The following is a 69,134-nucleotide window of genomic DNA, read 5'->3' on the forward strand; positions in this document are numbered from 1 at the left end:
TGCGTGGAAATGAGAAAGACAGTTGCCCTGGAAATGAGGGGCAAAGCGTGAGAAAGGTAAGAGGGTAGAGGCTGGACAGATGAACATCAGTGCAAGGATGGTATCAAGGCCCAACTGGCCTTACAAGCCTCCTCTGGCACTCGGAACTTACTGGGTCCTTTGTAACTACCACCCAGTCCCATTGGACTCACCAGCTTCATGCAGCTGGTCTCCTTTAGCTCCATGAACAAGCATTTCCCTCTCCAAGCCAGGCAAAGGAGGTGGTGGACTCTATTGCCAGAAAATCAGTTCCCATGAGCCCAGGCCAGGCCCCTGTGACAGAGGGCCTGAGGTGAGAGCTGGCCCTGAGGGAAGATAGGTGGGGAAAAAAACTTAGAGTGTACAAGACCCTGGCCAGTGGAGCTCTTTCCAGGCCTGAGGCTGAGATCCATCCTCAGGACAGGCTGAGATCCATCCTCAGGACAGGCTGAGATCCATCCTCAGGACAGGCTGAGATCCATCCTCAGGACAGGCTGAGATCCATCCTCAGGACAGGCTGAGATCCATCCTCCAGGACAGGCTGAGATCCATCCTCCAGGACAGGCTGAGATCCATCCTCAGGACAGGCTGAGATCCATCCTCAGGACAGGCTGAGATCCATCCTCAGGACAGGCTGAGATCCATCCTCAGGACAGGCTGAGATCCATCCTCCAGGACAGGCTGAGATCCATCCTCCAGGACAGGCTGAGATCCATCCTCAGGACAGGCTGAGATCCATCCTCAGGACAGGCTGAGATCCATCCTCAGGACAGGCTGAGATCCATCCTCAGGACAGGCTGAGATCCATCCTCCAGGACAGGCTGAGATCCATCCTCAGGACAGGCTGAGATCCATCCTCAGGACAGGCTGAGATCCATCCTCAGGACAGGCTGAGATCCATCCTCAGGACAGGCTGAGATCCATCCTCAGGACAGGCTGAGATCCATATTCAGCATAGCCTGAACAGTGCTCAGCTTCAGCTTTCTCCAGGAGCTGGGCGCCAACTTCTCTCCTACACCAAATTCCTCACCCCAGGACTCTCACCTCCCAACCACTCTCTGACCTGTTGGCGTGCTAGCCCTGGCCTTCAAGGATCAGTCATTCCAGCAATGCTGACACCATGACACAAAGGGTCTCCTGAAGACATTATTGCAAATGGACCAGCACTGTGTGGCAGTTTCTATGGCTGTCTGAGTTTTCGAGATGAGGCAATCTGCAAAGAAAACAAGTGCATTTACCAAGAGCACACAGCTGGCAAGATGGCGGATCCAAGCCCAAGCCTCCAAGTCTGCCCCAGGGGGGACCCAGAGCTGAGCCCCTTTTGCTGCCCGCCTTGCGAGCCTTCTGTCCTCCTACTAGCCTCATTTCTCACTCCTGGAGGAAGCAACCCTGAGACCTCCCAAATAGAATTCCATTCATTCACTCATCCTCCAGACCCCAATGCCACAGGAAGTTAAATATTTGCACTGCTCCGATTACAGTGGCCCAGAGTAGAAGGTAAAAGGGATATATTTCAAAGCTTTCTAGAGAAGGTCTTGGTCCTCTATGGGGATTAGGTAGGAGATTAACCCCAACGCAAATAATAAACCTATCCTCGCCTCAAGAAAACCACAGTCTGCAATTATTCAGAGAGAGCACTGGGTGTTAGGACTCCGTTTGTTCCCACCTCACACCCATAGTGGAGGAGAGCAGGCACTCCACCCACAGACCAAGTGAGAGGCTTGCTAAGAGAACCTTTCAACTGACTTGAGCTGGGTCCTGTATTGGAAAATAAAGGAAATAGATCCTGACTGGTGTGTGAAACTTTCTAAAGATGAGAGGCTGCCTGCCCCAAAGCCAATGAGGAAAAATGGCTCAATTGTGCTGCCATCTGATGGAGGGGGGCAAGTGTTGGAGTACCAAGGTCAGATAAAGATCCCTGAACAACAGGTCCTACCTACAGGACAGCTTAACCCCAACAGAGCCTGTGTGGAGATTTGTGTCTCTATCCCCCTACTTAGAAGAGCAAGCAGGCACATAATGTGGGGACAAGTGGCTAAAAGAATGAAAAGGCTTCCCACATGCCCCCTCCCCCGTTGCAGGGCAGGCCTAGTTGGAGCAGTAGAAGCCCTTTGACTGGAACTGGTATAGAGACCTTCAGAGAGACTCCACCACCTGGAAGTCACGAGCTCGTAGATGCTAAGAAGGCTCTGGGGCCAGCATGGTTTTATCCAGGTAGAGAATGGTGGAGGGAAGTGTGCTGTTGGGAGAGAGCAAGGTCTTGTCTGCGTTGGCCCTTGAGTAAGTCAGTGGTCGTGACTCATAGGCACCTGCCCTACCTGGCTCGGGAACACAACAATGAATGCAGCATTCAGAACTGATCCCCCCAGGTAACCCTGAGACGATGACTCACAGGCACCCCTACCCGGTGACTGAAGTCTCACAAGACACACCCATGCGGCCTAATCTCACATACTTCATCTTTCTGGCTCTTCCTCCAAGATGTTCATGGATCAGACTCCTACCTAAAAGCACCCTCCCTTCACGGTCTCCCCCTCCCTGAGCCCTTTACCCCACATCCTTCCTCCGTGTGAGCAAAGACTTACTGAGCACCCACTGTTTGGCAGGACTTACAAAGAGGAGGGTGATTTGGCCCTGTGAGAAGTATCTCAGTTCAGATTCAAGGGAGAGATAGGAAGAAGGGGGAAGGGAAGGAGGGAAGCCATGCAAACCAGCGTCATCCTCTTGAAACAGGGACTGTTGCAGAGGAGCGCATCGGGACAGTGGGAGACAGTGGAGAGCCCAGGACCTGAGATGTCACTGAGTAGACCACATGCAGCTGGGTATAGAAGGTTGGGAGGAAGTTTCATGCCTGAACCATGGAGGTGGGGAGGATGCAGGATCAGAAGACAGCAGTCCCTAATGCGGCATGGGCCGGGCTCCTTTGCTGGCAGCAGTGCAGGGCAGGGCAGGAGTGAGGTTAGTGGGCGCCTTGGCTCCAGTTCAGTGCTGTGATCATTTTCTCCTAAAATACCTGTTAGCAAACAAAACTGCTACATTGCAACAAATTGCAACAAAATTTCCTACATGAAAGATACATATTCTCCCGTTTATTTGCCCTCAGCATCCTCTTTGCAAAGTGTTAGCATTTTTGCTTGTTTTCAATAGTTAATCTCTCAGAGGACTGTGATGCCTCTGCCTGCATCATCAGGCAAATGGCACCTTGCCCATACATCCCATCATGACCCAGGTTTCTCCAAGATAACTGACAGGAAAGATTTTTGGTTTTGTTTTTATTTTTGTTTTATTGGGAGGGGGTGTGTTTGTTTTGGGTTGGGGCAGAATGTTTGGAAGTGTTTTGGTTTGGTTTATGTGTGTGCTCAGGAATCTTTCTGCCCAGCTATAAACTTTGGCCCAGAGAAAAAAATACAAACTGCAGAAAATGAACTGGAAGAGCCAGGGACCCAGCTGCAGAGGGCTTGCTGTGCAGACAGAGTTAGGACCTGGCCTGTGGCTGATGCCCATCGAAGGCTTGAATTGAAGGATCAGCTTGGCTTGAGAAAACAAAAGCACATTCAACTGCACCATGGGATTTGCACTGCCACAGAAAAGCTTAGCTCTTCCCTATGGGAGCTTACGCTCTGCTATAGCCCAGTGACTTAGCCCTGAGAGGAACAAACTGGTCTGACTTCTGCTCCAACCAGCTGCTGTCCAAACTAGCTGACCACTGGGCTCCCCCAGAGATCCCTTAACACCACCTTCAGACCACTTTCCCAGCAGGACCACGTGAATGGGAATGGAGTGGCCAGAAGGAGGCACCAAAGAATGGGGAATGAGACTCCTCCTCACCTGTGCAGGCCCTGCGGGCTCCATCATTCCTGCCCTCAGGCTCTGAGCTCAGATGGGGACACAAAGCAGAAAGGGGGCGTCTTTCATTCCTACATTTGGATTAGGGAGTATGAACTGGAGTTTCCAGAAAAGAAGCCACACCTTACAGATCCACAAGACGGATGGACGGCTCAGAGCTTTGTGATTAAGTACTGGAACCGTGTAGACCTAGAGCCAAACTATCTCGGGCTATCTTTAGTTCCATTAATAACCATTCATTTCTGCCCCAGAGTCTGACTTAACTTCCTGTGCCTGTCACATAAGCCCTTCTGATGCATAGTGACAGACCGGCTAATTCCTACAACCCAAAGCTAAGCACACTGTCAAATAGCATCTAAAAACCACAAGAGATAAGTTGCAACTCACCCGATGTCCCCACCAATCTCACAGCAAACTTCCTGCCCCTCTGGTCCTCATGGTAGGAGTTATGTTGTAGATGTTATCTGCTAAAACTGAGAACCCCCTTTTTCCTAAACTAACACTGTGGCTCTGGGCTGCAGAAATAAATGACTTTTTTTTAAGATGGGGCTCCTCGTTGGCCTGGGGCTTGCTAAGTAGGCTAAGATGACTGGTCAGGGAGTTCCAGGGAGTTCCTAAGACTTGTCACCTCCCTGGTTCTGAGATTCTAAGCACTCACCACCACACCCAGCTTTTTAAGGGAGTTTTGGGGGGACCCCACCTGAGCTATCCCCTCACTCTACCTTGGAGTAGTTTTTGCTACCAAATTTGTAAATCAGCAAACAGTCACATTTCAAACAGTTAGATGTGAGTGTTCCTAAACTAACACCGTGGCTCTAGGCTACAGAAATAAATGACTTGTCAAAACAAAATGACAAACCCAACTCAGCACAAGCCACAGAGGTGAGGGATCTGACGACGCCTCCTGCTGTGGAAAATCATTGCTAGTGAAGCTGCTTTTGTTGGTACCGTCTCCAAAGCCCTCGGTAACTCAGAGAAGTGCAGCCAGAGACAGTCTCAAGTGTCCAGGAGGAAGGGACGTTGGCAACCACTGCACGGCAGCAGCTTGTCTTTCTGACACTGAGATGTGATTATGCTTTCCCAGGAAGACTCGGCGAGGAAACATGAGTGCTGTCTTCAGGTTGGGGAGGGAGGATTGCAGGAAAAAGGCAGCCTCCTGGAGCAGGCTGAACATCTCTCACCTGAGCTAGAGAAGGCACAAGGGACTTCTTGCTTAGTTGAAGATTGGGGAGTAGGAGGATTATTTTTTTGCCTTTTTTGTGATTTTTATAGTATCTTTCTAATTTTTTCAAAATATTTTAAGTATGTCGTTCCAGTGACTTAATAGGTTCTGGAAACTTCTACGTATCCATCCATATTTTGCTACCGTGTGAAATATAAAAGTACAAGTATTGACCTTTTGCCCCATGTAACAATCACTAAGAATGAGGCCTCCCTGGCTCAACTGGTTTTTCCATTGCTTTGTGTTTAAATCTCTGTTAACACCAGGTTTCTGTAGCAGAGGATAAAGAGATTTGGAGGTTGTCAGGGGAAAAAAAACACAGAAAAGGACCAGGGTGTCCAGGGCTGGAAGAATTATCAAAGAGACACCAGTCACCCTCTGAGGGTGCTGGGATAGAGGGCAAGAGAAGCTGTACTCCCGGAGGTGGGGTACACCTCCGCTCTTCTGGCTGACCCTCCAGTCCTCAACTCTTTGGTCTCTGTTCAAATCCCTCTTACTGCTCTGCCCAGTGAGAGCCTGACCTACACAGCCAGACACACACACCAGCAGGGCAGTTTCCCTGAGATCCCTAAGACAATTGTAAAGCAATGGGCACCCCCTGATTCTTGGTGTAGTGGAGAAGACCCCTTTCTGCTGCACCCAGAATACTCTATGCATGTGGTGGGGGCAACTTATGCCACAGGTCAAGTCACCATATGATGACATAAGAGCCTTGGAAAACAATATGAAAACCCATCATTGCCGGGGTGAAAGAACTTGGAATTTTCAGTTTGAGTTTTTTATCTGGAATAGTGTCTTTTCGATTTTCTTATGAAGGTTACTGGCCCTGCCTTACCCTGCAGGAAGAGCAGGCCTGACTCTCCACCACAGCCCATATCCACTGTCTATGACTGTTGCCACCTTGGTCACCAGTCCCTCACCCCTGTAGATGCCATTGCAATGTCATTCATGCCAGGCTCCTCCTCTGACTGGCCATACTGCTTCTCCCTGGATGCCCACATTCAAGTGCATCTCCTCCTGGAAGCTTCTCAAGAGCCTCCCACAGCCCACTCCCTCCCCAAGTACTCCACTACGCAGGACCTCCTGATACAGTGGGCTCACACCCCTTCCTCACTCCGCCCCCGCTGGCTTCCATCTTTTATTGATTTTTGTTCTTCTTGTTTACAGCAAAAAGATAGCGACAGCTGGTGACAGAGTGAGTGGGTCATCTCCCTCTCTGTGAGCCCTGTGGCTGACTTTTTTGAGTGGTTACGAAATGGCGTTCTTCTGGGAACAACTTCTATTTGCACAGGTATCATGTTTATTCCTGTACTATCCCATCCATCAGCTTTCTGGTGCTGGTGTTGTGTTAACAAGGTCTGAAAGAAGGAATCCGGTGTCCCTTATAAGGAAAATGGCTTTCCTCACCCTGCCCCCCATGTCCCACTTCAATCACTGTTAACACTTTTGCTCACTACTTCTGGTCTTAGGCCCAGGCTCGGCCCCTTCAGCCTGATGCTCACCAGAACCCTGGTAGCTCCTCTGCCAGCCACCAACATGGGGCTTTCTCCTCCAAAAAAGTGATGGCCACTTGGCTCCCACCCACCCCTGAGCTTTGAGGAATCTAATTGCGGAATGGTACTGCTATTGTCTTTCAACCTACTCTAACCACTGTACTAACAGTAACATTTTCACTGCACTGTAATAGTATGGTCGTTAACTCTATTGTAACGCTAATGGCTGTAGATGCATTCTTCCCTTTTGATCACAAAACATCCCTAACAGGAAGCCATGTTTATCTCAATTTAAAGATGACCAAACTGAGCCTTGAGAACGTTTTCAGCCTCCACACAGCTCTGATCATATCTAAGGTAAAAGGAAGATTTGATGTGATTTGATTCCAACCTGGGGTTATTTTGCTTTGTGGGCTTGGTCTGTAAATGCTCTCTTTTGTTGTCTTTTCATGTGGCACGGTAGGTTTGGTTTAGTTTGGTTGAGACCTTCTCACCGTAGCCCTGTCTTGCCCACTACCTAGGCCATCCTGATAATTCTCCCACCTTGACTGTTAAGTTTCCGAAGGCAGGCATGAGCACCACACCAAACTCACAATGAGGGTTGAGCTTAATTCTACCTATCCCAAAACCTAAGCTCTTTCCCACAGACAGCCCTTCTGAAACAGTCAGTGGAGACCACCCTCTGTCTCCAACCAGGTTCTTGTCCTACCTTCCTCCACGATGGAGCGGGTAAACAGTGAAGAGTACAAATTGGGGGGGGGGTGCTTTATTGTGAGTTCCCATTAAACAGGATAAAAGTTGAAACGGGTGTCCATGCAGGATTTAAATGGCAGAGGGTTCATCTAGTACTGGGGTGCTAGCTCTGAGAAGTGTTAGAACTCTGAAAATGGTTAAAATTCAAAGGCTGGAGGCCTCCTGATGCCAACACCGGTGCCTTGTGGAGCAAGCCTGCAGGGCAGCAATGGGAATAACAGAAGCAGGTCTTCTGTCTCCAGCAGGCCTCAGAGAAGGCTGGAGTCGCAGATCTCATCTGAAGCAATGGGTCCCCAAAGCTGGTCTGGAAGTTTGGAGCTGCCAAGCTCAGAAGTCTAGTCTCAGAGAGTAAAAGCTGCTGCAGAGGGAAATTCCCATCTGTAGGTCACCAAGTGAGAAGAAGCTTGGAGGCTGAGACAAACACAAGTCCCTCGCCTGCACCTGCTCATCAAATCCTGGAATCCAGCAAGCTTCCTGCCCAGGGCAGAAGCCTTGGACCCACGGACCTTCTACTCTCTGTCCCTGGTGATTCTGGAAGGCATTCTTCTTCTCCAGTGAACAAGCCAGCAAGAAGCCAGGCACTGAAGTCTTCAGGAAAGATCTCTGGAGCAAGCAGGAACATCTGGAGTCAGGCTGCTGACCACCCAGGAGGCAGGCTTTGAAGTCTCCCTTCTCTTCCTCCTTGGTGGACTCCTGGAGCTCCTCTAGCTCTGCAGTTCTTGAATGCCAGGATTCATAGATTGGGGGGGGGAGGGGCACGGCAGTAGGGCCTAGCTAGCTGCATATGGGTATGCAAATAAGGCAGAAAAAGTATCACCAATCAGAGAAGAGTTGTCAAACCTGGGAAGAGAGGGGAAGCTACCTGAGCAGCCAAGAGATGCCAAAAGTTCACAAAGAGGTCCACATGTCTTTGTCTCTAAAGAGGCAGGGAGATTGTATGAAAGGTTCTGTTTCTGGTTGCTATGGTGACCTTGGCAGCCTGCCTCCTGCTTCCCAGCTGCTGGGTTCATTAGGGGATTTCACTCAGCAGGTGCTTTTTGTTTCTTTTTGCTGCTACTGTGACTGCACTAACACAGCAGGGCCTCTGAGGCTCCTTTGCCCTCCCAGCTTCAGAAAGCCCTGGGCAGGGCACTGGGGCACCTGCATAGCACTTCTGCCAAGCCTGGCAAGGAGCACTGTGCCAGGATAGGATGACACAGGTGAGCCAGCCATGACCTGAGGACCCCCATGCCTGGTGAGCTGTGTTCCTCAGCTTTTTCCACAGATCAGACAGCTGGTCTTCCCTTCTCTGCTCAGAAGAAGATATGGGGACTGGAAAGTATGTTTGGAGACTGGGCCAGACACCCCAACAGTGGAGGTAGAATTGTACAGCATTGATGGGGTTGGCCCTAATAAGAAGCTCACAGGAAACCAAGGGCCGCAATAACGCCCATGTTGCTGCCTTTGCAAAGAGGGTGAGGGATGTGAAAGCCCATGTGGTTTGCCTTCTCTGCACAAGAAGGAGCTCATCCACACCTGCAGACGTCCCTGAACAGATGAATTGAAAATGTATCTGCACAAACCCTATGTGAACACTCATGTTTAGAACAGCATGGTGTGTAATTTTTTTAATGTAGAAATAACACAGATGTCCATCAGCCATTGTACATTTCGACACGGTGCAGTATGGACGTATGATGGGATGCTATTCATAAGAGGAGCTGATGTGTGCTGTAGCAGAAATGAGTTGAAAACAAGTGAAGCAGTCGTGAAAGGCCCCTGAGTGGTTCATTTATGTGCAATACCCGGGGCAGACAAGTGCATAGGGACCGGAAGTCACAGGCCAGAGGGAAGGACTGCCGGTGGGCATCAGGTTGCTGAAGGGATTAAAATGACCTGAAATCAAATCGTTGGTGAAGGTTATAGAAGGCCAAGTTTACTAAATGCCTCTGCATTGGAGCTGGAGAGGGGGCTCAGCTATGTGAGCACGCAGAGCTTTAGGTTTGAAGAGGGAGGAGGGGTGTCACTCTGAGGAAGCAGCATGTGAGACCCTCCCCATCTGAAAGCTCTAAGTGACCCTGCAGGCAGGAGGTCCTACCGATTGGTGGTTCTGGTCTTCCTCTGGAAGAAGGATGGAAGCAGAAACCCACAGCCTCCCCACTCCTCCTCCTCCTTCTGGACACAGAAATGAGGTGCCTTCCCTAAGCTCTGAAAGGGCACTGCTAGGGTGTGGGCACTATGGGAACTCTTTGGACATCCCTCTGCAACGACCAGTGGCTCCCAGGTTCCTCCTTGCTCCCAGTTGATCTACCACACCTCCAAGAAGAGCTCCACGGCTAGCTCCTTCCCCCCCTCCCCAAGATCTGCCCCCTCCCACAGCTCTACCTATGAGGGTTGGGACCAGCTGGCTTCTGAGATGGGGGAGGGGTTTAGATATGTATCAGACTGGCCTTGAACTCACAGTATAATCCAGAATGACCTCCCACTTGCAGGAGTCCCCCTGCCTCCACCTCTTGAGTGCTGAGACTACAGGTGTGTGCCACCACACCAGACTCTGGATACTTCTTAAGGTAAGTGCATGTCGTATTGAGAAGCACCACAATTCATCTAGCTAACTCCCTTGATGGGAGCCCTTTCCTGCTTCACTTTTTCCCACTGAAAGTAATTAATAATTTCACCCAAGTGTTTATATATTTACGTCTTTAAGGGATGATGCTTTTATTTCAATGATATGAACCCCAGGAGTGATGCTGCTGGGTGCCGGGCACATGCATATTTAATTTAAGTGGCTCTTGCCATATTATTACTTTCCCAAACAGTAATAACAGTTCACACTTCCATTAGCAGTCAATGAGAACAGCCTTTCCTGGCATCTCTGACATCTCTACACAGCAGCTTCCCTTAAAAAGCTTGACACTCATGGGTGCTAATGGAGTTTGAAAGCCCCATTTCCAGGCTAGGGGTGAGGAAGAGCTGGGAGAGCTTTTCAAAAGAAGGGACCTTGAAGGCCATGAAGGCAAAGACGTTTGGAGCCTGAGGAGGCTGTTGATGAGACACTACATAACCTGAATGAACTGGGGGCGGAGGGGGGCTGCAGGGCAGGGGGCAGGAGGAGGGCAGACACAGGGCCAAGAGGGTGGGGTCTTGGCTGGAGGCTAGATGGTGGGGCTGTGGGGCTTGGCTCCTGGGATGACAGAGCACTAGCGGTGGCAGTGACACCAGTGTCCTTTGACCTTGGATTTTTTTCTAGGGACCTGGTACAGGTTGTGCAAAGGGACAGTCTTGGTGGGAGCAAATAAATAGATATTTTAAGCCACAAGATTTGTATTTTTCTTGCCTAGCACAGAGCACACAAGGTGAAAATATGGAAACTAGTGAGAGGGCTTCTCATCAACAGAGATGTAGCCTTAGAGGGGATACTGAGGGCCCAGCCCTTCCTCTTCTATTTCACATCTAGGCCATGAGGCAAAGGGTTCCACCACAGGCTCCCAATACAGTGCACTGCCTTGCCGGAGACCCAAAAGCATTAGAATCAACCTACTGTGGAACTAAAATAGAGTGTCTCATGTCTTTTGTTACAGTACCAGAAAGCTAATACAAGTTCTGAAACATTAGTTATGATAACATGTCATTCAAAGATATTGAAAATACCTTTAAAAATGAAGAGATAAGCCAGGCATGGTAGGCACACATCCTTAATCACAGCATTTGGGAGGCAGTGGCAGACAGATCTCTGAGTTTGAGGCCAGGATAATCTACAGAACTAGTTCCAGGACAACCAAAGTTACACAGAAAAACGCTATCTCAAAAAACAAATAAACAGAAAAGAGATAAATCATGTTCATGGGTTTGAAGAGTCGATATTCTCCAAAATTTGCTCTACAGAATCAATACAATGCCACTCAAAATTCAAAAATGTTGCATTGTGGAATTTGAACATATCACACTGAAAAAATATATATGGAGGGAGCTTATGTAGGTGTTGTTTTATTTTGAGACAGGATCTCCCTGCATAGTCTCAGCTAGCCTTGAACTCATAGAGATCTGCCTGCCTCTACCTCCCAAGTGCTAGATTAGAGGCCTGTGCCACCGTGCCTGGCTTATTCATTTTTATATTACGTGTATTGGTGTTTTGCTGTCATGTGTATAAGTACACCACATGCATGCAGTGCCCATGGAGACCAGAAGATGGCATCAGCTCCTCCCGGAATTGGAGTTTCCAGCCTTTTTTTTTTTTTTTTTTTTTTTTTTTCGTGAGCTACCATGTTAGTACCTGGAACATAACCCAGGTCCACAGCAACCACTCTTAACCATCTCTCCAGTCCCCTAAAGCATATATCTTAAAGCAGAAGACAATAATAGATAAAATATCCTGCAAAAGAAGAACAAGTGGGAGATTTGCTTTAGTAGATTTCAAACATTATTGTAAGATGTACCAGGATGCTTTGTATTGGCATTGAAATAGATCAGTTGGGGGAAGGAAAAGAAAGTCAGAAACAGATGTACTGTAACATTGTGAAATAAACATATAGTCTTCCTCCCATTCCAGACACAGTTTCTGGAACCCTTGGAATCTACAGAGTGATAAGAAAGTGTTTTGTATTGTGCTAGACAGTTTTACGTCAAACTTGACACAAGCTGGAGTCATCTGAGAGGAAGGAACCCCAATTGAGAAAATGCCTCTGTAAGACTGAGCTATAGCCAGACGTTGGTGGCACAGGCCTTTAATCCCAGCACTCAGGAGGCAGAGGCAGGCGGATCTCTGTGAGTTCAAGGCCAGCCTGGTCTACAGAGCAAGTTCCAGGATGGTCATGGTGGTTACACAAAGAAACCCTGTCTCAAAAAAGAAAAAAAAAAGAGCTATAGTCAAGCCTGCAAGGCGTTTTCTTAATTAGTAATCAATGGGGGAGGGTTCAGTCCATTGTGGGTGAGGCTATCCCTGGGCTGGTCATCCTGGGTTCTATAAGAAAGCAGGCTGAGCAAGCCATGAGGAGCAGGCCAGTAAGCAGCTCCCCTCCATGGCCCCTGCATCAGCTTCTGCCTCCAGGTTCCCGCCAGGGTGTTTGTGTCCCTGCTCTGGCTTCGGTAATGGACTACTATGTGGAAGCGTAAGATAAATAAACCTTCCCTCCCCTTGCTTTTGGACATGGTGTTTCATCATAGCAATAGTAACCCTAACTAGACCCAGATGTTAGGTGACTGACACTTTCATCCCCTCCTGCCACCCTCCAGGACTGAAGGCAAACTTGGTCAGTGACTAGGAATGTAATCAATCACACTTCCCAATGAAGCTTCCATAAATAACCTAAAGGGATCAGGCTCAAGCCAGGTATGGTGACATGCATCTGTAATCCCAGCACTTGGAAGGGAGAAGGAAGAGGACTGGGAATTCAAAGCAGCCTTAACAACATAGCAAGGCCAAGGGCTTCTGGGAGTACATGAGACCCTGAATAAACTAAGACAAGTAAGAGGGTTCAGATAGCTGGATGTGTAGAGGCTCCTTGAGTGTAGAGCACCCAAAGAGGGCAGGAGTACCTTACTCCACCTCACATGCCTGGCCTCGGGCATCCTTTCCATCCAGCTATGCCTGGCCTCGGGCATCCTTTCCATCCAGCTATGGCTCTCCTTCCTTTATTATACCCCTAATGAACCAGTGCACAGATGGTGTCTCTCCAGCTCTTTGAGACACTCACTCTTACAAAGTAAGCAAACTCCATATTTGCTATAGTGTTTCTCTCTTTTAAAGATTTAAGTTTAGCTTTTAATTAGATGTGTATACATGTTGGAGGGGGAGAATGTGCAACTGAGTGCACATGTATGCTGTGGCCAAAAGAGGGCATCAGATCCCTTTGATCTGGAGTTCAGGCTGTTGTGAGCTGCCCTACTTGGGTGCTGGGAACCCAGCTCCAGGCCTCTGCTGAGCTACCTCTCCAAGCCTGTTTTTATTTATTTATTATATTACATTTATTTATTTAATTGTGTACATGTATATGTGCACTCTCCTTCCTCCATGTGGATCCCAGGAATTAAATACAGGTCAGCAGGCTAGACAGCAAATGCCTTTACCCCCCCTGAGCCATCTCAACCAAATGTTTGTTTCTTAAACTGGGTGTTTTGGGTTGCAATTTTTATATTTTAGGTGTCATCTATAAACTGTTTGTATATTCTCGATATTTAATTAAAACGTTTAAGAGAAAGATATGAAGGAGGAATAGTGAAATTAAATCTGGAAACAGCAGAGAAACTGGAGGATGAGCTAGCCTGGGGTACCTTGCTGGAGGTCCTGCAGCTCTGTCCTTTCACTTGACTGGGGTTAGTAACACGCAGTAGACATAATTCTTCTGGGGATGAGGCCACAGTAGGTAGAGGGACTCCTTGTACAAATGCAAGAGCTGTGGGGCGCCGTGGGAAGTGTTGCTTCGTTGTTGACAGTTTTAGATGTGCTTGGCAGAGGATGACAATGCAAATGCATCCTGAGTCAGTCTCACCCCAAGCCTCACCTGGAGGCTGACCACTTTATGGAAACAGATGCTGCTATTCCAGCATCGTGGGTGTAAGGGTGACTAGATTACGGATTCCTGCCAAGTGTGCAGGGCACGGGAAGAACAGAACCTCGACTACGGGAATGGGGTAGCAGGGCCACTCCCTCTGATAAGCCTGGAAAGGTGGCAGATGCCCCGGGAGAGGAAGGAATCTGCTGCCAAATCCCCAGCTCTACCCCCGTCCTTGGAACCCAGACCGTGCTCAAGAGCCAGCTTGAAGTCTTGTGGACAAATGAAGCAGTCAGTCTGCACCCGACACACCCAGTCCTATGCCCCGCCTGTTGCACCCACCAAAATTTCCCACGTAAATGCCTCTTTGCTTCTGAATTTTAAACTACATCCCCAACGCAGACAAAAGTTTTGTTACTTGTTTTATTTCGCTTTGTTTTGTTCTGCTTTTTAAAGCCCCGCCCTCTTTTCCCATTAAGACTATGTCTCACTATGCAGCCCTGACTGGCCTGCAATTTGAAATGTAGACCAGGCTAGCCCCGAACTCAACAGAGATCCATCTGTCTCTGCCTCCAGAGTGCTGGCATTAAAGAGGTGCGCCTCCACACCCAGAGAGGTGTAGTTTTAGTTTGTAGGTGGACTGCACCTTCTGCTCCTCTCTTCCCCCCCACACACACACAGCAGAGCCTGTCAGCCACCTAAGGGACCAGACATCTCTTTCCACCCCCAGCTCTGCACCCCAGTCAACTCCCCTTCACCCTCCAAGAGCCTCACTGACTGTCTCGGTCTTCTAACCCTGGAAAGGGATCTGGGGGAAAAGGGCTTGGATTCCCCTCTTTTACAGAAACCTTCCCTCCCTTGAGTTGCTTCTAACAAATGTGCCTCGGATGAAATTGAATTGATTGCTCGAAGCTAAACCATGCCCCACCGTGACATTCCCTGAATAAGCTAATTGTGTCTCCCCTAGAACAGCCCAGACTTCCTAAACTTTGACTCCCACTCCTGGCTTCATCGCTGTTGCCCCTTCCTCAGGGGCTCAGAAAGCCAACTAGACTTTCCTCCCGCTCTCCACCAAGCTCCTTTTCCCCTTTTCCGGGTCCTAGCCTCCCAAGCCCACACCTCCACCCCGCTTCCCTATTGGCAACCTGCTCTCTGTCCACAAGAGGGCGATTACTCCTCATCCCAAAGAGTCAACAACTGGGTGTGGGCGAGGACCTAAGGCATACTTTTCCAGAGTCACCGAGTAGAGCCAAGGCTTATCCGCATAGCGGGAGGTCGGCTCGGGGACCCTCTGGCTGCACAACAGTGTGGTGAGACCAGGAGGCTACTAGAGAAGGAAGGTTTTCAAGAAACGCCTCTGCTGCTGTTTACTAACCACACCCAATGCAAGGGAAGTCTTGGTGCCAAGAGGTTAACTGTAAAAGGTGGGGAAGTAAGAGAAAAGGGCTATGGTCTTCACATGAAGTCAAGATCTTTTTCCCTCAGGTTTTGGCCAAGATGTTGCCCAACTTGGATCAGGCCTGCCAGGAAGGAATATCGGCAAATGCTGTCTCCATGACACCCAGACACATCACAGATTTTCCCGTGCCTATGATTTAAGTCTCAATGTACACACAGGCAGTAACTCAATTGGCCATCTACTCTGATGGGGACTGAGGGCTCAGTGGGTTCCAGGGGAGTGGCCCTGTGAGTCATTCTGCAGGGACAGGCTAGGTCAATATTGACAGAAAGGCCTGAAGCTGCATTTGGCATGTCTAAGGACCCCAACTCTGCCCTGTTTGTGAGTCACATGTTCACAGAGCCATCAGCTGCTCGGGACACCACCCTAACAAAAAGCACCCCATAGTGGAAGCAGGGATAGACTCCTAAAGTGTGCCCCCCCACTCCAACTGGAACAGGGCAGCTTCAGAAAACTCAGTGTCCTTGGCCACTTCAGGCACCTCAGATGTGCCCTTCCCCACCCCTCCCTCCTATTACACAGAGCATACAGTGAAAGGGGGATTGCTCAACACCAGGGCCCATATAGTAATATGTTCTCTCTCACCACACCCAGACCAAAGCATGTCTTCCAGAAGACAAGTGGGAGTATTACTGCCCTGCTTCTGGTGGCCCCTAACTCTATGTCACACCCCAGACCCTCCTGGAGATCACTTGAGCCCTTGTTGACGGCGGCTTTGCCTAGAGGGGGCACCTTTTCCAATGCCCATAAAGACTCCTGGTGAGCCAGCAGACCTTGTCTGGGCAGGTCAGTGAGTTACTCTTGGAGATTGACTGTGACTAGGATAGTGAGTTCAGCAGCAAGCCAGGAGGCAACCAGAAATCAGAGGGGAGCCAGAGACCAGGAGTAGACATAACAAAAACAAAGCATTTATTGTACAATTACCCACCACTGGGTTTGGCTGAGATAGGCCTCCAAAGGCATCTCTACCTTCCCATTTTATTTGAGAGCTTCATTGTAGATCAAAGCCAAGGCCCCCAGGAAGGCAACGTACTCCTGGAAGTTTACTTCCTGATCCTTGTTGCGGTCCAGGTCGTCCATCAGTCTTGCAATCTCAGCATCCTGCAGTTTCTAACACATTAGAAGGAGACGCCCACGTTTAATGGTGGCCAGAGCCCTAGATTCCTTACCCCTTCCCTGGAAGTCCTTGTTCAGGTGTCTGCTCAGTGTCACCCAGGATGGGCCTTCAGCTTGGGTTTGCCTCGATTTACTTCTCCTCAGTCCCTGTTCCTCCCTCAGCAGGCTGGGAGCATACAGGCTTGTCTCCAAGGGAAGTAGGATCAGGAACTAAGAGTAAATGCCCGTAAATGTGCTCAGATGGGCAGAGGTGGGAGGGGCAACCTGGGCAGGGGCTACTTACAGAGCCAATGGTGAGCTCCTTCTGGATCAGCTCCTTCAGCTCCTTCTTGCTCAAGGTGTGCTTGTCACCCTCTTTGCCAGAGTACTTGTGGAAGATGGCCACGAGTAGGCCAATGGCCTGGTCCAGGGGGCATGCCATAATTGACGGCTGGGCTAGAAGAAGCTGTTTGACAGAGGGGCTGGTCAGTGCTGCCTGTCTGAACCGGCTAGCCTTAAGCCAACACAGGTACAAGCAGCCCAGAGCAACCAGGGTCAGAGATGTAAGGATGGAACTGGCTTTGGGGTGTCTGAGCACTGTCCTCCAGGGATCCCAAGAGAGCAGAGGAAGGGATGGAGGCTGCTCCAGGGCACTTCCTGACAATGACACACCCAGGGCAAACCTTCCTGCACCCCAGAAAAGCAGGCTCGGGGAGCCGCCCCATAGGGATGCCTTAGCCTCCAGGTTTGCCTGGCACAACCCAGCCGATCTTGGCTCTCCCTACGTCCCCCACCCCGGTACTCGGCAGATTTAGAACCCAGTGCAGACCACCCGCGGAGCCCGTAGGGGCTGACTGTGTCAGGAAGTGGCTTGTCCCCCAGCCCAGGAGCCAATCCTAGAGGGAGCTAGGGCTGCCCCAGCAAGAGCTCACCGCACCGTAGACAGACCGCGAAGAGCCAAAGGAGTGGTCGAGGGGATGGACTGTGTCGCAGCCGGCTGGCCTTATAGCGGCTAGCATCCGGGAGGCCCGCCCAAGGAGTGCCGGCCCGCCCCAAGCCCCACCCGGCGCCAAAGGCCAGCAAAACACAACCCCAACAACCCCCCTCAGTTTTCCATTCCTCTGCTGCCAGGACTGTCCCGAATTAGGAGCGGCATGAGGGAGCCTAGTGACCCTGGTTTGGAAGACCAGCGCAAACGGGAGACATCGAGTTTCTCCTAATTTCCATACTTCAGTTTGGCCTTCTGGCACGTGACTCGTGACTCCGGCTTGTGTGCTGGGCCATCTGCCAGCCAGAGCACAATGTGTCCCTGAAGTTAGCCTCAATGTGAGGGGGAGTGGAACCCTCACTGTTGCCCTCTGGTGGCAAGGTCAGCTCCAGGTGACGGAGGGGAAGCAGTCAGTGGTCTACTAGATCGTCTAAGACAATAGTTCTCAACTTTCCTAATTCTGTGACTCTTGAATACAGATCCCCATGTCGTGATAACCCCCAATCATAAAATTATTTTCGTTGCCGCTTCATGCCGTAATTTTGCTACTGTTATGAATCGCAGTGTAAATGCCTGTGTTTTCCGATGGTCTTAGGCGACCCCTCTTAAAGGGTGGTTCTACCTCGCTAGTGTAAGACTTGGGGATATAGCTCAGTAGGTTGACCCCACGAGGCAGAATTTTGAGCCAACCTGGGCTGTATAAAACCCTGTCTCAAAAAAAGGGGGAGGGACAAGGTCTAAAGGATTTCAGACACCATCCCCCACCAACAGTAAATTTCTGTCTAACTCGATTCCTCCGGCTCACTGCCTGGGAGTTTAGAGCAGCTGACGCATGAATGTTCACACAATAGATCCCAGCCCAGCCAGCATGTTTAGTTATCATCCTAAGTGAAAAGTTTTGAACATTTTCTCCTGAAGAAAAGTCTCAAGAAGAGGAAGTTGGGGGAGGAGGAGTTAGACTCCTGGAGTCACTCAGTGGGTTAGGGTGCTAAGTCCATGTCTCTCCTTTTTACAGAGGGCTGCCAGAGTGGCCTCCTGTGAGCTGTGCCCCAAGTGAGACCCACTGGGCATCACTGCACTGGTAGGCACAGACCATCACCGTGGCCTCCTCGCTCCCGACGCTTTTTCTCATCGCTTCCTCTGCATCTTTGCTCCCTGGGGAAGCACGCAGATGCCTGGGCCAGCTTTGTTGTTTTACAGTGCAGAACAAAGCCAGGACACATTCAACAGCATCCACAATAAAGGGCAGCCAGCGGAGTGGGGTGAAAGCCCAACCCCTCTACCCACAGGCCTGTGTGTGGCCTGAGGCTGAATGGCTCAAAATGTCTATTTGCTCTGCCCTGACTCAGCGAACAGAGACAAACCACCTCAAAACTAACACATGGAGAGGGGGGGAAAGGCTTTATTCCTCTACTGGAAGAATCCATCTGTGAGAAAGAGAAGGGCTAGGGGTGTAAGAGGCTGCAGAGGGCAGGGCAAGGAGCTGCAGGTGTGGGCAGAGAGGACCCTGGTTATTTGTTGTCCTCTAGGAAGAAGTCATTGTAGGCCATGCACAGCGTGGTCAGGAACACGGAGTACTCCTTGAAGTCAATCTCCTGGTCGCTGTTCTTGTCCAGGCTCTTCATCAAGTTGTCGATGCTGCTGTCCTTCATCTTCTGCAAGGGCCGAGGGGGAGGAGACTGCTCAGCAGCTCAGCCCCAACCCACACCTTTACACAGGACCTACACCAAATGGGGTCCATGACCTGAGTGCTGATTCCAAATGAATTACAGGAAGAAGGCTAGTCTAGCCTCTGCTCCTGGGACATCCTCCCACCCAAAGAAACTATAATCTACAATTGATACCAATATCTACTAAAAACAGCTTGAGTTCTGGCTCCGTAGACCTGAGCATCATCCAAGTCCCAGACTTAACCTGTCCGTACTGTAAGGCCAAGCTGGGAAAGGACCCAGCCATCACTATATACTTCTCTGTAAGATCGGTACGCTGGAGATGAGAAGCCAGCATGCCCTCAGCCCCAGCCTGACACCAGATGTCCTCTCAGTTTGGTCCCTGTACCCTGGCTCCTCTAGGAAGTTGAAGACAGAGCCTTAGGGTGGAGCAAGAAAATACAAGCCGGGAGACCCCGCTCTCCCTCTTATCGAAATCAGTTCCAGGTCTCCCTTGGATACAGGATGTTGATACCCAGGATGCTGGAAACTGCCTCTCTGTAACATGGTCCCCAGACTAGACTCCTCCCCTGGGGCTCTGTCCCCCAGCAATTAGCACCTGATGGACCAGAAGTCCCTCTACCTTCATTAGTTCCAGGTTGGCAGAGTGGTTTCTGGTACTGAATACGTATATGCCAGGCCAGGCACGGTGGCACTCAGCAAACAGAGGAAAGTGGATCTCTGTGAGCTGGAGGCCAGCCTGGTCAGGAACTACAGGGGGAGTTCCAGGACAACCAAGGCTACACAGAGAAACTTTGTCTCAAAAAGAAAAGGAAGGATAGTGTGTACAGCATGGTGAACTCCATATGCCTTGGGGGAGCCACAGAGAGACCTGAGAGCACATGTATTTCACCCCCACCCACGGACATATTCCAGGAACCCCCTCCCTGGGGGAACAGTGGAATATGGGACTTTATTGTAAAGATAAATAGGAGGCTGGTGCAGAGACCTGGCCTGGAATTCCAGCTCAGCCTCAATAGACAAGTTCTCTGATGTATTTGAAGCTCAACTACTCTATCTCAAAGACCTTCAAGTCAGGCAGCCACCATTCCCATTGTGTCCATCCAATCAGAATCAATGCTCTCTCCTTCCTACCCCATGCTCATAAATTACCCTGTTAGATGACTTGACAGCATCACTTAGCACCTTGGCTGTGCCAGGCACAGAGGAGAATCAAGAAGAATCCCTACCTTGAGTTGTACACAGCCAAACCCGGGACCCCGCATCCCTCAAATCCTCAAGATCCATAACGCAGGCTATGCAACCCATCATCAAAGTCTCCTCTGCGTGATCCCACAGCCTCCTTAGGCAGCAGTGCAACCCAGCCTCACCTCCTTTCCAGTGATTCAGCCCCCAGCACAGAGGTCTAGAGCCTTGGCAGCCAGAGATGCCCACCACTTCCCCGGCCTCTGGCCCTTCAGACTCCTGCCCCTTGCCTAAACTAGAGTACCCAGCAAGTAGGTGGGCGTCTCCCAGAAGGCTGCTGAGAATGTGTGGTGGAATATGAGAGAATGGCCTCCTACCTCTGCAAGACTCAATTCTGCCTTGATCAACTCCTTCAGTTCTTTTCTGCTCAGGGTCAGCTTGCTACCCTCTCTCCCGGAATATTTATGGAAGGTGGTGACCATGGTTGTCAGGGCCTTCTCAAGAGGAGTCTCCATCCCGACGTGCACTCTGGAGTGGGAGAGGAGACAGTCACAGCACTGGAGGAGCTGGGCCTGCTCCTCACCAGTCACTCCCAAAACACCATTGCCAGGAGCCCATGGTGAGACCAAACTCCACCATCGAGAAGATCCCCGTATATATAGACAGGTTGTAATGAGGGCCATGACAAATATACCGGAGCAGCCAAATCAGTGAGTGTCCAGCCCCCAAAGGAGGCTGTGGGCTTCCCTGATCAAGAGGTGCTGACAGAGAGGCCCGGGAACAAAGAGGGTATGGGACAGCCTCTTCCGAAGAACTGCTTCAACAGATGGGGGTCAGCATTTTTCTCTTCCCCATGCAGCTCAGGCTCTGGCTTTCCAGCCAGAGTTCCCACCTAGCCACCCTCCTTTCTCCAGCCTCTGAGTCACTGGAAATGAGGGAGTGTCTCACTGGGGGGTGGGGGGAGCAAAAAAGGAGTCCAGGGGTCAGAGGGGGTTGGGGCTAAAACTGGGAGATAAGATCTCAGCAGGAAGCCAGAGAGAGGTGACTGGACTTGCCCAGTGACCTCCAGTCTGATGCCCAGAGAGCTTCACCCACAGCCTGACAGGGTGGGAATCGGCATGGCCAGGATCTCATGAGACGTGGTTCTAGAGGCTGGGTGTGGATAATGGCTTAAGTTCTGTCAGCAGAGCCACTCTACCAAAAGAGCAGACAGCTGAAGCGTGTGGGGCTTGGGTTTAAAAACCACTTCCTCCTAAAGGGGAAGGAAACAATGGTCACAGAACTGGCAGCTTCTGGAGATCCGGTGGAGAACCCTGGGCTAGGTAGGAGGGTGGGGAGAAACTGCTGACTCTTACCTCCAACCCAAGAAGCTTTTGAGCTGGACTCAACCCATCATTCATCTCCTGCCTCCCATACCATCAGCTTCTCCCACCTCATGGAGGCTCAGCCAGACCACAGTTCAAGGCAAGGAAGGGACTCTAAGCATCTGCAGGAACATCTTGCTGATTCTGCGAGCAGGCTCTGCTCCCCCGTCTTCCCCTCTCCTCCTTCCCTTCTCTCTCTCCCTGAGACAGTGTCTCACAATAAATCCTAAGATGACTACTCTCAAACTCACGATCCTCCTGCCTCAGCTTTCTTGCTCCTAGAGTTGGCTTCTCAGGAGATCCTTAGTCACAATAACACATACCCTGCCCTCTCCTCCCTAAGCATGCTCCCACTTGCAAGGCCAGGCCTTCCTTGTGGAGGTTTCCATGTCTTGCCACACTCTTCCTCAACCAGGCTGGCCCAGCAGAAATGAAGGCGGGCATCCGAAGGAAGGACTCACCAATGAAGAAGCAAACCCGCAGGAGAATCTGGGCTGCAGCCACAGCCTGCCTACCAGTGCTCTCTGCTTTTATTCCCTCATCCCTAAGGCCCAGGAGAATCAGGAGGGGTAGGGCCAATGAGAAGGGATCCGAGATATGAGGAATCCAGAAAAGGTCGAAGGGAACCCTCTCTGGAAAGTCTGACTTGCTGTTTACAAACGGGGCTGGAATGGCACGTGAAGTCTACCACGACACACACATTTTCAATACCAGGAACCATTGTTTTCCTACTAAACCTCACACCTGGTGAAGCAATAGGTTGAAAAGGGCAAGTTGGCCTCTCCAGAAAAAAAACAGTAGAAGGTGTGGGCCAAACACAGGGTATAATGTCCCCATACACTAGACTACTCTCCACATTGAGACCCTCCATCCTCCCATCCCTTCCAAGCGCACAAGGACCCATCTTGGGATGGGATCAGTGAAGGAAGATATCTCTTGCCAAGGACAGTCGGCTGAAGTCACTAGCTAACACAAAGTAAAAGATGGGAACAAGTTGTCGGAGACCCCTGGGTTGGAGGACTAAGAATCCGGGCTTGGGGAAGAGGATCAAAGAAAGACTCAGGACTGGGTTGACACTGTGGCCTGTGGAAGGGACTCCAGTTTCAGGCATAGTCATGCATGCGTGGCATCGGGGCCAAGGTGAGTTTCCTGCATTCTGGGAACACTCACACTGACTCCAAGAACAGAATTTGGTTAGGGGCATAGGCCCTAATCTTGGCTAAAGTCCCACCCTAGCCTGCCTAGTTCCTCTCAGCTGCCCCCTTTGTCACCCCACCACAGCTATTACACTAGTGACACAGCGGGGACCTGTCGCTAAGCAACGGGAGTTTCCGAAAGTAGAGAGTGATGCAGGAGGAGGCTCCCGGGAGCGCACTCCCATGGAAGATGGGTGGATTGACTGGGCGTGCACAAAAGAGAAGATGTGCTTAGCCTGGACCTAAGTCTCCGTAGTCAAACTCCAAGGGAACAACTGAGTCACCTCCCTACTCCTCTGAGGCTGGGGAGAAAAGCACAATATGGTGAGAAGGGAAGCTAGGAAGCGAACTCACCAGCCTTGGGACAGCTTGGGTGTGGGTACCTTTCCTTAAGCACCCCCACATCAGCCAGGCCAGGGCTTGACATCGAATCTCAGTCTCATTCTCTGGAACCACTTAAGCCTGCCCTAGGGAGGAGCAACATTTGCCTCATGTTCTAGAGGTGAGGGAGTGAGGAGATGGGGGATCTTGATTTTCTTTATCAGATCATATGGCCAAAATTACATCTCTAAAACTGCGGTCATCTCCCCATCACCTGCTTCACTGCGACCTAGTCATTACCCGCCCCTCATTTATTCACCCTGAGGCCCCTTGTCCTCCTATGAACAATGTGGTTCTTAGAAATAGATCTTGCCCCAGAGCCCTCTGAGGGCGGGGACAGTATGTTACGAGAACGGCTTTTCAGTCAACCATGGTAGCATATGTCTGTAATCTCAGAACTGGGGAAGCTGGCTAGGAGGATCAGAAGTTCAAAGCTAGCTGAGAGAGAGAGAGAGAGAGAGAGAGAGAGAGAGAGAGAGAGAGAGAGAGAGAGAGAGAGGGAGGGAGGGAGGGAGGGAGGGAGGGAGGGAGGGAGGGAGGGAGGGAGGGAGGGAGGGAGGGAGAGAGAGAGAGAGAGAGGGAGAGAGGAGTTATGCTCCCACAAATGATCCCTCTATATTGCCTTTCTCCCTCCAGCCACGGACGGGAAAGGATTCATCTGCTGTCTGAAGCCAATGAGCCGGAATGGGCAGCCGGGCAGGACATGGCTGGAAATGTCAGGGGCGGGTGCCAGCTCAGCTCCCCATCCTTCTCTTCAGGACCCCTTCCTTGTGACTCAGGTCCGTTGTCTTCCCTCCAGACTCCAACCAGCAACAGATGTGACCTTCAATCCCACCCAACTTCAGTTTGAGCCCAGAGGCAGTTCTGGAGAGAGGAAGGAGGGTGCTGGCTAACTTCCCACATCTGGAGCCTTTCAAGCCAAACCTCTGGTGGCTTCTGCCTTAAGTGTTCCCAGAGTTTGCTTTGTTGCACGCGCACGCACACACACACTCACACGCATGCTCAATAAATCAGCCACTCTACCCCTCCCCACCCCTTTCTAGTACACAAGGTCCCCCTCAACTCCCAGCAGTCCCCATGACTCCCCTATGATACACCCTCCCTCAGCCTCCAACCCACAATCTCCAGTCTCTTAGGCACAGCTCATAGTTTCGAGACTCTTTATTGAACTCGCTCAGCATTGTGCATGTGTATGAAGAAGCCAGAGTAAGGCACTATGCTCGGAGCCAAGAGGGAAGAGCTGCCCTGGCAGACCACACCCCCACACTTCATCTGAGGAGTCTTCACTTCTTCCGGGGCTGTTTATCCGGGCAGCCTTCAAAGAATTCATTGCACATCATGGCAATGCAGGACAGAAAGACGCAGTACTCCTGGAAGTCTACCTCGTTATCCCTGTTGCTGTCCAGGTTGCTCATCAGCTTCTGGAATCCTGCTTCATCTGTCCTTTTCTGGAAGTAGAAGAGGCACCATTAGAAGCTAGAGCTCGGCCTCCAGCCAGGTGTTCAGGAAGGCCTCCGGGCACTCAGGAAGCCTTGGGGCTATGAGAGGAGCGTGTGCCTTGGATCAGTCACTTGAGATAGCTGGGAAAGGGGAGGATCACACCTTCACCGTGCTTGCTTTAATTATCTCATTAGGTAACAGCCATGACTGTGATGCGTTAACCAATGCCAGGTCTTACTGAGGGAGGGTCTCAGGCATTTATGTGTGTGTGTTACTGAGGGAGGGTATGGAGGCATTTGTGTGTGTGTGTTACTGAGGAGGGTCTGCAGGTATTTATTTGTGTGTGTTACTGAGGAGGGTCTGGGGCATTTGTATGTGTGTAGTGTATGTGTGTTTTACTGAGGAGGGTCTGGGGCATTTGTGTGTGTGTGTATGTGTTAGTGAGGAGGGTCTGCAGGTATTTGTATGTGTGTGTCTTACTGAGGAGGGTATGAGGCATTTGTGTGTGTGTGTGTGTGTGTGTTACTGAAGAGGGTCTGGGGCATTTATGTGTGTGTGTGTTACTGAGGAGGGTCTGGGGCATTTGTGTGTGTGTGTGTGTGTGTGTGTGTTACTGAAGAGGGTCTGCGGGCATTTGTGTGTGTGTGTGTGTTAGTGAGGAGGGTCTGGGGCATTTGTGTGTGTGTGTGTTAGTGAGGAGGGTCTGGGGCATTTGTGTGTGTGTGTGTGTGTGTTACTGAGGAGGGTCTGGGGCATTTGTGTGTGTGTGTGTGTGTTACTGAAGAGGGTCTGCGGGCATTTGTGTGTGTGTGTGTGTTAGTGAGGAGGGTCTGGGGCATTTGTGTGTGTGTTAGTGAGGAGGGTCTGGGGCATTTGTGTGTGTGTGTGTGTGTTAGTGAGGAGGGTCTGGGGCATTTGTGTGTGTGTGTGTGTGTGTTAGTGAGGAGGGTCTGGGGCATTTGTGTGTGTGTGTGTGTGTGTGTTAATGAGGAGGGTCTGGGGCATTTGTGTGTGTGTGTGTTAGTGAGGAGGGTCTGGGGCATTTGTGTGTGTGTGTGTGTGTTAGTGAGGAGGGTCTGGGGCATTTGTGTGTGTGTGTGTGTGTGTTAATGAGGAGGGTCTGGGGCATTTGTGTGTGTGTGTGTGTGTTAGTGAGGAGGGTCTGGGGCATTTGTGTGTGTGTGTGTGTGTGTGTGTGTGTGTGTGTGTGTGTGTCTGGGGCATTTGTGTGCCTCCACTATCGTGTCTTCACAAGCAGAAACTCGATTTCTCTTGCCAACAGTCCTGACCCAGCCTGCAGTTCAGACACTGACTACCTTAGGCAGTTGTTTCGCTTTTCCCCTGTCTCTTCGGTTGTGTTCATTCTAAGTCTTCTCTCAGCTGAGGGCTACTGAGGGGTAGATGGTTCACTATGGTTCCACCCCAAGCACCCCGAGCAAGCTCTCCAGCCTGCATCTCCCCACCTTAGAGATATATGCCAGCTGTAGACTAGTGCCTACCAGAGTCCCAGCCTCCTCTTGGGGGATGCACCACACTCGAAATACATGGGAAGGACCCACTCACCCCCAAAAAGCTAGGCAGCTCCCTGGTCAGCAACTCCTTCAGCTCAGACTTGTTGAGCTTGAACTTGTCACCCTCTTTGTCTGAGTATTTGTGGAAGGTAGACACAATCATATCCAGGGCCTGTTCCAAGGGGTATGCCATGGTGACAGTTGAGACCTAGGGGCAGGAGACACAAAGGTAGCCTGACCCAACCCATACCAACAGTGTATCGAGAGCTGGCTGTGTAGTAGTGCTCCTCACCCAAGTCATGGACTCGCTCTGCACCCATTTTAAGTGCTCCATTCCAGCCTACCTGCTATGAGCACTTTAGGAAACGGCCCTCATTCCCAGAGACATCAGAGGAGTAGGACCCACTAGTAGCAAGAAGGCTGTATATGCTTTGGGCTCTGAAACATGCAGAGGCTACCATACAATCTTGGCAGATTTGTGCCAGCAGCTGTTTGGGCCTGCCTCAGGCCTGGCATCAACAATAGCAGTTTTCCATCCTCGATTAGCTCAACCGCAAGCATCAGGCTCTGACCCATTCTTCCCCCTCCCCGCATTGGGCGCGGCTGCTGGCTGCCTGCCTGCCCGTGAGCCTACAGTGGAAAAAACCAGCTGCCTATTGACCAGCTTAGGGAGGAGTGAGATGAGGTGGCAGAGGTAGGGGCACCAGGGGAGGGGAACCCAGGCTCATGGCCTGGGGTGCTGTATGTCCATAGGACACTAATATGAACACAAATACACTGTGGACCCAAAAGCCTCCAGGTGGGTGCTGGACTGGTGGCTGCTTGCATAGAGGTGCTGGCCACCAAGCTTGATGGCCCGGGTTTAATCCCCAGAGCCCACGAAAGAAGGAGCAGACTGACTCCCACAAATTGTCCTCTGACCTCCACAAGTACACCGTGGAATGAGCCCCCCATCCCCAACCCATGCATGCACACAAATAAATAACTGTAATTTAAACGTTTAAAAGAAAGAAAGCCTACAGGGTCCCTCACTTTGCTTCCTGCACCTGCTTCTCTGTGCACATCTGCCTGAATGACCCAGAAAATGCCAGTCCGGGTGCCTAGGCACAGCTCCCAAACTCTGTAGCAACAACACGTGTAAGCCTCAGCATCTTAGAAATTTTGAGAGCTCAAATGCCATCTATACACTTTTTTTTGTTTTCATTCTTGTGCCACACACACACACACACACACGTGCACACACACGTGCACACACACGAGCCTCCACATCAGAATCTCTCATCTGGATCTATTAGAAACATCTGTCTCCCCAACAGTCTCCCTTTCTCCTGTCCCGCTAACACTGCTATCAGGCCAACACAACTCACCAGACCCAGAGAGAGGAAGTGCTGAACAGAGAGGTTTGGGGAAAGCCCAAATGTCTGCCCTATTTATACTCTGCCGGGCCCTGCCCATGCAGGGATGGGGGGAGCATGGATACTGTGTTCCTGCTGTTGACTGTAGTAAATGCCACAGCCCCCTCCACCAGCCCAGCCTGTTACCCAGCAGGCACAGGCGAGCAGTGAGTGAACCCCAGTGGACACCAGAGACATGAATGCTGTGGATACCACCCAGCAGCCACAGCTCAGCCAAAGTTTTAGGAAGCTTTGAGAAGGGGCAACCTGGGCTTGGGATGTGGGCCACAGGAAAGGAGGTGATGGACAAGGGGTGGGGAACCATCCTGGAAATGTGTGGCCCAGGGACTGGGAAGGTGACCCCAGTCAGCGGGACAGTCAGTCAGCCCTTCTCTCCAGCCCGAACAGCTCTCTGTCACAATCAGTAAGACCCAGAGTGAAGACTGGCAAATCAGGAGGGGCCGTGTAACCACCCCCAGGGATTAAATGGGAAAGATGCCTAGGAGGGCGCGATGGAGTTAGGGCAGTAGTGAGGCCTGGAGGTTTGTGGATGAGGGTATCCGGGCTGACGGGAGCATTCAGGGTTGAGCACTCAGTTTGGAGAAGAGAGTTGGTGGAGAAATAGATAAAATGGGGAGTCAGGATTCATCTCTGAGGATGGGGTACAAATACAGGCATTGAGCGAGAATCAGAAATGGGGATTTGGAACCTCAGGGGCTGTGCTTTCAGAGATGAGGACTGACTCAAAGTATCCCCCTTCCCCTTGCAGTAAATACAGAGCCTCCCTCTCTGGCTGGGAGCAAGTACCTTGGAGGCCCTAATCCTATTACTGCTGCTCTCTGGTCTCCCACAGCTGTCCCACACCCATACCCACAGCCACACCCTCCTTTGAGCATCCAGTCACATGTACTGAGTTCCTCCCAAGGAGCCTCCTGCCCTCCTAGAAAGCCCAAGACAGGGGACAGAGAGATGGAGACAAAGACCCCCAGCCTCACCTGGTGGGGGCTTGTAATGGCCCCACTCTCCTACTGAACACTGAGACTTGTGCAGTCCTATGGGGTCTGGCACTGCCTTTGGGACCCCTGCCTCCAGTCACTTTCCTCCAGTGATAGGGAACATAGAAGGGTAAAGATAACCAAGGGCTCAGTCCCAAAGTCCACCGTGTCCCATCAGAAGAATCAAACCAGGCCAAGCTGACATTTCTTTATTAGGAGTTGAGCAGGCCCCTGCCACAGTGTGCCCATGGCTGAGCTTCCAAAGCAAGAGAGGAGATGTTCTCCCTTCTGAGAAGAGAAGCAAAGGCTGGCTACTGTTCCACTCCTCACTCCCTTGGCATCCCTAGGAAAGCTTCTACAGAGCATGAGTAGCCAGGGTTAGCACGTGAGGGACCTGGCAAGTCCAGACTGAAAGGATACCACAGAGAGGGTAGGAAGGGTGTGGCTACACACCCAGGATCACCTCAGGGACAAAGATGGAGCACTAGAGCAGACCCTGCCCTTCCAGGATGGCATTCTCCTCTGGATCAGAGGCTACTGGGGGCAAGGGGGCTCAGGGGGGCAGTCCTTGAAGTACTCGTGGCAGTAGAGACAGAGGCTGGCAAGCGCACGCACGTACTCCCCAAAGTCCACCTCGCAGTCCTTGTTTGTATCCAGAACACTCATGAATTTATTGTAGTCACACTCCTGGAACTCACTCTGTGGAAGAGATGAGAAAGAGAGGTCAGGAAACCCCGGCTGAGGAGCCTAAGCAGCTTCACACACCTTTCCTCTCCAAGGGTGGGTTTCCTCCATTCCAAGCCACACCTCCTAGGGGCCAACCTCATCCTACCCATCCTGATAAGACACCGGTTTCACAATCCTGCTTCTCATCTCCCTTCCTGAGCACCAGCTCCTTGCTATGGAGAGCCTGCTCTGAGTTAGGCACTACCCACAGGACAGTAAGAGTGACTGTCACCCTACTTTACATCCCATTTTGTTAAGGCTCACGCAGCCCACTTCCTTATGTCCCCTCTCCACAGTCCAGCCTCTCCCTCCTGCTGCCCTATGCTGGTGTTTGGTCCCAGGCCATTCTTTGCAGAGTCCAAGGCCCCTTCCACTAGGAGTGAGGGTGAGGGTGCTCACCGGGGTCCAAGTGGGCAGCTCCTTCTGCAGCAGCTCCTTGAGCTCCGACTGACAGATCTTGTACTTGTCCCCACAGCGCCCAGCATACTCCTGGAAGGTGCACACGATGGCAGCTACAGCCTGCTCCAGGGGCCGGGTCATCCTCACTGTGACAAAAAAAAAGTGTGCGACTCACAAGGAAGCCAGGCCAGTCTTCTTCCTCAGTGTCTCAGCTAACTCCAAACCCGTCAACCTCCACCACGCTGAAGTTCCCGTTCCTCTGAGAAGCCCTCCTTGACAACTGCTTACACACACACACACACACACACACACACACACACACACGCCACATACCCACACACCACATACACACACACCACATACACATGCCACATACACACACATTCACACACACCACATACACATTCACACACACACATGCCACATACACACCACATACACACATTCACACACACACGCCACATACACACATTCACACACACACATACACACATTCACACACACATTCACACACACACATTCACACACACTCACACACACATTCACACACACACCACACATTCACACACACACCACACATTCATACACACACCACACACACACACACACACACACACACTGATTCACCTCCCCATTGTGCGTGTTGTGATTTTTCTGGACAGACGTTTCATTTCCCCAACATTACCATAAATTCCTCGGGAACAGAATACCCCACTCCATCACTTCACCCTCACTGTGGGTCTCCCTAAGGGCTCCGATCCCTCTAGTCCTTTCTCACCCAGGCTCCTGGGAACTCTCAGTCTCCCATTGGGCACCGTTCCGTGTGATGCAGCCGCTGGTCCTACAGGCCTCTGCCCCTTGGGGACCTGGAGCTCCACCCTGTAAGGCTTGCCCAGGAAGCCCGGCCTTGCCCTGGTGAGGCTAATGACAGCAGGGATGGTCAGCTTGAGGGAATCCCCTGCCACTCACTATGCCTCCTTCTCTGCAGTTGGGGACCCTCAGCCTCTTGCTCACTCTGCAGTCCTGGGTGAACCATTTCTCTCTGGGCCTCAAGTGTCTTTTTCTGTAAAGTGGGTTAATCCAGCCTCACAGGCCTAGTCAGAAACGGGGACCAGGCAGTCTCTGCGAAGTTCGTCAGCTCACAGACCTGCCCTATCCTACAACCATCCTCCCTCCCCTGGCAGTGGCAGGAGGTAGTCTTAAGACATAGGGCTTTGAGAAGAGCCCCTCCTCTGATGGGAGGGAAGCACTTGCTAGAGTCCCTTCCCTCGCCCCATTTCTACAGAATCCCTTCCCTCACCCCATTTCTACTGTCCCCTTCCATTGCCCATCCAGCCTGGGCAAACCCTGGGCCGGCTGAAAGGCAACAGAGTTGTTTCCATGTGAGTCCAATGACTCACTCTTGACTCCCTCAGGGGACTGGAGTCCGGCACCACAGAGCAGTCAGAGTCAAGACTCTTCTTGGTGAGTCCCCTCAGCTGGGAGCAAACGGGAGCAAGGGAGTAGAGTGATGGGGGAAGGGACAAGCATTGCTGGGGTCTACCTCTTCGTGACAGGCCAGGGCTGGACCAAGGATCCACATCCCAATAGAGGAAAGGGCCATGATCCCAGGAGCTCAGTACCTCAGAGCCCTTCTGAACTTCTCCCAGCCTGCCTGGCGCCACTCCAGTTGCTATTTCAGAAGCCCTGGCCTGTCCCAACTCATCCCCAAGAATGAAGCAAAGAAACAAGGAGCTCACTTACGGGCTGCACCAGAACCATAGCTAGGCCGCTGTCCCCACACTCCCAGGCCAATCTTCCCTACAGCCCCTTAGTGTTCAAGGGAACCTCTGAGGCCATCTGATTTTCCTCACCCAGCACCTGCTAACGTAACCTTTCTGCTTCCATACCCGGGCCTGCATCCAGGAACAGGCTAGCTGTTGAGAGGCTCCTGAGCTGCCCCAGCACCCAGCCCAGGCAGTTCCCAAGCAGCCACACTCACCGCTGCTGCTGGTGTCTCAGCTGTAGGGGCCTAACAACTGGGTGTCCCTATTTGTAGCCTCTCCGAGAGATGAAGGGAGCAATTACAGGGACCCAAGTAGGTCAACACTGAGGCTGCCCCCAGGCCCCTGCCTTCTTCCCTCAGTGGCCTCTAATACAGGCCCACCACCCACCTAGCAACGCACAGATCAAAGACCCAGTCAGAGTCTCAAACACCACTCCCAACTCATTCCCACTCTGCCCTCCCCCTGAGCGGGGAACGGACAACAGCTTTCTGGTAGCCTCTTCCAGCCACATACATCCCTCTCCTGAGCTCTTTGTCGTAAGATACCCAGAATACAAAATGGGAACATGCCTTGGGATCTCTTAGGTTGTACCTCCAGAGTTCCTACACAGGGGAGACCTTGGGAACACCTGCCTAAGGCCCCTATTTGCAGGTGAGAAGTCTGAAACCATGGGACACCCTCTGCACCCAGCCTCCAGATCACTGAGTGTTTGGTGGCCGTTAGCTGTGAATTGCTTATTTCACTGGAGGAAATTGTGGTGAGGTATTTTTGAGACCCAGAGGAAGGGAGTTCCTCCTGGGGAGCCTCCAGCCTCTCTATTCCCAGTGATGTGGATGAATTTGGGCCACAGATTCAGGTGAGACTTGGCACGTGCCCAGCTCCTAAGAAAGCTGGTTTCATAGCCTGCTGCTCTGCTCAGCACTGGGGCAACTTTCCAAGCAGTCCTGGGGTAGAGCACTCATTTGCCTTTTAGCTTAAGAGTGTAGCCCCTAGGGGGTTCAACATCACCTCTCTGCTTGTGCCCCCTCCTGTGTGAGCCCTGGGCTCCAGCTTTGTCTTCCTTGCTGCCCAGATCAGCAAACCCAAATTCAAGCTTAGGCTTGATCAGAGCCCTCGGGTTCCCTGCTCAACTTCCCAGATGTTGCCATCACTTAAGGTTTGTGTTTTTTTTTTAACGAGGTGTCTTGTTTTGTTTTTTGTTGTTTTTTATCTATTTCTATTTTTACTTCTGTGTGTGTGCATCAGTGATGGGCACATTAGTGCAGGCACCCACAGAGGTCACAGGTGCTGAGTCCCCATGGAGATGGGGTTACAGGTAGTTGTGATCCACCTAATGTGGGTGCTAGGAACCAAACTCTGGTCCTCTGCAGAAACAGTACACACTCTTAATGGCTGAGCAATCTCTCCAGCCCTCACCTAAAATTCTGATGAGGCGTCTTTCTTTCTTTCTTTCTTTCTTTCTTCCTTCCTTCCTATTTACCTTCCTTCCTTCTTCTTCTGAAACTGTTTTTTATATGCATTTATTTTTATTTTATGTGTAGGAGTGAGCACCTACATGTCTCTATAACGCATGCCTTCTCCCAAGAAGGTCAGAAGAGGGTGTTGGACGCCCTGGAACTAGAGTAATGGGGCTTGGGAGCCACAATGTGGGTGCTGGGAACCAAGGCTGAGCCCTCGGCAAAAACAGCAAGTACTCTTAACCTCAGAGCCACCCCTCCAGACACAGGGGCTTGTTTTGTTTTGTTTTGTTTTGTTTTGTTTTGTTTTGTTTTATTTTGTGAGACCGAGTCTCTCTACATAGCCCCAGCTATCCTAGAGCTCACTGTATAGACCAGGCTGACTCAAATTCACAGAGATCCGACTGTCTCTGCGTCTGTTGGGATCAAAGGTGTGTGACACATGTCTGCTCTGGCTTTCTCTTAACACCTTGTTGTTCTTTGATGTTTTGAAAAAGATGGTTTTCATTCCGCCAAGCATTTCCTGCCATTCTTAGCTGGCATAGGTGGAGACTGCCATTCACCAGATGTGGAAATCCTCTCCTGCTTCTCTGTTCGCTCCCAACCCCTAAGCTACCATCACACACACACACACACACAAGAACAGGGAAAAAACACCCAGAAGAGCACTGGAAGGAGAAGAGGAACCTGACTTCCCAGCCAGCAACAAAACCCTCATGCCTGTATGCGCAGTCTGAGAGCCCTGGACCTCACCCTGGACCCAGCACCCAGCTTTGCCTGGGCCATCGTCTCCTCCTGGAGGTTGCCAGCCGTGTGGGTGAGGGGAGTGAGCAACGGAGGCAAAAGGAAGGAAAAAGAGCTGTGATTAGCCCTGTTTTATTGGCAAGGAGTTATGAGCAGTTTGGGACAGAGGACAGAGATGGTCACACGGCAGCAGAAGGAGGGACCAGAGATGACCCGTAATTAATTTGCTTCTGGGTCAATGACTTATTCCCACCAGCCACCAGTCACCTTAAGCAAGTCATCTCTGCTCTTGGGACCTGATTTTCCCCTTGATGGAAATAAAAGCAGTAACCATCTCATAGAGTTATTGTGGAGTTTCAGCACAAGCCAGGCTTATGGAACAAATGTTGCTAAAACATAGTGAGGACTTGGTAAATACTAACCCAGAGAGGTAGTGACTTATCCAGAGTCATATAACTAGTGAGTGGCAGACTTGATATTCACTGTTCATACAAGTAATTAGAGACACTGACACTAGGCATCCGGGGTATAGGATAAACAAAGCAGACACAGTCCCTCTCAAGAGAGATGACAATCTAGTGGGAGAAACAGACAATAACAAACTAATGTTTAATAAGCTGGAAGAGTCCAGTAGCCTAGCTCCTGAGCCCACTCTCTTATCTAACAGCCCTCCCTGCTCCTGGGCACAGCCACAGCTCCTAGGAACACAGCATCTTTGTCCACGGGAGAAAGCTGGGAGAGGCTACGAGACTTGTCTTGCTGGAGATGTGGGGTTGGAGGCTGCACATGGAAAAAACACTTAATGCACATGGAAAGAACACTTAATTGGGCCTTCACTCAAAACTCCACCCCTGCTTACCACCTGACTTCAGTATGTTTGAAGATTTGTTAGAGATTGAATTTCCCTATTAGAAATTTAATGTCCTTACCTCTGAAGAGGGTTTGGAGGATTCCTACACTAATAATCCAAAGTGTTGCCTTGAATGATGGAACTTGTTTTTCATCCCAGCACTTGAATGGCAGAGGCAAGCTGCTCTTGGTGAGTTCAAGCCCAGCCTAGTTTACATAGCAAGTTTCAGGCCAGTCAGAGCTACATAGTGAGATCTTGTCTCAAAAAATTTTTCTTCAAAGTGCTTTTTGTTACTGAGGCAATGTGAGGGCTCTGGCCCCCAAGTCTGACTCAACAGAAGCACACTGACTTCCCAGGATGGTGGGTGGGGAACAGTGGATCCGGCCCTTCCTCACTGGGTCATCTTACTCAGCTTCTGCCTCCACAAATTCTCTTCCCTTGTTCCCAAAAAACTTCAATTACCTGGTATCTTCCTGTCCTCCTGGAAGTTTTCCAGCATCTACCCAGAACCCCTTTCCTGCAGTGACCCCCAATGCGCAGCAGTGGACCCCAGTTCCAGGGCCTGGACTAGAGCCATCCTCCTTCCTTCCCACTCTGTCCCACACACATGCTCCATCCCCACCCTACCTCACCTTGCGTAGCTCCCCGGGGACAGGTGAGCTGACCGCTGAGAAATGTGCTGTTGCCGTGAGCATCACCTCAAAGGATCACCGAGAGGGTGTGCAAAGGTGAAAGCAGATGCTAGCCGATCTGGCAGGACTTCTTACAAGCGGAAACCCTGACTCTCCTTGGCTCCCCTCTGTCTCCTCACTATCACCACCATCGCCTAAGATCCCTGGAAAACACATCACCCTTCTAAAGGGCAGCGTCTGGTCCTGAACCTCAGGGAAAAATAAGATAGAATGTCCCGAGAACCTGGACATTCTGTTTATTTCTGGCAAAGGGGCCTGAGCCCTAGGACCAGAGTGACCACCCAAATCCAATAGCCCCATGAGGTTAAGTTAACTTGACCAAACAATCGACCTCCTTTCTCATTTTCTGGGTCAAGTATGAAGAACATATGGGAAGGGGTATCTGATTACTGGGACCAGCACTGGGGCCAGGGAGGAAGTTGGAACTGGAGCCAAAGCTACAGAATTGGAGCTGGGAAAAGGGAAGAGAATCTAAGCCGGCCCCAAGAAGAGCCTGCAGAGATTAGATTCGCCGCTTGCTGACAACCAAGGCAATGGCACTGCACAAATGAGAACAGCGAGTTGGTAGAGATCAAGTGACCCACATGGGAGCTGTGGAGTGGAGTACCAGTTCATTCCATTGTCCCAGAACCCATAACTGGGTGGGTGCTCTTAAGGATGGAACCATCAAATTCAAGTTTGCTTGCTCTTAGTTGACTTTGAAAATCAGTAGCTTTGGAGGCAATGAGCTAAGCAAGTCTCCTGATTCAACTGACATCTCTGATTTTCGGCTTAAAATTATAAAAGTCACCTAACCTCCCACACACACCTGGCCCATCACACCTAGCCCAGGTGTGCGTGAGCCAGCCCTGAAATTGTGAGCATGGGAGAACTATCTCTATTACCCTCCCCGCCACCCTCCACCCCTGCCCATCAGTGCCTGGGACAGGTGGGAGAGCTGGCCCTGTGGTCATATGAGCAGAGGACCAACCCTGTTAGCACAGGCATGGACGGGTCAGCCCCAAAGTTGTAGACATGGGAGAGCTTTCCCCACTTCTCATCTAGCAGACCAACTGCACGGGCCCAAACTCAGGGTTATGACTTGACCCGACCTGTCATCCACCCCATCTGTGATCTGCTAACGTGAAGGGACCTGACCCGCAGAACAAAGCTGCAGAATCTCCACAACACAGCGCAACAACAAGAGATCCAAGACGAGTCCTAGTGAGGGCCCAGTGTCAATAGTGTAGTAGAAACCAGAGGCCTCGAACCAGACCAGTGACTCTGCAATGAACACTTGCAAGTGAAGATACATGGGTTTACCAGTGACTCACTGTGTCACACTGCAGGCAGACTTCTGTGAGTTCAAGGCCAGCCTGGTCTACAGAACAAGTTCCAGGACAGTCAGGGACACGCAGAGAAACCCTGCCTCAAAAAAACAAAACAAAAGTCACCTAGGGAAGCCACTGCCCCTCTAGCCGACAGGAGTGTCTAATGGATGATGCAATCAACATTGGCACTGCAGGCTCTACTCTTAGAACTGGGAAGGCTGAGGCAGGATGGTCGCTGAAAGTTTGAGCACAACCTAGGTTTCATAGCAATGCCTTGTCTCAAATAAAGAAATAAGGGTGAAAATGCCAGACTTCCACTATTTGGGCTTGTGTCCTCTGCTGCTTTAACCTCTGGGTCAGATCCTGCTGAACTCTGCACATACGCATATTAGTCATTTGGTGAATGTTTGCCTGGACTCCCAGGACAAGAGCAACTTACCCTAACCTCTCTCCTCCCAGTCCAAGGCTAAAGACACCAAGACAAGAGTAACTAAGATGTTTTCAAGATTTCACAGACACATCACTACCTTGTGACTACACATGCATCAGCCGCGTTTCTCGGTGTCCTACTCCAGATCACGGAGAAGGCACAGGGAATCTCGAGTCCCTCCTATCTATGACCCACGTCTTTCCCTCCTGTTTAACGATAGAAGGGCCTTGACTGCTGGATTAAGGTGATGTCTATCCAACCGTCATCCTGTTTTGCTGGGTTTCTGGACTAGGTCTTTTTACTTTTTACTTGTCTTGTTCCCTGGGCTCCCTTCTGAGTTGCTGAGCAAGAAATCAGCTTGGATTCGGCAACTCACCTTGGCCTTCAGTCTCCCTTTCCACAGAGCATTAGAGAGTTTTCTGTGGCTGAGCCGCACAATAAAAGGGTGGTATGACAGAGGTGAGGTTGCTACATTTCTCATCCCAGCGCAATTCCAGGAGGAATGGGGGAAATCTGGCCACAGATCCCTGACAAGCAAGGTGATGTCCAGACCCTCCTCTGCCTCAGCATGAAGAAGAGGGAGGCTTGTTAGTCTGGATTCAACAGTCTGATGTCAGTTAGTTTCAAATACCAAAAGGAATGTCTAGCTACTTTGAAACCTCTCCAAGTGGGTGAAACCTTGGAGGCAGCTAGATAAGTCTGGTCTTGCTAGCCCAACTGACTGTCCAAATCCAAAACTGAGGTGCCTGCACCCATGCATCACCAAAAGAAATTAGAGTTCACAGAGGCAACCACCTGCAAGGAGGTCCCATCTCCCTGTGACTCGGTTTGATGTACTAGGTACATCTGAACCATATTCAGCCAGGTCCCCTCCAGATCACACAAAACACAAAGTTCAGGAGGTGGCTTCAGAAGGAGGAAAGAGGCCCAGTGTCCCACAGGGATGAGGAGTTTTCTTATAGATGTAGGTCAAGTCCAGACACTGGTCCTTAATGTTTCCTCGTCCGCAAGGTGCAGGTACTGGAAGGATTAAATGGCTGCTGCATGAGTAGGCCAAGAACCTAGTCAGAAGCAGCGCTCCGCAAAGGGCGGAAGCTGCCCCTCTCCGCTTTCCCATCTGTAAAAAAGCTTTAATGATAGCCCCTTTGGGTCACCACAGGGCTGAAATGACAGTGTGCTCACAGGAGCTTTGAGAACTGCCCCAGCATGCTAATTACTGGCATCATGACTCCCTGACCCATACTTACCGATCCCTCTCCAACAAGGTGTCAAGAAGGTGGGCTTTTCTCTTTTTATTACCATGGAAAGAGACCATTTGTCCGAGAGGGCCTGCCTGGCCTCTGTCTCCCAGCCCTAGATGTGTAAGGAGGACAGAGCACTGAGATCAAGTTGCTGTCCCATGGCCGCTCACGGGGCCCCTTCCCCCTCTTCACAGCTCTGTACGATCTACTCTGCAAGTGGCCCACACACAGCAGTTTCCCAGGGAAGAAAGGTCCAACTTGTCTCCTCACGTGGCTGGGGCTTCTCAGAGCCTGGCCCTTAGCTCCTGATGTACCTTAGAGTGAGCACTGCAGGAGGCTAAAGCAGAAGCTGAAAGTTCTTAAATTGTGTTTCAGAATTCCCAGGGAATCATTTCTGCTGCATTTTATTCATTGCACAAATCATTAAGACTGGCAGGAGGAACCTGCATAAAGGAGTTGTCATCTAATCTCTGCATGTACACCACAGCATACACAACACCCTCATCACTCACACACACACACACACACACACACACACATCCATAATGTCAAATTCTTTAATAATTTGAAGTTTATTCAGCAGCAAATTGTAGAAAACTTGGCTGACAGTGTCTTTAATCACTTTGCATAAGTCTGCTGTAGGTAGTTGGGGTTGGGAGGAGGGCCCAGGGACACATCTGAAATCTAGTGTCCTTTCATTGTTTTGTTCTTTAAACCTACAGCACATGGTCCCCTACACGGTGTTTGTTGATTCCTGATCACAACATGGCTGCTATACCTGCAGGTCTCATTGTCCACGCTCTAGGTGGAAGACATAGCGACGATGAAAGCTGAAAAGCTTTGTCCTCAAGAGCCTTCGCCTTGTTAACGTGGCAGAAATCACCTCTCTGTGTAGGGCTTCACCTACATCTTTTGGGGCTTAGCAATGTCATATGGCTACTTCTAGCTGGGTATGTTGACATCGTAAGAGAAGGAAAAAAAAGATCACACAGAGCTCTGAAGAGGAGGAAAGAGCCCAGTGACAAGCCGTGTGACAGCCACTTGTCTCAGTGCTCTGTCCTCTCTGCATATGTAGGGCTGGGAAACGAGGCCAGGCAGGCCCTCTGGAACAAATGGTCTTTGTTCACAGTAATAAGAAGAGAGAAGCCCACTTCCTTGACGCCTGCTGGTGAGGACCCAGTAAGCTGATTGACTTAGGGTTTCTAAACTGCAAGTTGGGGAAGAAGAGTTTGTTGGGCTTCTCATGGCTTGCTCAACCTGCTTTCTTACAGAAGCTCAGACCACCAGCCCAGGAGTAGCCCCACCCACAATGGGCTGGGCCCTCCCATCAATCACTAAGTAAGAAAATGCTCTATAGGCTGGCCCTCAGCTGGATCTTAGGGCGGCATCTTCTCAACCGAGGTTCCCTCCTCTCAAATGACTGTGGCTTGTGTCAGGTTGACATAAATCTAGCAGCACACTGATGGTTCTGTCTGAGCCCCAGTCACACAACCAACACCAAGTACACAGCATGCTGAGAGAGAACCCTTGGGTGAGACCCCCCACAACTATTTCCATCCTACCCACAGAACCAGGAGAGATATAAATGTATGATTCCACCCACCATATCTTGGAGTGGTTCATTATGCAACAACAGGTAGCTAGTAGGGCATCTCTGAGTCACTGAACTAAACTTGAACTCTCCACCAAGAAGTCAAATGCCAGTTTAGTTAAGCCACCACAGGTCAGGCCTTGGGTAACTTCCAAATGCTTGTATGAATGGTACAAAATCCAGCAGTTATCAAAACCCTTCAAGAATAATAACTTCAAAGATGAAATTGGGTGGAGATGAAATGATTGTAGTTGTAGGTCTTTTATTTGTTTGTTTTTGTTTTGTTTTGTTTTAAGGCAGGGACTTACTATGTAGACCAGGCTGGCCTCAAACTCCAAGAGACCTGCTCCCTCTGTCCCTGCTCCTGCCTCTGTCCCTGCCCTTGCCCCTGCCCCTGCCCCTGCCCTCCCACCCCTGCCCATGGCCCCCCACCCCTACCCTTGTTCCCAAGTGCTGGGATTAATTAAAGGTTGTACCACCATGCCCAACCTGCCTTTTTAAGATATGTTTCTTAACAAAATAAAATGTTATTAACCTACCTCAATTCCCAAAACCTCATCTATGTGAAACCCTGAAGAGCAGAACCTTTGGCCTCAGGAGGGCTGGGGAGTGGAAGGTGCTGGAAACCAGAGCACTTTCTGTTTCCAGCCCTTTTACTGATCCAGCTAAAGCACAAAGCATCACTGGCCACTGCAATATTATCCACAAACAAACAAATAAACGTTTATTTAGTACAAGATTCAGAAAGATAGAGAACCCCATTAGCCAAGAAGACACATGGCAGGGAGTGGCGCACTCTGCTTCAGGGCCTGTCTGAGGACCCCAGGAAGAAGTCATTGCAAATCATAGTGACGAGTGCCAGAAACACAGCATACTCCTGGAAGTCCACCTCCTGGTCATTGTTCTCATCAAGGTCACTCATCAGCTTCTTTAGCCCCTCCTCATTCACCTTCTCCTGAAGATGACAGGGAGCAGAGCTGTCACCAAGCTGGCCCCTCTCCTACCCACTGCCAAAACCTCCCCTTTACAGCAGCATCCAGCGTCCCCTCCCCCACAGCAGGGTGTTCAGGAATACTGAAGGCAACAGCCATCAGTAAGCCCGTTCGCACACAGACTTAAGGGCCACTCCAAAGACCGGTGAAGGGAAAGCTGATGGGGAGACCCTGAGCCCCACCCTGGCACTGGCACTAGCAGGCCTCTCGAGAATGAAAGCCAGAAGAGATTTACTCTGTGTCCTGTGTCCCGTCCCCACCCCCACTCTTCAGGACTCTTCCCCCTCCCCCCCCAGCCTCACTTACCCCCACAACACTAGGCAGTTCCTTATTCAGAAGCTCCTTCATCTCCCCCTTGCTGAGTTTGAGCTTGTCCCCCTCTCGACTGGAGTATTTGTGGAAGGTGGAGATCATCACACTCATGGCCTCTTCCAGGGGAGTGGACATCTTGGATCTTGAGACACAAAAGAACACCGCTGAAGCACTCGGGGCCTCGAGACCAGTCTACAGGACTGCCCCACTAAGCTCCTCTAGGAATGGCAAGTCAGTGCCTGCACCCTGCCCTGGAAGCGTGCCTCCCTAAGGCCGCGGGTCCACACACCCTGCCCTGGAAGCCTGCCTCCCTAAGGCCTCGGGTCCACACTACCACTTCATACTGCAGCCAGATGGTAAACCTCTCCTGTGGTCTGGGAGTCACCTAAAGCAGAACCTCGTGTCCTAAGGACACACCGCTGCGGGTAGGCCTCCCTACTTGAGTGTCTGTGGGAGGCAGAGAGGGGACCGGAGGAGGTTGCAGGATGACTCCTCTCTGTCTGTGCCAGGAATGTAGAGCACAAATGTGTCCATGGGCTCCTAGGATTGCTTGGCAGTAGCCATGGGGACAGCCCAGAAGTATGAGGCTCCGTGAAGAGGTCAAACCTTTGTGCAAACTCTAGTCTACTGAAGTCAGGGTCCTTGTCATCTAAAAGGAAGCTCCCTTAGGAGGGAATGCTTCCTCCTTCAGACCTGGGACTCCCCCTGGGTGACAGTCTGGCTCTTTGCAGACAGGTGGTGGGATGGAGGGGACTGAACACCCTCCCCAACAGGAAGGATTCTGTTGAGGTTAGAACTAAAAAAATTTAAATGGCTGGGGATCAGGCTAGAAGCTGAAGAGAAGAGGTCAGAGTTCACAAGTCACTTTTTCCAGATTCCTCTAAAAATATTGGGTGGGTTCCAGGGTAAGGCCAGAGGAGCCAGTGCTGTAGGCAGGGAAAGCCTTGGGTGTTCCCGGCCAGCCCTGCCCAGCCAGCCCCACCCTCACCCTCTTAGAAAAGCACCGGAAGCAGCCTTGGGCAAGGCTCTGCCACGACACAAGGCCAGGGACCCAGAGAGGGCTAAGCACTGAGACTCTGTCTCTGGCTTCTTAGTCCTAATAGAATCCAAGGCTTTGCAAAAGCAAAAGCAAAACAAACTCAGTACTGACTGTTTTTGTGACAACATCTCACTGTGCAGCCCAGTCAGGCCTTGGCCTCGGTGACTTTCCTACCCGTCTTCCGAGTGCAGGATTACAGATACTCTCCATTGTAGTTGCATCTGGCTCAAAGTGGGGATTCTTATAAAAGCACTCCTCATATAACCATGACCTAGTCCTAGGCCTACACCCCAAAAATGGGACCCTAAACAGACATGTCTAAAGTGAGAAACACGGAGACCTCTCCCAGACGGAGATGGGAGAACAGGCCACAGATCAACCACCAAGTCCTGGCAGGGGAATCTGGGAAAGGCCCTCCCGTCCAAAACTTTGCAGAGGGTTCTTCAAATAGGAGATCCCACTAGGAAGTCAGAGAAAACTACATGAACAAGGATCAAGACAGCGGGGCAAAGATAGAAACCCAGGTCCTCTGTAGGACAGAGGCACTCACCAACCAGGTGGCAGAGAGGCCCAGGAGGGAGTAAAGTGGCCAAGACACCAAGAGCAGGGATTTATATGCCAGACTGGCCTCCGATTTGTCATTTTTGGGAAACAGAACCTGTCTCAACCTGATCTTGATAAAATCTGACCTCCTTCCACTGGACACACCCCGCTTAGTCCACTCCCTCTCAGACAGCACTGGCCTCAGCACCTGCTGGAGGAGCATCCAGCCCAGCCAAGGGCATCCCTGAGCTCACCCAGGCCTCAGCAAGGAGACAGAGGCATTGTGGGAAAGGGGGGCCCAATCAGGGATGGGGTGGCAGCTTTTGTTCTGGGGCCTAGAGAATCATTCCAAGCCTGGTTCTCATATTATGCCTGTGAGTCACAGCTCCCTCCTGTGTAAGAGGGCGCAGGGACACAGGGTGGGAGGACACTTCACAGCCTGTGCTCAGGGGTGCGTGTGCGTGTGCGTGTGTGTGTGTGTGTGTGTGTGTGTGTGTGTGTGTGCGTGTGTGCATGTGAGAGAGACAGAAAGAGATGGAGAGCAGTCCAGGCCACCCTTAGAAAGCCGGGCTCCAAAAGAGCAGCTGGAGACATACAGAGGAGGATGTCAGGAGGTCTAAGAAATCTTCTGTTGTTTGTTTTGTTTTGAATGTCCGGCACCAGAATCCCTCTTAAAGAGGGCAGCAAAGCAACTGGGTGTGCTTAAGACTGCTTCAAAATGAGCAGTGGCGATTGCTCTGCACCAGACACAGATGCAGTGAGCGGCAGTTTGTATAGGGCGCAGAGGAGGAATAAAGGGAGACATGAGCCTCCTTTTCTTCGTTTCACAGGGAGGTGAGTGGGTGGGCGTGACTCCCCTACCCAGAGCTGAAAACAGGGGCCTGAACCCAGTCATGGCCATCCCTCAGGCCCTCACCTGTCCCCAGTGTGTCTTCGCCATGGAGAAAAACAAACACTGTGTCCTTCAGCTGGGCCTCAGGGAAGAGCTGACCTCGAGACTTCAGACTCCACACTGCCCCCTTCTGCTCTTTCCCCCATCCCCAGTGGGCACCTCCCTTCCTGTGGGCCCAGTTCCCTTCCCTCCCCAGACATCAAGCAGCCTCTCTCTGCTCCCCCAGTGCTGGGTGACTAACCCACGGTTCCAGGCCCAGATGCCCAGGTGGTGACTAAGCGCCACACCCTGCTCCCCAGGGCCAGAGCTGCAGCCAGAAACCCCAACCCACAAACACCAGCGTGGAGCCCCTCACCGGGCAGCACAGAGGGAGAGGACGAAGGTGATACCCTGAATCTAAGGGCTAGCAGAATCAGACCCCCAGGACTCTACCAGGGCCACCATGGGGACCAGCCTGCACAGCACAGATTAAGTGGGTCTCGGGTCCTCCAGTGTCCTCTTCTGTGCCTTCGCAAAGTCACCCAGGGTCCCTGCTTTCCCAAGGCACATGTACCCCTCCTCCCCTCCTCATGATGCTTCCCTTCCTGTCACAACCCTCTTTAGGTAGAGCAATAAAAACTCTCCGCCCTGAGGAGGGGCCCACGGGAACCGAGCACTGCAGCTCACGCTCAGCAGGGTGCCTCTCTGCTCAGAAACGACCTTGCATCCGTAAAGGGCACAGTGAAACACTCCGCATGCTAACACCTGCTGCTTTCCAGCCTCCCTGCCACTCCTCGCTGAGTGAACAAGGGAGCAACAAGTACGTAGTGAGGCCAAGACCCTTGGCTTGGCTGTTGACTCTGCTTAGAATGTACCCACACCCACACACAGGTGTCTCCTTCTGCTGAGATCCCATCTGCCCTCAGAAGGCCACTTAAAAGGCCTTCTCTCACCCAACTAGATTCCGTTTCTACCTGCCCCGGCACATACAAAGCGCCCCTTGTGTCCTCCCTCCCTCCTGTCCTTATCGTCTTCCTACTTAGGCAGATTCACTTGTGTACTCTGCTTCCCCTCGCCCTCGCCATGCGGTGAGCTCACTGATGAATGCTGGGCCTTATTCACTTCTGCATGAGCACAGGATCTCGCCCACGCCGGGTGCCGCCCAGCGTTTATGACTACTAACTAGCCACAGGGGTCACTGGGACTGGTGGGTAGGTAGGGGCAGGGAGGGGAGAGGAGGAGTCTCTTCTCTCCCTGCCTGGAAGCACACCAGTGATCACACTAGTAAATAATAACTTCTCTGAGTCCCAGGAGTGGCAATGAGACAGAGTTGGAAAACAAAGCCTCGGAGTGCTACAAATCCCTGAGGAGTGGCCACAGGAAACATCCTGCCATGGGGACCCAGGAAAGGGATGGAGAAGCAAAGTCCCCAGAGGGCGGGAGTGGACACTGGAGGCTGGCAAAGAGGGGAGAGAAGCAGTCGGGTGGAAATCAGGCAAAAAGAAGGAATATGGGGGGTGGATCAAAGAGAGCGCAGTAGAGACAGAGGAGCCAGGGAGAGAGGGACAAGATGAGAGAGGGGACTGTACAGAGGTGGCAGGACTTGGACACCTGTCTACAGGTGTCTCATCTCAGACATGGAGGCCATATCGGTGCCCCGCCCAATGGCAGCGCTCCTGAAACTTCGAAGAGCAGACTGACTTGCCTCTCTGACTGACTCTGTGTGACCTTGGACATCTGCATTTGGAACGTCAGGACAGACAACATCGAGTGGATGAGCCCACCCCCCTTCCAGCGCCCCCAAACCCCAATCTGTTCTGACACACTCCAGCAGAGAAGCCAGGACAGAGGCATTCCAGGCACTGACTGCCCACATCCAGCCCCAGCTGGGTCCTCAAGGTCCATCCACGCCCTCCCAAGCGCTGAGTGACAGCAGTTGCTGGTTCGTTTTGCCTATCCCTCTTCTGCCTTCTGGTGGTGGAGATGTGTCATTGCAATGTAGTTCTCCGCTCTTGCCCCCCAGGCTCACCAGTTAGCTGTTCACAAGCCTCAACATGATTCACCAAGGAGGAGGCAGCAGTGATTCATCTCCAAGGAGCCTTCCCACACCCACACCTGCTCCGCATACAAGGGGTTTCCTGGATAGTCCCTGCTGAGAAGCCTAGGTGGACTGAACTGGAAACCTGATACCAGGAACCCGTTTCAAATGCCTGGGGTAGGATTGGGGCAGCAGGAGGTGTCAGAAATGTGAGCCTGTTCTCACTCACTCCTTGGGGGGCAGTTCAGTGAAAAAGAGAAATGGCCTCACTATCAGAACTCCGAGTAGGGGTGCTGTCCCTGGCTCATCCTGCAGTGCTGAGTAAGTAGTACCACACCTCAGAGCCTAAGCCTTTTTGCCACAAGGATCACTTTTAATATCCCCTGTACCCTAAAATAAGCTTTGAAGTTCTTTTCCTTATCAAATCGCATGAAGTCATTCATGATCCGCTCTATAAATCCTACCCATGACTCTCCCCGTGTAGCACAGTCATTATATGAGAACCCACGCCTTGCATTCTTGATTGCTTACAGGGATGTGTGCATTCCTGTGGCTGTGGAGTACCTACTATGTGCCAAGTGCTTCCATAGATTGTCCCACGTAAGTTCGTGAGACAATCCCAGGAAGGTGGACAATCTCACCCTTCTTGATAGAAATGAAAATCGGGCCTCCAGGACATGTTTCCACCCAACCAATAAGGGAGGAGAGAAAATTTAAAGCCAGGTGATTTAGCGGTGCTAAATGTCTCCAGTGATGCCAGGAGGCCTTAAGGATAGTTGCTGCTCAGACCAACCCCCATCTGTCCAGCAAAGCGGACTCAAGTCTCGGCCACACTGGGGTCCAGGAGCCTGTCTTCTCGGCATCTCTGCTCCCGGCACCTCTTCCCGTTGACGTCAAATGTACCGTAGCCTGGATTTGAAATACACTAAACAGAAAGCTTTGTCAGCCCCCCCCCCAGTAAAGACTGGATCTCATTCATTTCTGCACGAGCACCAGATCTCGCCCACATCAGGTGCCTACCAGTGTCTACAGCTGCTGAGTGACAATGGGGGGGGGCAGCTGGGGGTGGGAGCCAGAGGGCCAGGGAGCCCTCCCTTTTCTCCCTGCCTGAAAGCACACCAGTGATTACGCTAGCAAACAATAACTTCTCCTGTGAGCCTCAGGAGTGGCAATGAGACAGGGTTGGAAAACAGAGTTAAAGATCCCCAAGGAATGACCACAGGAAACACCCTGCCATGGGGACCAAGAAAAGGGAGTTGAGCAAAGTCTCCAGAGGGCAAGGATGGAGTCCGGAGGCTGACAGATAGAAGAACCAGACGTCCCCCATGCCACAAAGAATATTGTCATCCGCCCATGGCCCAAACCAGACACTTGGCTTCCTCCCAGCCTCCTGCTTCCCCTGGCTGCTAACCACATGTCTGGTCAGCCTGCTTGTTGCTAAGCATGCCTGGTTCCTGTCCACACTGCTTTAGGCCTCTTTCAAATCATCTGGCCTTGCTGCAGATTCTCTCCAGCCCTGTTCCTGGGCCTCACGCTAACCCCTCCTCAGCTCTGCCTGCGGGCTAATGATTTAAAAGTTCAAATTTCTCCAGATTAGAGCATTCGGTGAATTCTCCTAACTTTTAGGAGATACAGGCATGGCATCCTATTCTGGGCACACTAACTTTGCTGTGGTATAGGTCATACTTTTTCATGCCCCCGAAACCTCTCTGCCCATGCCGTGTACTCTCATGGGAAGCCTTCCTCTGAGGAGCTGCCCATCAGCCTCTTTGATTTTTTTGAAGATTTTATTTATTATTTTATGTGCATGAGTGTTTATCTGAATGTATGTATGTCTGTGGGCCACATTCATACGGTGCGCAAGGACACCAGAAAATAATATCAGACCCCAGGGACTGGGGTGACACACTGTTGTGAACCTGAGTCCTCTGGAAGAGCAGCCAGGTGCTCTTAACCCCTAGGCCATATCTCCAGGCCCAGCACAAGCCTCGTAATCACCCTTCCAGCTCACCTCAAAGGTCATTTCCTCTGGGTACAGGCCCAAATCCACTCCCCAGGTCTCCTGCATGCTTGAGCAGGCCCATGCTCACACTTAGGCGCTCCCCCACCAGTCCCTCAGTCTCTCGTTCATGGCTCTACAGCATCATTTTTATTAATTCTGACTTTAAATATCTCTCCCACTAGAAATAGCCACTAAGCTTCATGAAACCCTCCATTTCCTAGTGCCTAGCACAAAATAAACGTCTGACAGATGGTGACTGGAGGCTCAAGTGCTGTCCCTCACAGCCAGTACCTTCTCTCCTTCCTGGACTACCCTACCTCCAGATACACCCTGTCCTCTGCGCGCGCGCGCGCGCGCGCACACACACACACACACACACACACACACACACACACACATACACACACGAACCTTCTGAAAACTGACTCCTTACCATTCCGTGGGATCAGCTCTCTCCAGTGCCACCAGAGATTCCCTTCTTGGGTTGGAGAGGGAGCAATTTGACGCCCCCCCCACACACACACACCTCAGAAGAGTTCTTCTGAGGGAACGATTCACTCCAGGCGCCCGCTCCACCTCGGTGAGAAAACTCTGTTCTCCCCTCACCACTGACGCTGCTCCTTCTCACCCAGCCTAGCCTCATGAAAAGGGCACCCTTCTGCGTTCCCTTCCGCTACCACCCCCATGGGGTCTGTGGCTGGGCAGCTTCTGCCTACGGGGAGGTGTGGCGCAGGACCATGCTGCGTGGCTTTTCCTGGGGGCACGTGACAAATGTCTGTAGCGAACTGCTGAGTTTGTTGAGGTCCCTCACGGGCGCATGGCTGACTCAGAGGTAACTGCATTACCGAAAAGCCCACCCTAGCATGGATAACAAGGGTGGGACGGCACCCTTGGTACACCCTGCACTGCTTGCAGGCAGCTCAGCCGATCAGCAAGTCTCCTCTTAGAAGTCCTTTCGGCTTCTCTACCTGCAGGGAGGCACCACTGTGAATCTTGGTTTATGAGCTTCCGGAGATATGTAACTTTTGTTTACTGCCTGGGCTTTAGATCTTGGAGCTGGAAAGACGATAGATGGTTTAGCAGTTGAGAGCACTGTGTGTTCTTCCAGAGGACCCAGGTTTCCAGAACCTGTAACTCCGCTTCCAGGAGATCCAATGCCCTCTTCTGGCCTCCTTGAGTACTGCATGCACAAGATGCAGAGATAAGCATACAGGTGAGACATCCAACACATAAAGCAACGCAAAGATCTCATTGGCCTGCACTAGTTTCTTTTCCCATGACCGTGATGAAAATGCCTAAAGGAAGAAAATTAAGAGAGGAAGAATTTGTTATGATTCGTTGTCCAAGATAGTACGGTCCACCATGATGAGGAAAGCAGGGAAACAGGAGCAGCTCCATGTTGGGATAGAAGGATCCTGGGGCACTGGTTACATCATGTCATCAGCCAGAAAGAAGTCAACCAGAAGTTGGACAATTCTATAACTCCTCCCAGTGACCCACTTCCTTTATCTAGGTCCCATCTTCTAAAGGTTTCTTAGTTTCCTGAATCAACACTGCCTTCTGTGGACCAAGTTTGTAAACACATGAGCTTGTGGAGGACAGTTCCCACCCAAACCATAACACTCTGTGCCTAGCTGGACGGTCTTATGACCATCGCACAATGCAGGATGCATTCATGTATTCCAGACAAACTTTAAAAGTCACTGGAGTTGCTGGGGGGATGGCACAGTCCATAAAGTGATTGCTGCTCAAACCTGAGAACCTGAGTCTGAATTGTCAGAACTCATATAAATAGTTGGGTAAAAGCCTAGTGCTGGGGGCAGGGGACACAAGAATTGTTAGGGCTTGCTGGTCAGCTAGTCTAGTCAACGGATGAGTTCTAGGTTCAGTGAGAGATGCTGCCTCAGATATAAAATTAGACAATGATTCAGGAAAACAGTCCAACTTAGCCTTTGGTCTCCACATGTACACACACAAATGTGTGTGTGTATTATATAAGTTTATATATTAAATATGTAATATATTTTATATATATCACACAAAAGAAAAATAAATAAAGACCAAAAAGTTCCTGTACTCTCAGAATTCCAACACTGTTCAGAAGTCCAAAGTCTCTTCTGAGACTCAAAATAAATCCTTAGCCAAGAGCCCCTAGAAAACCAAAACCAAGTAACATACTTTCAGTGTACAATGATACAAACAAACCCATTCTAAAATGAAGGAATGGGAAAATATCAAAAGAACAGCAGACTAAAGAAAGACTAGGATTCAAACAGATAGACACCAAACTCTGCAATGCATAATGACCACTATCTGGAGCTCATGACAGCATCTTCTGGGCTCCAACAGGTTTGTACACTCCCATTCCTCCAGCCTTCAACCTGTAGCATGTGTGCTCTCTCGTGGCCTGGGTCTTTTCAGTGGCTGCAAAAGTCCAAATTTCTGGCATCTCACACTCCCTGGAATGGCCACTGAAACTCGGTTTCAACATCATGCAGTCCACTCAAACCCAAGGACTCCATGCAGAGAATGTAACATTGTTACATACTGCCTGACCTCAACAGCTTTGGACAACCTCGGCGCAAACTTCCATCAGTCCATGCATGAGTGAGTTTTGTTTGACTGCCAAACAGGTACTACATGGAAAATAACACCAAATTTTTACTGCCAACTTGAAATGTAGCCCCTGGTATCCAAGTGCCTATGTGACTTAATCAGGGACAGCCATTTCCAAGCAAGAAACCCCCATGTGGAGGCACTCTCCTTTGCAGACCCTGTCCTTTAAAATGGATGCTTCCAGAAAGGTGCACAGCTTTATGCCCTGAAGCCTTCAGCGAGTAAGATCTTGCCTTTAATGCACCATTCCTATTGTCCCAAAGCAAGCTGCATAGTTAGTCCTTAACTATGCTCCTTGTTCTCCTGTCTTTGGAATTGTAGCCACTTTATCTGCAAAAACCTTATCTGCCCTTTCTGCAACTTTTCCTTGACTCATGGTCCTGTGCACATTAAACTGTTCATCTTCCACATTTTTTTCACACCACTATCTGCTCAGAATTTTCCCTGGAAACATAGCTAAAGGCAGTGATCAATAATCATGTAACAACCTGAATGCTGTGCTTTCTGGCAATGTTCTCTACAGAACAAATTAGCCTATTGCTTCTGAGTTCAACTTCACTCAAACTTTTAGGAAATAACACACAACCAATTTCTTTATCTGAATGTGTCTAGCCCAGCGTCTAATAATTCCCGTTTTGGTTTTAGATATTGGGTTTTTTTTCCTTGATTTTCATTGTTCTTTTTTGAGTCATTTCATTGTGTAGTTCAAGCTGGCCTCAAATTTGCTATGTAGCCAAGGATGACCTTGAACTCCCAATCCTGCTGCCTCCACTTTCCAAGAATTTGGATCATAGGCATGCACTGCCACTGTGAGTCCTCATGAATCTAAACAGTGTCCATTTATTTATCAATAGTGTGGTCTCCTGAGCACTTATCAGAATGTTCCAGTAAGCTCTGACTACGGAATGTTAGGGCCTTTCAGCTTGTTTTTGTTGTGGTTTGGTTTGGTTTTGGTTTTTGTTTTGTTTTGTTTTTGTTTTTCAAGACAGGGTTTCTCTGTGTAGCCCTGGCTGTCATGGAACTGGCTCTGTAGACCAGAGATCCACCTGCCTCTGCCTCCTGAGTGTATGGTCAATTCTATAACAGCAACAGATTACTGTATTATTTACACCCTCATCACTCTAACCAACCCTTGACAACTTCAAGGAGGAAGGATTTATTTGGGTTCACAATTTGGGTGGATAAAATCCATCATAGAGGAAGGTGTGTGACTATGGGTGGCTTCACGGCTGTAGGAGCATGAGGCAGTGGCTTGCTACAGGGTGCCATCCAGGAAGCAGGGAGTTCATGGTGTACCTGAGCATGGGCTAAGAGGCCACCTCCTGTATCCTCAAGTCTGTAAACAGGCCCCAAGTCCAAAAGGTCTCTCAGTTTCCCAAAATAGCGCCACCATCTGGGAACCAACTATTCAAACGTATGAGCCTGTAGGAGAGAATTAGCATTCAAACCACAACATAGCCTCAGCTTTAAATTACATCATCTCATCCATGGCTGTGATTGGGGGCCCTACTTCAGCCCTTCTCAGAACTTCAAAGGGAAGAAGGTGGGAATAATTAGCCCTCTCCAAACCCCAAAACTCAGATCTTTGCCTTCTCAGCCTCTCTGTTGCCATTTATAACCATTCACTAGAGTCATTCTTCAGGGAAATGAGGTAAGGAAAACCATTCCTTGTTTCCCCAACCTCTAACCACCAAAACCACCATTGCATCCTAGTGAAAACTGATTAAAAAGAACACAATGAAATGGACCGTGCGGAAGTCCTCAGAGGAGTCACAGAAATTCTGACCCTCCCCCTTCCCTGCACTTATTATGCATCTCTTCATCAGCAACCTTTGCAATAAACTAAGACAAAGATAGCCAACGAAGTAAATAGCCTTGAAAATACAAAAGAATAAGGTAGCTGTGGTTGAGTGGTAGAGCATATTCCTGGAGAGAACAAAGACCTAGGTTCCGTTCCCAAAAGGAGAGAAAGGGATTGTGGAATAAACTCCCATAACGAACGCTGTCTTGGTAATCAGTAAACAAATTCTGAATACTTAATGAACAAACACTTTCTGAAGAAGCTCAGAAGGCTGGTGTCAAATGCTTGCCTCTCACTGAACAGCAGAATCAGGCAGATTAAGGACATAAAGTTATGGGAAAGTGGGGCTCGTGAGAAAGCTCGGCAGGTCAAGGTGCTTGCTGCCAACCCGAGGGCCCCCCATGGTGGAGAAGAGAAGCGATTCCCACAGTTGTCCTCTGACATCCTGATGTGCACCATGGCGTGTGTGTGTGTGTGTGTGTGTGTGTGTGTGTGTGTGTACATGGATAAGTAAGTGTGAACAAATTAAAAGAAGAGAGACTGACTCAGCCACGAGGTTACAGAGTAACAGTAACAGGAAAGGAAGCTCCAATATGCAGCTTTTCCTAGTACAGTCACAATGCCAGTCAGGAAGCTGTTTCTGAAGCTGAACAAACGTTGCTATCCTACTACACAATTTGGTTAATTTTTTGTTCTGTTCTGGATTTTTGTTTCTCTGTCTCTCTGTGTGTCTCTGTGTGTGTCTCTCTGTCTTTGTCTGTCTTTGTCTCTGTCTGTCTCTGTCTGTCTCTCTGTCTGTCGCTGTCTCTCTGTCTCTGTCTCTGTCTCTGTCTCTGTCTCTCTCTCTCTCTCCCTTGTGACCAGGACCTCATTATGCAACCTAAGGTAGCTTCCAACGCAAGATCCTTCTGCCTCAGACTCCCAAGTGACAGGATTGCCAGGCTGTGTCACCACATACAGCTGTCACTAAACAGTTTAGAAACCATCACTCACATGCAGATGCAGTTAGTCAGTGGTAAAAGCATCATCTAGAAATGTGATCTTTCTCAGAGTACAAGACTTCCGTATTCCGCTGTCACTGTCATTTGTGCCAGAGACTTCATCGGAAAACACCACATATCTAACACAAAACAAAACAAACAAAACAAACTCATTTTTCCTTGGCAATAGCTCTTCATTTCCTTAAATTGCTAAGGAAATGAGTTTAGGGACCACTGTGACATTTGAGGGATTCAAACTCCTCCTGAACCATCCAAAGAACTTTCGAAGCATTGGGCTAACTAGAAATTTTGCAGAGAAATGGTGATTGTGAATGATGTCAGTATACAAATCAGATTAGGGAGAGTGGACGACAGAGTCAATGGGCTCTTGTTTGAAATACTAATTGATCTCTCCCAATGAGAAGATTTTTAAGTGAACTTTCTAATACTAATTGGGAAAATAGCATATTCAATGCACTTTCTCTAAAAGGCTCTCCATAAAGAAAAGATTTGCAGCCGGGCGTTGGTGGCGCACGCCTTTAATCCCAGCACTCGGGAGGCAGAGGCAGGCGGATCTCTGTGAGTTCGAGGCCGGGCTGGACCGATAGCCTCCAAAACAATACAGAGAAACCCTGTCTCGTAAAAACCAAAAAAAAAAAAAAAAAAAAAAAAAAGATTTGCTGGGCATTGGTGGCGCACGCCTTTAATCCTACCACTCGGGAGGCAGAGGCAGGCGGATCGCTGTGAGTTCGAGACCAAGCCTGGTCTACTGAGCGAGTTCCAGGACAGGCTCCAAAACAATACAGAGAAACCCTGTCTCGAAAAACCAAAAAAAAAGAAAAAAGAAAAAAGAAAAGATCTATTTTCTTTTATATGCTTTTTATTATTATTATTATTTTGTTTCTTTGAGACAGGGTTTCTCTGTGTAGCTTTGGAGCCTATCCTGGCCCTAGCTCTGTAGACCAGGCTGGTCTCGAACTCACAGAGATCCGCCTGCCTCTGCCTCCCGAGTGCTGGGATTTAAGGCGTGCGCCACCCCATTCAGTGTAGACTTATTTTCTAATACTAATGAATCAATATAACACGTACTAAATAGCTGTCTCATTAGAATCTTCAAATAACACAAATTAGCAAATACTTTCATAGCATGAGACATCATTCAAACATCATCCTCTCTCTTTTTCACTCCAGTGCTAGAACTAGAACCCAGGACTTTGTGCATTCCAGGCAAGCATTCTTCCACTGACCTATAATTTACCTACAAACACCACTGACTATTGTGGGATAATCTTTTTGTACACTGTGAAGATGTATCTCTGTCAAGGCACCTTCTGATTGGTTTAACAAAGAGCTGAGTGGTCAATAGCTAGGCAGGAGAGAAAAGGTGGGGATTCCAGGGAGAGAGGGAGCTCTGGGAATAAGAGAGGTGGGATGTTGGGGACTGCTAGAACCTTGAACAAAATGGAGTCTGTCAACCATTTCTTGGCCTTCTGCCTATGTGACTGTGAGCACACATGCCCTTGAGACAAAGGAAAAGACTAACCATAAAAGTTAAATTTACACAGGGCAGCCCACCCGCCTAGCCAGGGAGAAGTACCCTTACAGAGCAATTGTCTTTGTTAACAAAAGGTTAAAGTGTTCCTTTGAATACTTCCTACCCCTCCCTAATTCCTGCACCTGACATACGCTGACAAGCATTTGTGGAATGCGACTGATGACTGATGGAAAATTATAGCTTTGTCTTTACTGTATTTGGTGTATATTTGGGTTGAGACTTGATTGACATGCTTGTACCACACCCTGAGAGTTTTCCTATATAAGTACCAGCTCGCCCCAAAAATAAACGCTCTTGATCAGCGAATGTTGTCTTGAGCCTGTTTCCTTTAACCTCTTGAAGTTTACTTTTAAGATCGGATCTGCTCGTGAAGGCCCACCAAATTAGTAGCGACCCTCATCACTTCATCCCCGAGGGTTGGGGGTCCCTTCCCGGGGGTCACAGTGGGATTAGCCATCAAATCGAACATAGGGTACTGAGCAGAGGTGATGAGCTATGTGGCAGAATGTAGATTAATATAAACAGATTAATTTAAATTATAAGAGCTCTTTGAGGACAAGCCTAAGCTAAGACCAAGCTTTCATAATTAGTAATAAGTCTCTGTATCATTATTTGGGGGCTGGAGATCTAAAGAAAGTCCAATCGCAACTGATCTACATCATTGCCAGATAGTATAGATGTGTTTCAATGTTGGAGTTTCAAAATTGCAATACATTTTAATTATACATAACATATTAAATAATCTACATGATTATTTTATAGCAGTTACCATCAAAACACTGGAAGAGTCTGCTTCCTCCACAGCTATGCCTAAATCTCTGCTTGTCCTCAGTTCTGTGTGTAATGACAAGAGAGACTGCAATGTCAACCTGGGTGGGACAGCTAAGATGTACGTCCTTTCTTTCTGTATTTGTTTGCTTTTGTGGTTTAGGTCATGGAAGTCAGGGTCTCACACATGCTGGATAAGCACAGTACCAATGAGCTACACACCAGCCTGTATTTCCATTTAAGAATTAAATTGGTGTCTTAGTATATGAGCTGCAATAATCTCCCTACTCATATTTATGCATTTCTAGAACCATGCAAACTTTTTTATTCTTTCTCCAAGAATTTCAGTTTATCTCCTTCCTGTTTTAGTTTCTTTTAGAATCTTTTTGTTCTTGGGTAACATTTGTGATTACTCATGCACTTGTCACCACGCATGATCCATAGCTATGTGAAAGCCTCGGAGTGTTCTCATTTTTTCAGTTTGCAATGGCAAGACAGACTCCAATATTAATCTGGGTGGAGCATCTAAAATATACTTCCTTTCAGCTAGGATCATGATACCACATAGCTAGCTAATGACCATTCTTTCAATGTGCCCCATAAAATGTGGTTTTCTATGTCATATATCAGAGTCAACCGGGGTACACATAAAAGGACGATGATTTATTACATTCTGGTGTCACAAAGGGGAACATCTTAAACTTTAAACGGAAACCAGTTAGACTTCTCTAACCTACTGTTGTTTGAAACTCCCTGCCTGTGAAAAGGGAAGGAGCGGAGTCACTCTCTGTCCCATCGTCCCTCTTCACCACAGAGATGAGCTCCCACATCCCAGAGCTCCTCACTCAGGCACAGAGCTCTAACCCCTGCTGTCTGAATCAAGAGCTCAGAGCATCCATGCCCCGGCTGTCAACTCCTCGTGGCTCCCTTAGCAGGCGGCTGGCTGCTGTCCTAGCAAGTACTAAAGCCTCAGTGTTAGGCAGGCTTGAGGCTGAAGCCAGGGTCCCCCAGCTGCCAGAAGAGAGGGCCAACAGCAGTGGAACTCAGGACACTGTTATTTGGGTGCTGAGAGGAATCCACATAAATGAGTGATTAGCAGTGCTCTCAGAAGAGGCCGCCTCAAGAGCCATGTGCTGGTGTGTTCCATGAACTCAGGAAGTTCCTCATTCCAGAAAGGGACCACAGCCGTTTCAGGAGTGACACAGGTGACTCAGTGGGAGCAGTGCTTTTAAAACTTAAGGTGTTACTCATAAGGAAGTGGTTTTGAAAATCAGTTACAGTAAAGGAGCCAAGACTCTGGGATCTGCACTTGTCTCCTGACCCAATAATTAATATTAATTCTATTAATTAAGACCTTTCAGGGGCTGAAGAGATGACTCAATGGCTGAGAGTCTGTGGTGCTCTTGCAGAGGACTAGAGTTCAGGTCCCAGCGCCCGCACCAGGTGGCTCACCACTGCTTAGAAGTCCAGCTCCCGGACAACAGAGGCCTCTTCTGGCAGGTGCTCGCATGCGTGTGCACACTCAAACAAATAAAAACATAATACTTTATCCTAGTATTCCCATTCTTGTTTGCTTGCTTGTTTTTGTTGAGACAAAACCTCACTGTGTAGCCTTGGCTGACCTGTTACTTTCTCTGCAGACCAACCTGGCTTTAAGCTCAGAGATTTGTCTATCTGCCTCTGCCTCATAATTACTGGTTAAAGCTGCACACTGCCAAACCCAACCATAATGTTTTTCATCTTTCAGGGGATGCAGAGATGACCAATTAAAAGCCCACACTGGAGAAAACCAGAGGTCTGCTCCCAGCCCCCATGCTGGACATCTGACAACCACCAGTTCCAGGGGGATTCCAAGCTTCCCACTTCTGACCACCACAAGTGCGCATGTGTGTTTACACACACACACATTCACATACACATACACACACCTGCACATCCACGCTCACATACCTGCATATATGCGCTCACTCACACGAACACACTGGCATACACACATTTACACATATGCACCTGCATATAAACACTCAAATACACACACATACATAATTTAAAATACAGCTAATCTTTTTTTAAAATCTGATCTAGTAACTCAGGAGGCTGAGGTGGGAAGGCCCCAGATTCAAGAACAATTTAGCACCAGGCAATGGTGGCACACACCTTTAATCCCAGCACTCGGAAGGCAGAGGCAGGCGGATCTCTGTGAGTTCGAGGCCAGTGTGGTCTACAGAGCGAGTTCCAGGACAGCCTCCAAAACAATACAGAGAAACCCTGTCTCAAAAAATAAAACAAAGAACAATTTAGCAAGACCCTGACTCAAAATAAAGAAAGGGAAAAAAGCTAAGAGGACTGGAGAGATGATTCAGAGGTCTTCCAGAGGTCCTGGGTTCAAGTCCCAGCAACCACATGGTGGCTCACGGCCATCTATAATGTGATCTGGTGCCCTCCCTGACTTACAGGCATACATGCAGGCAGAACACTATATATGGTAAATGAATCTTAAAAAAAAAACCTGCCCGGTGAGCACAAGCCCTGGTTTAATCCTCAGTGCTATGATAGGAAGTGCCCCCACTGACCCCATCTGGTTGACCTGTTTTGGAAAACTATACAACTTTTAAGATGTGGAGCCCAGCTGGAGGAAGCAGGGCAGGCCTGGAGGGTGAGAGCCAGGCCCAGCATAATTCATCCACCTCTCAGCTTCTGGGCTTGCTGACAGAGCGTAAGTTAAGTGGTCTGCTGGTCTAATGCTGCTGCCTCCCGCTCTCCCAGGATGATTGGCTGGGAAATCAATCATTAAACCACAAATCCAAATGAATCCTTCCTCTTTTAAGTCGCTTCTTTCAAGCTTCTTACCGCTGCTGGATACATTCAGTGGTTCAGCTAAGAGCCAAGCTCACCTCAAGCTCACAGGATCACAAAAGGTGCTAGCCTGCTTGCCCAGCATTCAAGAAATCCTGGGTTTAATCTCCAGCATCCCTTAAATTGGTGCAGTGCTTTACTCCTTACCTAGGGGAAGTGGAGGCAGGAGAATGAGACATGGAGATAATCCTCAGTCAGTCTGGGTCGCATAAGCACCTATCTCTAAAGAAACGAACAAACTTGTCTTTACAAAGTGTTGCAGTAATTCACATGATCAGTGATCCAGCCTCAGAGGCCACAAGGAATTAAACATACATACATACATACATACATACATACATACATACACACACACACACACACACACACACACACACACACACACACACTGGCACCGTATTCCTTCAGCCATATAAACCTAGGGTCTGCTTACTAATGCAGGGGAAAGTCCCGATTGGCCCTGCTTGGTTCAGCTATTCTGCTATTGGCCAATCCCCATAGCCAGAGAGACAAAATGCTATGATTGGCTAGGCGAGGTAAGGCCAGATTCTGGGTCCCTTACTAAAAAAAGAAAGCAAGTGTCACAGTAGCCACACTCCCACTATCTGCTCTTACAACCAGCTAAGTCCCTGCAATCACGGCTCTACTTGTCTGTAACAGAATACTATCCCATGCTACAGATCAAATAACACGTCACATACACAAGAATTCAATGCATGTTGTTAGAAGCAGCATTGGAAAGAAAAAAACAGTGCTGTAGAGACGGATCCATGGTTAAGAGCACTGATTGCTCTTGCAAAGGACCTGGGTTCAATTTCCAGCCCCCACATAGTGGCTCACAACTGACTGTCTCTAGTTCTAAGGGCTGTACTGCCCCTTACTGACTTCCATGGGCACCAGGCACACGGGTACATACAGGGAAAGAAAAGCTCTCCTGCACATAAAGGTTTAAGAAACAAATCGATCTTTACAAAGAAGAAGGAGGAGGAGGAAGAAGAGGAAGAGGAAGAGGAAGAGGAGGAGGAGGAAAATAAATCAGTTCTATTTCCTACCAGGAGAGGCACACGCCTTTGTCAGGCTCACTCATATGGCCCCTTAAGATCATTCACGACTCTGAGTCTATTGGTTGCAGACCTGCAATCCAAGGACTTGAGGTAGAAGGATCAGAGGGTCCGTTTGAGGCCAGCCTCAACTACACAGCAAGTTTAAAACTAACCTGGCTTATATGGGAATTTCTGTGTCAGAAAGAAAGCGGGAGGACCATTATTCACATCCAGCTATTTGTCAGCAGCTCTAGACTCACAGGGGGACTTTCCTTTTGGGAAGACATGAAGCTGATCCCTGGAACGCTGGAACAGGGAGCTGGCCTCACTGCCACAGCAGTCAGTCTCTCAGGACAGGACCATCCCTGAATGGAGTGATGAAGAATGGCCTGGACCTGCCCAGCTTTAAGACAGAGACGTATTTCCTTCTGAGAAGGAAAAAAGGCAGCCAGCGGGCAGGCGAGAAGAAATTAAATGTACTGAATACTGTTCACATGGCACTTAATTCCTGGTTTTTCAAACTGTGTGTTACATCTCTGTGCGGGGTCACAACTGAACTGAGGGGGAGGACAGTGTCACGGAAGCTTTGACAGCCGTAAGAGATTTCAAAATAAACAATCAAAGATTAATTCAAAAGCTAAGACACAATGAGTCAGAGAATGGGGTCACACAACTCCCCTGCAGCCTTGGGGGTTCCAGGCACAGACAAGCTCTTCGCACTATGCAAGCCATCATCCCTCCAAGCACCAATGAATGCTGGCTAAAACCCTGCTCAGACCCAAGACCGCTTTGTGTTAAGAACTACAGTGTTTTCACTGTATACACAGTTTTCTGCTCTAGTAGAAACATATTTTTTAAGATTTATTTTTGGTATTTTTAATTAAATATATATATGGGAGAAGGGTGTATGCAAGGGCCCTCAGAAATCAGAGGAAAATTGGATTCCCTGGAATTGGAGTTACAAGTGGGCGTGGGCTGCCATATGGGTACTGAGAAGCAGACCTCACTCTTCTAGAAGAATAGCCAAAACTCTTTTAACTACTAAGCCATCTCTCCAATCTGGAAAACAAAGACTATTAACATTTTCCTGCCATTGTTCTTTGGCAAATTAGTAACTAATTAGTACATTTTTGGAATGTATTATGTTTAGATGTTTGTTTTTAAGAATTGCTGCTTGAGCCGGGCGGTGGTGGCGCACACCTTTAATCCCAGCACTCGGGAGGCAGAGGCAGGCGGATCTCTGTGAGTTCGAGGCCGGGCTGGACCAACAGCCTCCAAAACAATACAGAGAAACCCTGTCTCATAAAACCAAAAAAAAAAAAAAAGTAGTTTGAACACAGGTACCCTACCTAGGTGGATAGTGCATTCCTAGAAGACATGAGTTACTAACTGAAAGTCTCAATGTCAGACCAATGGTTATTGGTCTGGGAAGCCTTAGAGACCCCTAAAACAACACAGACTATCGCCAGTGCTCTGTCTGCCCACCTTAACTAGATGGCAAGATGCTATTGCTGAAGATAACACACACGTGGTTCAAACGAGGAGAAATTGGGACAGACCTGATCTAGAAGTTTCCTCCCTACCAGCTAGCTTTCAGAGTGACAGAAGGTACTATACAGGCTACTGGAGAAGAAAAGATATCAGTGGTCTTACCCACCAGTGGATCATGCACGCTATGATAATTAACTGTCTAGCAAGATGTACCTCCTGATACAATAGTGGCATGACAGTTATGGGAGTAACCAGTCACTTGCTGATTGGGTCTGAGGCCTGGTCCACAGCAGGGAATTTATGTCTGGTTCTGTGCACCTCATCAAAAACCTATTTCTAGGAAACTTATAGGCCCTGGGGTAGAGGTGGGGGGAACTATTACTGTTTTTGCTAAATTGACATGTCAAACTACCTTCAAAATGTTTCTATTCACAACCATTGATTAGTGCTACTCTCAGCCTTGCTCAAAGAAACCTCGTTTTTCACTGGGCAGCAGACTCATAACTGGTGATAATAAATGAGTTTTCAGTGTTCAGCCCTAAATGGGACATTTCTGTCAAATCACAACCCTTCCCTTCCCTTCTCCTCACCGAGGCTCAGAGAACATAAAGGAAGGGGTTGTAGACTGTGAGAGCAGGAAGAAGACAGGAAATGCTGTGCAGTGCTATCTTCTGGACACGACACGGCTGTTGCACTCCTGAACTCACAGCTATGATTATCTGCAGGAGATCAAGTCTGTCAACATTCCAGCGTGGATGCAAGAGGCACTCACCAGGCTTTCCCCCAGCAGAGACTCTCTGGGCAGTTGAAGACTGCTGGAAAAAGGAGAGTCTTTCTCTTCAGGCCAGCTGGTTGCTGGTAGGCTGCCCACGCTATCATAGATCACCCCTCACCCGTGAGCATACAAGTAGCACTAACTGGACTTGGTGGGTTATTAAAAATAAAGAGGATATGAGAGAGGAGGGGAAAATATGAGAGGGTCTGAAGGGAATGGGATAGGTGATTTGGATTGGAGATGGTCAAAATACAATATATGAATATATGAACTAATTAAATGAAGATTGAATAAAATAAATAAAATATTTAAAATTTAAGAGTGCTGTTTGCATTGCTAACTTGATCCTGAAAGTATCAAATACACAGACAAGATTGGCTGGGCATGATTGCACACACCATTAATCCCAGCACTTGGGATGCAGACACAAGTGAATCTCTGCTAGTTTGAGGCCAGCCTGATCTACATGTAGTATGTTCTGGATCAACCAGGACTATACAGTGAGACCCTGTCTCAAAAAGAAAAAAATATCAGACAAGATTTAATCATTTATATAAGACTAAACAAGCATGTTGCCCTCAATTATCCTCAAGAGATAGAAGGTAAATCCCTATTGCTGAAGACGCCTCAGAAACAGGTTCCAGAGACCCCTGAGCTGGAACTAGCCTAAATGCCCTCTCCCTGAGAACTAGCCTTGATGGTACCAGAAGGCACCATGAAAGCTTCCAAAAGACAGAGGCAACCAACAATCCTACCCGGCTATGCCACCTATGAACCACATCAACAACCAGCATGCCATGAAAACCCCAGGGTGCAGTAGTGGAACACACACCTTGGTAGTAACCAACAGCTCTCTAATTGGACTTCAGGCCAGCTCAACAAAAGGGAAGCCATGCTTGATACTGGAACCCTACCTAACTACTCAATGCAATGGAAATTGTGGTTACTGGAGGAGAATCTATAACCACTAATTTATTAAACCAGCATAATCCTGAACAACAACCTATAAATATCTGTCGATATAACCACAGATAAATTCTTCACCCCTCATCAAGGAAACTTCTCTTTACAACAGAGACCACTACAGAAAACCACAACCAATCAAAATGCAGAGCTGTGGAGTCCAGTCTCAATGGAGAAATCTACAAAGCACTCCTTCATCTAAGCTCAGAGAATATTGCGGAAGAGGGGACTTAAAGATTGCAAGAGCCAGAGGATCAGGGAGTTTGCGGTGAGATTGTGTCTCCTAGTAACATCAGAAGCTACACCTGTAACATCTCACCAACAGGAGCGCCCAAATGAGAGCTGAACAAGTTTGACACCAACTGACACGCCAAACTGGATGGGGTTAATCCCATGGGGGCCTCAACCCTGCACAGAGTGTGACAGCAACTGAGTAAAGCTGCAAGCAGAGAAGTGGCCCTTCCCAGGGAAGAGGACACCAATTGTTCAGTGCCAAACGGTCATCCCTGAAAACATGCATACAAGTGCCATTATATGGCCCCAACAAGTTATCCTTAGGAATGTATGTGTATATGCAAATACATATGTGTATGCAATAGCAATTAGTGAAAAAAGAGGCCAAGGATTTGAAGGAGTGGGAAAGGGTATAAGGGAGAGTTTGAAGGGAGAAAAGGGAAGAAAGAAAGACTGTAACTACATCACAGTCTCATAAATAAGCAGGAAAAAGATATTGAGTGAGAAACTAGACAAGCACATCTGCTCATTAACTTATATACCTATTTTAGATCTACCTGCACGAGGTCTTTCATAACTTTCTCAGGCAAAAAGTGGCTGAGAGAGGAAAAGGTTTAAGAAACCCTGGCCTGATTTAATCCTCTCACTCGCTCTAACAACGTGGGCCATGGCTGTGTTGAGCGGATCCAGAAGCAGAGGCTGGGTAGGTTAAGAGTAGAGCTGAATTTGAACTCAGGTTGGCCAGGCTGCAGAGCACCACTCCTCAGTCCTTCCCCAGCCACTTCCTGGTTTCTCTTCCTGCCACACCAGCTGGTGAAGCTCCTCTCTCTCTTGCTTGCTTCTCTCTGGCCTCTTTTTCTCTCCCTCCTCCTTATCACCCTTCAGTTTAGATGGTTCCTGAAAGTCAGAAGGCCAGAGTCTACACTTAGCCAGCTCCCCACTCCCCGTCCCAGGTTCTCCGGGAGACTTCACTGTTCCCGTTTCCCCACTGTAAACCACAATGCAGGCATCATGTTTGCCTTGCTGTGGGTAACTCCAATCTAACCAAACACCATGACAACCGCAGTCTTCACTGAGCACGCACCGCATGCTGCTGGGCTTTCCTGGGCCAGCTGTCCTCTGTGCTGTGGCCGCTGCCTCACACCAGCCTGTCCTGGGAGAGAATGCTCCTAGTGACTGGATCTTCTCGGGCATTCCGGTCTCTCCATTCTGCAGCCGTTCCGCTCAGAGTCGTCCATTCTGTCATTCTCTTTGTCATTCTCTTTCTTAGGAGCCTTCTGGGTCTTCCTATCAACCTCGGCATGATTTAAGCCCTGAGCTTTTCTCAAGGCTACAACTGTCTAGTGCTGAGGTTGAATTCTTACTATGGCCACACTAGTCTTGAACTTGGTGGCCCCATTCACCTTCTGGGGCTGTAAGTGTGCACCATTATGCCTAGGCCTAACTCACTCTTTACTCATGTACTCGACAGATGTTTGTGAGTACTGGCATGATACATAGACCGATGACTAAAAAACACACATCCCTTTTGTTAGTGAAACACTGACTCACAAAAAGGACAATAAATAAACACACAATAACAAACTATAACAAGTGCTGTAAACTGAGGCTGAGGCATCCTTCAGTGGTGCGTGCCTGGCTCACTCAGGGCCTGGGTTCAGTCCAGCACTGCAGAAAAAGTGCTATGAATGATGGCTGCCACCAGGTGCCACGGTCAGGAAAGGACACACTTAGGTTGGGGAGTTACTTGCACTGGAAGTGGAGCTCGTGGACATCCCCGGCAGTGACCCAGAGATAAGAGCTGCAGGTATAAAGGGGTCCAGGAGGGTCAGTGTGAGCCACAGATGATAACGGAAGGAATGGGAGGTGTGGAGCTGAGGTCAGCATGACCTAAACAGAGCCTTTGAAACAACACAGACGGAACACAGGGTAAGGATTTTATGCTAAATCCAGTAGGAAGGGCCTGGAGTGTTTCAAATAATGGAGTGACATAATCTGATTTAGAGCTTAAAATTTGCTCTGGGAAAAGGAGAGGGACCTGGAACTGATTTGTGAAGCAACCTTGTTTCTAATTTGAATTTAAATTTAAAAATAAATAATAAAAATTAAAATTAAAAAATTGCTCTGGGAACTCCACACAAAATGGCAGAGCTGTGTGTGGTGGCGCACACCTCTAATCCCGGCATTGGGCGGTAGAGGCAGGAGGATCAGAGGTGAAAGACCCTTCTTGTCTACACAGCTCATTTAAAGCCAGCCTGAGTTGCACAAGACCAAAGGGGAAAAAACAACTCCAAGAATATAGCAAGCTAAAAATATCATAAAAATTAAATGAGAGGGCCAGGCGGTGGTGGCGCACACTTTTAATCCCAGCACTTGGGAGGCAGGGGCAGGCGGATCTCTGTGAATTTGAGACCATCCTGATCTACAAGAGCTAATTCCAGGACAGCCTCCAAAGCCACAGACAAACCTTGTTTCAAAAAACAAAAAAATTAAATGAGGGGAAATGCAGAGTTATGATACAGTTCAGTGGTAAGTCACTTGGATACTCAAGGTCCTGGGTTTGACATCCATCACCACAATGGATGGATGGATGGATGGACGGACGGACAGATGGACAGACGGACGGATGGACAGACAGATATTCAAGTAAAGTGGTGCATGCCTGTAATTCCTGCACTCGGAATACAAAGACAGAAAAATGAAGATTCCCAGGCCTGCTTGGGCTAAAGAGAGAGTTTGAGGTCAATCTAGAATACAGAGAAAGTGCTGTTGCAATGAAAGAAAGGAAAGAAGGGAAACAGAGAGAAGGAAGAAAGGAAAGAAGGGAGAGAGGAGAGAGGGAAGGAGGGAAGGAGGAGAGGAGGGAAGGGAGGGAAGGAGGGAAGGAGGGAGAGAGGAGAGAGGGAAGGAGGGGAAGAGGAAGGGAGGGAAGGAGGGGAGGAGGAGGGGAGGAGGGAGAGAGGAGAGAGGGAAGGAGGGGAAGAGGAAGGGAGGGAAGGAGGGGAGGAGGAAGGGAGGGAAGGAGGGGAGGAGGAAAGGAAGGAAGAAATTAGCAATCTCTAGCACAGATGGTGGCTCACATCTGTGATCCCTGCACTCAGGAGGCTGAGGCAGAAGGAGTGATAGTTTCAAGTCAGCCTGGGCTACCTAGTTCTCTAGACCTGTCTCAAAAAAACCAACAAACCTGAGCACAAATCATAAAGGTAATAATCTAAAATAAATACTTCATTCTTCAGAGTTAATGAGCACACCATATTCCAGAAAAAGAAAATTATCCAGATTATTATGACAAGAAAAAAAAAGTTAAGGACTAGAGTAATAGCGCCACAGTTAAGAGCAGGTACCGCTCTTGCAGAGGACCTGAGTTCAGTTCCCAGCACCCACACCAAGCAGATCACAACCACCTGTAACTCCAGCTCCAAAGGGACCCAATGCCCTATGCTGGCCTCCAAGGGCCCCGCACTCCCATGCACATACCAACACACAGTCACATATTTATATACATGATGAAAAATAGAATCTTTAAAATAAAGGAAAGGAAAAATGAAAACTTAATCTGATGGGAGAAACCATTTTCCCAGGATGAGGCTCGTCCCTGCAATGTGTTACATTCATTTAGGCTGTGGGACATTTGTTTAATGATGCAAAAATGTGTTGCATTCTCTTATATTTCATTTGTTGAACTCTGTGAAGCTGTGTTACTGTGCCAGTCTAAGACACCTGATTGGTCTAATAGAGAGCTGAACGGCCAATAGCCAGGCAGGAGAGAGGGATAAGTGGAAGAAGAATAGTGAAGAGGAAGGAGTGGGAAAAAGACAAGAGGGGATCAGGGACCAGCCAGCCACACTACTGGCCACAGAGCAAGAAGAAAGGAATATAGACTAGAGAAAGATAAATGCCCAGAGGCAAATGGTAGATGGGATAATTTAAGTTACGAAAAGCTGGCTAGAAATTATTTAAAGCCAAGCTAAGACCAGGCGTTCATGGCCAGGCAATCATAAGTAAGAACACGTCGCCGTGTATTAATCTGGGAGCTGGGTGCCAGGCCTCCTAAGAGCAAAGAGTGAAAAAACCAACTACACTGCAACCTTCCCAAATGTAGGGAGATTCAACTGCACAATTGTGTAGTGGGGGATGCTGGTCTCACTGCAATAAAAGAGAAAAGATAAGTTCCCATTACCGCCTGGTTAAAATATAACAGTGATGCCTTCTTTTAGTCTGTAGCTAAAGTCCGATGAAAGTCAAGGGGGAGTTACAAAGCACAACAGTGTGAGTGTATGAACACACACACATCTGTACTCGGGGAGGAGGCGTGGCTCTGGCTTTAGGAGACAGAGGCTTCAGTTATGTCTGCAAGCAGCTGGGGAATGGAGAGCTCCCTGCGTGATACGAGAATCCTCAAAGAGGGCCTGGAGAGATGGCTCAGCGGTTGAGAGCACTGGCTGCTCTTTCAGAGGACCTGAGTTCAATTCCCAGCATCGGCACGGCAGCTCACAATTGTCTGTAACTCCTGTGCCGGGGGATCTGGCATCCCTACAAGGACATACATGCAGGCAAAACACCAATGTGCAGACAATAAAAATAAATAAACTAATTTAAAAAAAAGAATCCTCGAAGGACTGTCCCTGTGTGAGAGACTGAGCTAAAATAAATCAACAGACAAGGAAGTCTGTACACCAGTCTGCATTCTAGCTGGGAGAAAAATAGTTTTCCTAGAGAAAGGTAAGCCTTGACCCACCTTCTGAGGCATGTGAGGTTTTGCTTGCACAGCTGATGTGGTACAGACAAGGCAAGAACCCAGTGTGGAAGTGACTGGGGATACGACTCAGTGATGGGGGACTTACCTGGCCTGCCCTAGGTTTGTCTGAGAGAGAGACAGAGACAGAGACAGAGACAGAGAGAGAGACAGAGACAGAGAGAGAGAGAGACAGAGAGAGAGAGAGACAGACAGAAAGACAGAGAGACAAAGAGACAGAGGGGGGATATGGGAATTTTGACCTTAGTATAGTTATGTGCACATGTAATCCCAGTACCCAGTACTGGGGAAGTGAGGGTAGAGGATCAAGAGTTCAAATCCAGCCTCATCTACATAGAAAGTTTGAGGTCAGCCCCAACTACCTGAGCCCCTATCTTAAAATAAAAAATTTTAAATATTAAAGTTAGTTGTGTTAAGAGATGACAAACTGGTTCCCAGTACCCACATGGCAGCCTACAACTGTCTGTAATTCCAGTGCCAGGAGATGGATCTGATGCCTCTTCTGTTCTCCAGAGACACCTGGTATGAGGGTGCACAGACATTCATGGAGACAAAATACTCATACACATAGACAGATAGACAGATAGATAGATAGATAGATAGATAGATAGATAGATAGATAGATGGCAAACATTGAAGTTAGCAAAGCTTGGTGGCATAGGGCTGTAATCTGAGCACTTGGTGGCATCCTGGAATTATCTATTCAGCTTTCATTTCAAAAGCAGCTCAGGGAGGATGGTGCCTCAGTGTCACCCTCCCACTCTGAGAATTTGCAGGAAGGATGCTTGACTACCAGGCCAGCCCCCTCCTCTGTCCTCAGCTTCTTACCCCAGGAAGACTTGTGTCTGGTCCTTTTTGTTCGTATTACGGGGTGAAAGAAGATTCTTTTAAATTTTTCCAGTCATTAGGATGTCACCCAGCAAAGCGGCTACAAACAGGCAGGACACTGGTTCTTGATGCCTTTGGTCATCCAAATGTAGTTACTGAAAATGTCTTCAATGCCAGGTCCTGACACACATGTTCACCACTCAAAATAACAGGCTGAGATGTGCAGCCATGGCACTGAAATACGCTCAAGACTGTTATAAATTATGTGGAGCAGGATTACAGACACAGATGAACCCAGAAATGTATCCTCGAAAGATGAAGGAGAGTGAGGTGAGGACCGGGGAGATGGCTCAGTGTGCAAAGGCCCACGCCACCGAGCCTGAGGGCCTGAGTTCGGCACTGAGGAAAGAGAGATCCAGCTTCTGCAAGCTAACCTCTGACCTCCACGGGCAACTGCAGCTTGAACACACATACGCACACTGGAGTTGGGAGTATTCCTCCAGGGAAGACTGCTCAAACAATAAAATAAAGTTACAGTTGGCATAAAGTACACAACTGGGAAGAAGATAAGGGGCCACACAGAGAGATACTCCAGAATGCAGAGCGAAATTATAAGGAGGTTGGTTACTTTTTCTAAAAGATGGGGTCTCATGTTGCTCAGGCTGGCTTTGAACTTTCTGTGCAGCAGAGGGTGACTCTGAACTCCTGCTCTTCTGCCTCTGCCTCTCAACTGATGAGAAGACAGACGTAGGATATCACATTTGTCCAGACTGAATTCTTTGTCTTGTTTTGTTTTCCAAGACAGGGTTTCTCTGTGTAGCCCTGACTGTCCTGAAACTCTCTCTGTAGATCAGGCTGACTTTGAACTCACAGAGATCCACCTGCCTCTGCCACCTGAGTGCTGGGATTAAAGGCACGCCACCAACACCGGGCTAGACTTATTATATTAAACTGAAGAACAAAGTCAGACCAAACTCTCAAACAG

General features: G+C 49.4%; 5 protein-coding genes across 13 annotated transcripts; all 5 read right to left on the bottom strand.

Moving 5' to 3' along the window:
- Nucleotides 1-16,147: 16,147 nt before the first annotated feature.
- S100a6 (S100 calcium binding protein A6) lies at nt 16,148-17,450 on the bottom strand. Of its 2 annotated transcripts, none has more exons than XM_013120588.3 (3): nt 17,294-17,450; nt 16,661-16,822; nt 16,148-16,371 (listed from the first exon to the last, which is right to left on the bottom strand). In XM_013120588.3, the coding sequence occupies exons 2-3, from the start codon at nt 16,796-16,798 to the stop codon at nt 16,240-16,242; spliced, it is 270 nt and encodes an 89-aa protein (XP_012976042.1). In that variant the 5' UTR covers nt 16,799-16,822; nt 17,294-17,450; the 3' UTR covers nt 16,148-16,239. The 2 variants fall into 2 exon arrangements, with proteins under 2 accessions (XP_012976042.1, XP_005080297.2); XM_005080240.4 differs by having other exon boundaries at nt 17,289-17,436.
- Nucleotides 17,451-18,730: 1,280 nt separating this feature from the next.
- S100a5 (S100 calcium binding protein A5) lies at nt 18,731-22,165 on the bottom strand. Of its 3 annotated transcripts, none has more exons than XM_005080238.4 (3): nt 22,025-22,165; nt 20,577-20,727; nt 18,731-18,999 (listed from the first exon to the last, which is right to left on the bottom strand). In XM_005080238.4, the coding sequence occupies exons 2-3, from the start codon at nt 20,712-20,714 to the stop codon at nt 18,856-18,858; spliced, it is 282 nt and encodes a 93-aa protein (XP_005080295.1). In that variant the 5' UTR covers nt 20,715-20,727; nt 22,025-22,165; the 3' UTR covers nt 18,731-18,855. The 3 variants fall into 3 exon arrangements, with proteins under 3 accessions (XP_005080295.1, XP_040608242.1, XP_021088743.1); XM_040752308.1 differs by lacking the exon at nt 22,025-22,165 and adding an exon at nt 21,887-22,019; XM_021233084.2 differs by lacking the exon at nt 22,025-22,165 and adding an exon at nt 20,894-21,046.
- A 2,121-nt stretch (nt 22,166-24,286) lies between these two features.
- LOC101829732 (protein S100-A4) lies at nt 24,287-27,582 on the bottom strand. The gene is made up of 3 exons (XM_005080237.4): nt 27,459-27,582; nt 26,144-26,299; nt 24,287-24,588 (listed from the first exon to the last, which is right to left on the bottom strand). Exons 2-3 carry the CDS (start codon nt 26,282-26,284, stop codon nt 24,424-24,426), a joined length of 306 nt encoding a protein of 101 aa, XP_005080294.1. The 5' UTR covers nt 26,285-26,299; nt 27,459-27,582; the 3' UTR covers nt 24,287-24,423.
- Nucleotides 27,583-28,674: 1,092 nt separating this feature from the next.
- S100a3 (S100 calcium binding protein A3) lies at nt 28,675-48,035 on the bottom strand. Its single transcript, XM_013120597.3, has 3 exons — nt 47,917-48,035; nt 29,606-29,751; nt 28,675-29,179 (listed from the first exon to the last, which is right to left on the bottom strand). Exons 2-3 carry the CDS (start codon nt 29,744-29,746, stop codon nt 29,015-29,017), a joined length of 306 nt encoding a protein of 101 aa, XP_012976051.2. The 5' UTR covers nt 29,747-29,751; nt 47,917-48,035; the 3' UTR covers nt 28,675-29,014.
- Nucleotides 40,385-48,054, bottom strand: S100a2 (S100 calcium binding protein A2). 6 transcript variants are annotated; one of them, XM_013120590.3, is made up of 3 exons: nt 47,917-48,054; nt 40,985-41,132; nt 40,385-40,641 (listed from the first exon to the last, which is right to left on the bottom strand). In XM_013120590.3, the coding sequence occupies exons 2-3, from the start codon at nt 41,123-41,125 to the stop codon at nt 40,489-40,491; spliced, it is 294 nt and encodes a 97-aa protein (XP_012976044.1). In that variant the 5' UTR covers nt 41,126-41,132; nt 47,917-48,054; the 3' UTR covers nt 40,385-40,488. The 6 variants fall into 6 exon arrangements, with proteins under 6 accessions (XP_012976044.1, XP_021088767.1, XP_012976046.2 ...); XM_021233108.2 differs by lacking the exon at nt 47,917-48,054 and adding an exon at nt 43,489-43,603; XM_013120592.3 differs by lacking the exon at nt 47,917-48,054 and adding an exon at nt 42,719-42,832.
- Nucleotides 48,055-69,134: the final 21,080 nt, after the last annotated feature.

Source organism: Mesocricetus auratus, unplaced genomic scaffold (assembly GCF_017639785.1).
Source record: "Mesocricetus auratus isolate SY011 unplaced genomic scaffold, BCM_Maur_2.0 Super-Scaffold_100009, whole genome shotgun sequence".
NCBI lineage: Eukaryota > Metazoa > Chordata > Mammalia > Rodentia > Cricetidae > Mesocricetus > Mesocricetus auratus.

Coding starts and splice junctions, on each gene's coding strand:
- S100a2 (XM_040752309.1), bottom strand. CDS start 41,524: ATGGACACATTTGTGCTCTACATTCCTGGCACAGACAGAGAGGAGTCA. Junction 41,133..41,429: donor TGCCTCCCACAGACACTCAA/GTAGGGAGGCCT, acceptor TTGTGTCTCAAG/ATCCAAGATGTCCACTCCCC. Junction 40,642..40,984: donor AACTGCCTAGTGTTGTGGGG/GTAAGTGAGGCT, acceptor TGTCATCTTCAG/GAGAAGGTGAATGAGGAGGG.
- S100a3 (XM_013120597.3), bottom strand. CDS start 29,746: ATGACCCGGCCCCTGGAGCAGGCTGTAGCTGCCATCGTGTGCACCTTC. Junction 29,180..29,605: donor AGCTGCCCACTTGGACCCCG/GTGAGCACCCTC, acceptor TCTCTTCCACAG/AGTGAGTTCCAGGAGTGTGA.
- S100a5 (XM_040752308.1), bottom strand. CDS start 21,909: ATGCTTAGGGAGGAGAGGGCAGG. Junction 20,728..21,886: donor CTTAGGGAGGAGAGGGCAGG/GTATGTGTTATT, acceptor CTCCCACTCCAG/AGTGCACGTCGGGATGGAGA. Junction 19,000..20,576: donor CAGAATTGAGTCTTGCAGAG/GTAGGAGGCCAT, acceptor CGGCCCTTGCAG/AAGATGAAGGACAGCAGCAT.
- S100a6 (XM_005080240.4), bottom strand. CDS start 17,375: ATGCTAGCCGCTATAAGGCCAGCCGGCTGCGACACAGTCCATCCCCTC. Junction 16,823..17,288: donor CGCGGTCTGTCTACGGTGCG/GTGAGCTCTTGC, acceptor TCTGTCAAACAG/CTTCTTCTAGCCCAGCCGTC. Junction 16,372..16,660: donor AGGAGCTCACCATTGGCTCT/GTAAGTAGCCCC, acceptor CTAATGTGTTAG/AAACTGCAGGATGCTGAGAT.
- LOC101829732 (XM_005080237.4), bottom strand. CDS start 26,284: ATGGCATACCCCTTGGAACAGGCCCTGGATATGATTGTGTCTACCTTC. Junction 24,589..26,143: donor AGCTGCCTAGCTTTTTGGGG/GTGAGTGGGTCC, acceptor TTCTACTTCCAG/AAAAGGACAGATGAAGCAGG.